Source organism: Cnephaeus nilssonii, assembly GCF_951640355.1.
Source record: "Cnephaeus nilssonii genome assembly, chromosome: X".
Taxonomy (NCBI): domain Eukaryota; kingdom Metazoa; phylum Chordata; class Mammalia; order Chiroptera; family Vespertilionidae; genus Cnephaeus; species Cnephaeus nilssonii.
This window is the reverse complement of record NC_137071.1, coordinates 70,225,165-70,297,253: the sequence shown is the minus strand read 5'-3', so window position 1 is coordinate 70,297,253 and position 72,089 is coordinate 70,225,165. Positions and strand designations below refer to the sequence as shown.

At 46.5% G+C, this 72,089-nt stretch overlaps 1 protein-coding gene across 1 annotated transcript; it reads left to right on the top strand.

Annotated features, from left to right (window-relative positions):
* Positions 1-44,449: 44,449 nt before the first annotated feature.
* Positions 44,450-71,593, top strand: LOC307096383 (glycine receptor subunit alpha-4; the record flags this gene model as incomplete). Its single annotated transcript, XM_079765998.1, has 9 exons — positions 44,450-44,520; positions 48,789-48,919; positions 49,178-49,245; positions 54,383-54,606; positions 54,731-54,813; positions 56,336-56,476; positions 59,457-59,671; positions 64,702-64,851; positions 71,277-71,593. The coding sequence occupies 9 exons, from the start codon at positions 44,450-44,452 to the stop codon at positions 71,565-71,567; spliced, it is 1,374 nt and encodes a 457-aa protein (XP_079622124.1). The 3' UTR covers positions 71,568-71,593.
* Between the last annotated feature and the right edge of the window lie 496 nt (positions 71,594-72,089).

The following is a 72,089-nucleotide window of genomic DNA, read 5'->3' as shown; positions in this document are numbered from 1 at the left end:
TCCCTCAGCCCAGCCTGCACCCTCTCCAATCTGGGATCCCTCTCACAATCTGGGACTGCTGGCTCCTAACCGCTCGCCTGCCTGCCTGCCTGATTGCCCCTAACCGCTTCTGCTTGCCAGCCTGATTGCCCCCTAACCGCTCCCCTGCTGACCTGATTGATGCCTAACTGCTCCCCTGCTGGTCTGATCGCCCCCAACTGCCTTCCTCTGCTGGCCCAATGGCCCCCAACTGCCCTCTCCTGCCAGCCTGGTCACCCCCAACTTCCCTCCCCTGCTGGCCTGGTCACCCCAACTGCCCTCCCCTGCAGGCCTGGTCCCCACAACTGCCCTCCCCTGCCGGCCATCTTGTGGCAGCCTTCTTGTGACAACATGGGGGTGGCCATCTTGTGACGACAGGGGTGCAGCCATCTTGTGGTGGCCATTTTGTGATGACGTGGGGGCAGCCATCTTGTGATGACGTGAGGGCATCATGCAAGGGCGCGAGAGCCACCTAGGCTTTTATTAGTATAGATGCTCCTGCCTGTTCCTTAGAAAACAGACTAAACTGACATCAATAGCAATTGGATGCGGGTGAAGTGGATAACACATTCCCAAAGGGCAGACAAACTCCAGCCTTGAAAGAGCATGGCTGTCCAAGGGATAGTTTATGATTCTCATCTTGCGTTGGCTGTTGGTGTAGGATGGAGAAAGGAAAATAGTAAACACAGCTCATAGTTATTGAGTGCTTAGTGTATGTTCGGCACTGATCTAATTTATAGATAATAATGTATTGACTTCATAACATACCCCTATAAGGAAGATATTCTTATTATTCTCATTTTAAAGGCAAGACCATTGAGGCACAGAAAAGTTACACAGCAAGTAAGATACAAACCAAGGTTTGAACCTAGACAGTCTTCCTCCAAATGCCATGCTCCTAACCACTATGCACACAGTCTGGGTAGTGTGCCCATGTGTAGATGAGCCCCCTCCCCTGCCCTCTACCTTCTGATTTAGCCCTCTCTACTCAGGACCTACTTCCCTATGCCTGGGGCCTTCATCTACTTCAGAGAAAATTCTAGTGTTTTGCCATAGTAAGGCCCTGGGCCAGGGTGGCCTTAGGGTACAGAGCAGGGAGCCCTTTCTAGGAGTCCTAGGAGCACCAGGAAAGGAAAGGGTGGAATGTAGCTAAATCAGATGTATGGAGGAGGTGGCAGCTATTACTATAACTAGAAGATGGGAGAGAATCACCTCCCCTCCTCAATACAACTGCTCCCTCAGTGCCTCCCCACACACAGAGAAATGCACAAACACACTCACACACTTCTCTGCTCAATCATTCCAGCAGTAGGGCAGAGCAGGGCTGCTAGAGAAGAGATTGCTTGTTAGTGAGGGAGGTTGGCAACTTGCCCTCCAACTCCACTTTTGAAAGAGGCCAGAGTACTGGGGGCTACCTGCTGAGCTCTTGGGGCTCACTGAGCACCCCTAGCAAGGGCAGATGCTGAGAAGACACTGTCTGCTCTGCAGGACTGGCTTATTCAAGACTCTGTGAACAAAGCTTTATGGCTAGCCTCCTGAACTCCCAATCAAATCCTAAGGTTTCATTTTAGAACCTTCCTAAGGCAGACTCAACGGAGATATCCAGAGGCAGCTTCATTTCTTTTTTTTTAAATATATATTTTATTGATTTTTTTTTTACAGAGAAGAAGGCAGAGGGATAGAGAGTTAGAAACATCGATGAGTGAAGAAACATCTATCAGCTGCCTCCTGCACACTCCCCACTGGGGATGTGCCCGCAACCAAAGTACATGCCCTTGACTGGAATCGAACCTGGGACCCTTGAGTCCGCAGGTCGACGCTCTATCCACTGAGCCAAACCCGTCAGGGCTTCATTTCCTTTTGACTCTACTTACCCTGCAGGACCCCATCCATCTTCTCAACCATGTGGCTACCTGAAGAGAGCCCTCAGGCTCTGTCAATTCCCTAAGCTTTGACACCTCTGCATAAAAGTATAGTCCTGGTGATTGACCCCTTAGTTCCCCAAGAATAAACTTGCTTGCTAAACACCAAGCAAAGCCTTCTCACAGTGCTTCTCTCCCAGTGGCTCACCATCCCGTCCTTAGAACCTGTCCACTTCACATCATCATACATCTCTGCAGTTGCCACCTACTCTTCCCCTTCTTTTACAGGCACATGATCTCACATGTACTTACATGACTCAGTTTACTCATCTGTAAAATGAAGCTGATACTGCCCTGTGTATATCCTATGTTTTGAGAATCTGATGAGATAAAGTTCTGAATGCTCTTGTAGTGTACACAAAATGCTGCATGTGCCAGAAGACACATATTTCTCACCCACCAGCCTGATTGCTCCCCTCCTAGTATCCAGGAAAGTATTTTGTGTATAATAATACTCAATTAAATGATGCTTCATAATTCAATATATGAGTGGGAGCATAGCATTTTAAGACTGCAAATGACAGTCAAATCTCTGTTACTGTGAGCTTCGAGCTTCTTCACAGCTTAAGCCTGGGACCAGGACCTTCTTGTATCCCCAATAGCAGAATCAAGAAAAGCCAGTGTCATTCTTCAGAGAGGTCCAGTGTGAGTAGAGCTGTGCTAGGCTATAAGGAGATTGAGTCGAGGCACAGTCTTTCTTCCCATTAATGACAAGGAGGTGGGGCAGAGAGGGTGATACCTGGGACCAATACTGTGGTGGTATATGGTGAAAGGGGGACAGTGAGAGGCATGGAGACTGGGTTCCATCTCTGTATTAATTCTAAACCATTTCAGACCCAGTCAGTGTGAGCACATTGAAGGAAAAGGATTGAGTAGGACTATTTCACTCTAATAGCAAGCAGGTGGCCAAAGACTTGAGAGAGGGGAAATGATCACAGACCCCTAGACCTGGATGGGACATTCAAGGGCACCTCCTTTGTTCTACAGTTAAAGTCCAGAAACCTGGAGTAATTTAACCAAGATCATAAAAGCAGAAAAGGTCACAACCATTATTGGAACCCAAGCAGCCTGACTCACAGTCCAGTGTTCATTCTATTCTCTATCCTCCCACCATGGGGGAAATGGTTCTTTATTCTTTCATATCCCAAAAGCCATTTGATCTTCATGGCAATCCCAGGAGTTGGGCAGGACAAGGACTGTTATTTCCATTTGTACCAGAGGAAACTGAGGCACAGAGAGGTTTTTGCTTTAATAGCCACATATATTGGTGGCACAGCCAGGAGCATAACCTAGTGCTTCTGACAAGGCAAGTGAGTGGTTAAGGGCACCACATCTGGAGTCAGACAAACATGGTTTTGACTCTCAGCTTCACAGGTTACTGTCCATGAGACCATAGAGGGGTTATCTATCTTCTTTGGGCTTCAGTTTTCTTAACTATAAACTGGGAAATGGCAATAGTACTGACCTCAAAGGCCCATAGTAAGTATTGCATAACTCTTAGTAAATCTTCCTTTTTCTCTGAACCCTCCCCACAACCTCAGAGCCTCTCTCTTTAGAAACAGTCCAGTGGAAGGTGGAGGGAGGGGAAGATGGTAACAAAAGCTGAGAAAATGAGGTTTGGAACACATGACCATCAGTGTTCCCCTATCACCTGGCCCCAGCTTCTCCTCCCTCCCTCATCCCCCAAGGACAGTGCACAAAAGAGTTTTCAAAGCTGACTGGAACTCCCCATGCCATTTGTGTTCCTGGGCAGGCAGCCTGCAAAATCTTTAAATGCAGTTAAAAAAAAACCTAATAAATCAGCAAATCCCAATTGCCTGACCTTGGAAGCAAAGAGACAGACAGAGAGACAACAGATGTAGAGGGAGGAGCCAGGAGGACCAAGAGCCCCACAGCTTGGGGGTGGGGGAGGTAGTGGAGCTGAAGATAGAATGAAGGCAAGGCAATAAGTATGCATAAATACAAATGCTCACCTCGTGCCTGAGTCCCTTTTCCCCCAGACAGACAGCCAAGCAGCTTTGTGGCTTGGTAGGACTAGACCTGCATATCCCTTAGCACCACAAAAACCAAGGTCAATGTCAAGTCCTGAAACTGTCCCAGTGAGAATCCCATCAAACAGGAGCTTGGTTTAGAAGAGGAGAGTAAATAATACACAATTGCTCTTTCCAGAAGCCCTTCCCCCTTATGCATGTCTACTTGTCTGTTCCTTTCCCTTCTATACCATTCACCTGGTTCTTAGAACACTGGCCTGATTCTGTCTTGTGACCTCTATGAGGGAATGTCATCCCTCAACTACAAAATAGGTCAGAGCCAGACTGAGACTTCAGGCGTTCCTCTCTGGCTGCCTTCATTGTCATGACTCAAGTCTCACAGATTGCTCTTCCTTAACCATGCCCTTGAGAGCAAGGCTTTTCCCATTCCTTCTCACTTCTCTTCTTTGGCAGCAGATCCATGAAGGTTATTATCTCCAGAATTGGCCCTGTTCAGGCTGAGCCAGACTACAGGGCTAAACTGATTAGCCTTCAGCAAAAATCAAGACAGAGGCAAGTAAAAAGCAGGCTTTCTGAGCACCTCCCTGCTAGGGAGCCTTCAGCTCAGTGTGTGAGCTGTCTAATCAACAGTGTCACTGCCTTGGGGTTCATTCTCTGTGTCCCTATAGAGGGAGAACAGTTTCCTTAAACCAGCTGTCAGGTGTCTTGGTCCTTGGGTTCCTGAGCTATGGAGCCCATTTCTCAGAGCAGCCAGGCAGGAGTAGTGTTGGCTCATTCAGGAGAAGAGGTAAAGCTTCTCCACAGCCTTGGGCAGACAAGGAAGCTAGTTTCATTGGATCTAGGACTGCCAAGCTGGCAACTCTACTGATTGGGGTCCTTGGGTCAAATTTTCAGTACAAAGATGTGGGACTGGGGACATGAGGAGCAAAGGAAGCTCACATTCCAATGAGATGCATTAAGGATGTCGAGGCCTCTTGCATGTCTCTAACCATGTGTCCCCATTTCACTTGTGGTGTTTTCCAGCAGAGACACATCCTCCAGGTGGGCTGATTGGCATCCATGGACACATCCAAATGCTTATGCTTTTGGCTTCTGGGCTTTTTGTCCTCCCACTGCTTCCCTCTCAAAGAAGAAAAAATATGAAACAGGACAAAGGAAATTCACATTTGTTGAGTAAGGATGGGTTGCCAGGAACTGTCTTGGGCACTACCTTCTCCCATTTTTTTTTTTTTTGAGGAGGAGGGTGGGGAAATTGTGGCTCAGATACAAAGAAAGGCATTGATTGGAATTCTGTTAGAGTTACACTATCATTCATTTATGCATTACTCACTTTCTTTTATTTCTATTTTGCATTCATCTTATTTTTTTTGCTTTCCCTCTTTAATGCAGTTCCCAATCCCATCTCCTTTCCTGGTGGATACCCACTCTTGTGTGATTAATTTACATAAATGATGTTATTCTGTACATCTTTTTCTGCAGCATCACAATTATAGAGAGCTAATTATGTTAATGTCTATGGATCTAGTGTGTTCACTTTGACTACTGCATAGTATTCCATGATTTGCATAATTTTCATTTTATTCATTCCCCTGTTGATAGACATTTATTTTTTTTAATCCTCACCTGAGGATATTTTTCCATTGATTTTTTTAGAGAGAATGGAAGAAAGACGGAAAGAGAGAGAGAAACATTGATGTGTGAGAAACACTTTGATTCGTTGCCTACTGCACGAGCCCCCACCAGGGCCCAGGCCCGAGAGGAGTCTGCAACCGAGATATGTGCCTTTGACCGGAATTGAACCTAGGACCCTTTGGTCCACAGGCCGACACTCTATCCACTGAGCCAAACCAGCTAGGGCTGTTGATAGACATTTAGATAGTTTCCAATTCCTTTCTTGTGCAATAGAGCAATGAGCATTTCCATACAAGCCACTTTGTGGACCTGTGAGAGCAGTTCTTGGAGGATATATACCCAGAAATTGAATTGTTAAATCATAGGATATGTACTAACTTAAATCTCTAAATATTTCCAAGTTCCTCTCTCCAAAATGCCTGTATCTATTTACATAATTTCTAGTGATGTGTGAGGATCCCTGTCTCCCTACATTGTTACCAACACTTGTTATTGCTCTTTTTTAATGTTTCACTAGTCTGATTGGTATAAAAGAGTATCTTCCTGCTGTTTTAATTTGCCTTTTCCTAATTATAAGGAGGTTGAACATTTCTTCAGATAATTGAGTTGCTTATTCAAATATCCCCTTCTGTAAGTTGCTTATCTGTGCATTTGCTGTTTTCTCCATCAGATTTTCAGTCTCTTTCTTGCCAAACATCTGCATATTAATCTTTTTGCTCATATACTGTACAAATATTTTCTCCAAGTCTTTTCTACCTCTCTTTTTTATTTGCCCATGGTGTCCTCTGTAAAAAATAAATTTTCACTTTTAATAGACTTCAATAAAATCTAACCACTTTTACCCTTACGGGGTATGAGTTATGCTTTTCACATCTTGAGGAAACCTTCCTACCCCTGTGCTGCAAAGATAGTCTCCTACATTTTTTACTTCGTTGTATAGTTTTGCCTTTTGTCAGTCTTTAATAGTTTGTTATGTATATGGTATGAGAAAAGCATTTAGTCATAGTTTTTCTATATAAGAGCCAATTTTCTCACTATCACTATATTATGCTTGTTTTACATCACATGGACCTTTCTTGTGATCCTCAGTTCTTGAGCAGTAACTCAAGATCTATTTTCTGCCCTAGCTGGTTTGGTTCAGTGGATAGAGTGTCAGCCTGTGGACTGAAGGGTCCCAGGTTTGATTCCGATCAAGAGCACAACTTGGGTTGTGGGCTTGATCCCCAGTAGGGGGCGTGCAGGAGGCAGCCAACAATAATTCCCTCTCATCGTTGATGTTTCTATCTCTCTCTCCCTTCCTATCTGAAATCAATAAAAGTATATTTGTTAAAAAAATCTATTTACCAAGCTCCTATTGTGATCCAAAGCCCTGAAGAAGGAGTCTAGTGGAGTTTGTGACATAGAACCTGCCTTCAGGAAACATGCCATCTAGCTGGGAAAATAAAACATGGATACAAGGACTTGAGAGTATACACAAAGCATCACCTAAGTGAGGATAAATAAAGACCTTGGAAGATGAGAATTTTGAAGTGTTAAAAAGGGAGCAGGGTCTCTATTCCCAGGTTAGAATGAACAAAAAGATTTGACAAGGGGTACAGGGCCACCATTTGATACCTTCACTCTGAGATGTTCATCCAATCAAACTAGCTTTATGCCATTTCCACAGAATGAAAGAGGAGATAGGAGCCACCGAAACATCATCATTTGCCATGATCTGGCCTTGCCGGTACACTCAGGGTTTTCTTCCCATGCACTTCTCCCTTCCTATGGCTTCTCAGCCCCAGGGTGCCAATTAAAAAAGAAGCAAGGTCATTTTTGACAGGAGCCCAAGCACCCAGTCCACAAAATCTCCCTGAATCAGCTGTCTCCCTTTTCAGAGCAATGGATTTAATTGAAGGGAACTATTTATAAAATAATAATAATAACATAATACCCTTACTGCCCTCCTAGAACCCACATTTTCTCCACAAATATGCTCTACCTTGGTCACCAGTGAGAAGAGAGGCAGCTGATGGAGGGAGATTTGTGGAGTGGGTGCCCGGACTCCAGTCAAAAAGGACCTTGGGCCCAGCTGGCGTGGCTCAGTGATTGTCAACCTATGAACCAGGGAGTCAGGGTTCAATTCCTGGTCAGGGCACATTCCCGAGTTGCAGGGTCAATTCCTAGTCTGGGGTGTGCAGAAGGCAGCAGATCAATGATTCTCTCTCATCATTGATGTTTCTATCTCTCTCTCCCTCTTCCTTCCTCTCTGAAATCAATAAAATTTTTAAAGGACCTTGGCCTGTGGGAGACACAGGACAAGAGTTCCCTGACTGCCAGAAAGGAAAAACTATGGAGGCTTCAGAGAGCTTCAGTGAACCCTCCTCTACCATCAGTTCCCCTCTGCCTCAAGATGCTGTGTCACACCACAAAGGTGTAATAGCTTATGTACCAAACTTGACCCTCCCTGGAGTCTGCATTGCAAAGTACATGCCAATTATCCTCAGCAGGACAGTCTGTATTTAGTATATCCCACATCAGGAACTGATTTTGCTCCTAGTAATCACCTTCTGCTTAAGTAGTGAGAGACTATGGAGAGGTGGGTGGGAAGGGAACAGAGAGGAAGCTGGATAAAGGAAGAAAAGCAAACAAAACTCATCAAAACAAACAAACAAAACTCAAGCTGTCCGCTCCTTAATCCTCTCAGGACCTACTCCTCGCCATGGCAACCAGTAAGCCTCCAGGCTTCCTCAGTCCTCAATCCAGTTGTTAGTGAAGAGTGAAGGTTGGCTGCTTTGCTGAGATGATTTCAATACTGGGCAAATTAACTGGTCCTAGGGAGATGTAGATGTTGAAGGAGGGGGAAGTGTCAGAGAGGAAAGGGAAAGCTGAGGTGAGAAATGGCAGGTCACCATCAGGCAGCATCTCTCAGAAACTCTCTTGGGAAAGTGGGGAGGATGTCCAATGCCAACTTGCATTAACTCTCAAAGGTCCTAGTGAAGGCAAGCCCTCCCACTCTCTTCCCTATTCCCCTCAGGCAAACCTCTGCAGTCCTTCAAGGTGTAGGGGAACTAGTTAGTTCTTTGCAGCCCAAAGTGATATGCTCTTTCTTTGGCCACAGGCAGAAAGAAGAGACAAAGTAAAAGTCAGTAGGATATCCATGTTCACCTCACCCTGGAAGCAGCTGGTCATTGGTGAGAGTGCAACTCTCTGAAGAAACAGAAGTCATGCTCCTCAGGAAAGGTTCCTCTGACCTCCAACTCTGCCTTGCCAGGCCTCCCAAAGGCACCATTGCCACAGCCCTCATTTCCTTCAGTCTATCTAGTAAAGGGCACTGATCCCCATACATGGACAGCCAACTTGCAAGGTAGGCATTCCTTCAAGTCATATGAAAGGCTCTATAACTCCCACTGGTAACTTCTTTGGCCACTATCTTACTTAAGAAACTGAGGTTGGAGCTGGATATGGGCCTGGAACAAATTCACTGACCCACATAATGAGCTGGACCTTGACTCAGAAATCACACCCAAGGCTGATCCCCAGGCAGCTCACACTGGCTCTGCACCACAATGGTGTGGATTAATTCTTAGGCCCTTTCCTAATGCATGCTTTAACAAGAAAACAGGAGGCAGCACACTGGGGAGAAAGGTCTCAGGGGAGACTTTTGGGAGTTTTGCTCATGTACATGGCTAGTAAAGGGTTACTTGCTCAATTTGTTCTTAGTGAGTTTGGTTTCCCCTATTGAAAAAGTAACTAGATACTCCTTCCTCCTTAAAAACATTACCTCCTGTCCTCTGTATGTTCCCCTTTGCCTGATACCATCTGCACACCCTTCTCATTCCTTTAGTGAGCAACTGAGTCCCAGCGTCTGGAAAAAGAATAATCTCCCCTTCAGCCTCAACTTCTAAGACCTTAATAACTTAGAGTTGTTGATTTCTGAGCCAAGATGGAGTCTTGCCTTCACTCATCACTCAACATTTATTGAAAGTTAGTAGACTAAAGTCCATGATGGCAGGTGCATGGGAATGACACAACTTCCCATTAAAAGCCCTGGGTGAGAGCGACCTACCCAGTCCCAGCACCCACAGCTAGCCAGAGAGAAAGCCAAGGGGAGAAAGAGATATAGCGGGAGGGGTGGGTAGTCTCCCTGAAGGGCCTATGGGAGGGAATTCCTGAGAGCCAGGTGGCAGGAGAGTGACGGAGCATGTGGAGGCTCTTCACTGCAGGGTGACCACAGTGCTGGTCAGCTGTGTCAACCTGCTCAAAAGCTTTGGACAGACAAAAAAGGCCTGATCCTACCATGCAAAACCATTTAGCCCGACAAAGCCTCACTTTCCTCCTCTGTAAACTAGGGGCAGCAGCAGTGCCCACCTCAAAGGCTTGCTGCAAACACTTGTACAGCAGTCAGCATGCAACCTCAGGAAACACTCCATAAACGCTAGCTATTTGCATCTCATCACAGATGCTCATTCTGCAGAGTTTGAGCTGTTGAACAGTGTAACCTTTCACGTCTATCATTGGTCCCAGTGTTCAAGTCCTTGCAACCTGGCTTTTCATTCCAGAGGAAGCATGACATTCTGAGGATGAGAAGATGTGGTTTGCAGGCTGCCTGAGACAGCCCTTTTGAATACATGCAGATAAATGCACGTCATGTGTGATTCCATGCAAATGCCCTCTTCATTTTCAAGCGCCCTTGGGAACACTGCCATAGAGACCAATGTTCCCTGGCTCCTGAGGCTACCTGCCCATAATTCTGCATACAGCAGAGTAAGGACTGTGGGGGAGAAAAAATAATTTTTCTCTATTCTTCTAAGTTCTTGGCTGAGTTCCCCCATAGTAAAAGACAAATTAACAGGAGAAAAGCAAACAAAAGTTTCATAACATGTGTTATCTCCTGTATACTGGGAAAAGACCCAGAAAAACTGAGTAACTACCCCAAATTACCCAAGCCACCACCTTAAATATCATCTCCAGTTAGAGACAAAAGAAGATGCTGGCAGCGGAGGGGGGCGGGGGGGGGCGCAAATTAAGGAAGGTTACCAGGCAAAGCACCTTGAACAGGGGTAAGGCTGTTATGCAGATTTAAGTCCCTGCCTTCTCCATTGATAAGTTTCTAGAGATTTAGTCAATCTCCTCTTCCTGGTATGGAGGGAGACTCCCTTACAAATGGAGACATCCTTTATTAATATAAAGGTCTCTAACAAAAGGGTAACCTACTCAGTTTTCAGAGTTTATCCTATGTCTACTGTTTGTTTTTTTTAAATAATCAGTCTAAAATAATCCTTATGCTTATGAGGCATATTTTGGGTGGCAAATTCTGCTCCCTTTCTAAGCCCACCCGTGAGCCAGAAACAGGGCCAGGGCAAGAGGGCAGCAAGTCCCAGGGCCGCCCCACCCACAACCTCCAAGTGTCCAGCCAACAAGCAGGAAATGTAGCACATCCACTGGTCTCTTACCACAGACCTGGCTGCCTTGGCTTCTCTGCTGGCTTTACATGGGAACCTGTGAAAAGGGGGCCCTGGTGTGTCACCTTTCAAGGCCACTGATGGTGTTGCAAGCAACCTTGCCAACAGAGCAACAAGGACTGGCCCCATGGAGGATTGCCACTCTGTAATGTCATCCAATCTGGGGCTGCCACCAGTGGGCTTCCCCATCCATTTTGTTATTTATTCATCCATCATGAATTCCAAAATATTTAGCTGCCACTTATCCTGTGCCTGGCCATGCACTAGGTGCTGTAGGGTGCTCAGCAAAGAGAAAAACAGGCAAGGGCTTTGACCTCAGCAGCTTACAGTCTAGTGGGGGAGGCAGGCGAGTGGCATTTGTGAAGAATCACACACATGAATGTGAGATCCCAAATTGTACTAAACAGAAGCAAATAAAAAGCAAGATGGTGTGAACCCCTCTACTAGTAAGATCAAGTAAGAGGCCAGGAAAGAACTCTGAGATGTTTAGGTCTGACCCTGAGGAAGAGAAGGCACCAGCCAGGCAAAGAGTGCAGAGCGGTGGGTGCAGGAGGTAGAGGTGTGACCCCCACCCTGAGGCCAAAGTATTTCCAAGCCCTTTTTCCTTGGCAGAGTCAGGTTCTCTGTGCTCTGAATGACTGTTGGCTTTTACTTGTCAAATAAACTTTCTGACTGCTGCCTCCCAGGTTTTCCATGTCCAGCCCTCAGGCTGCATACATCAGAGTTGGCCAGAAAGCTAGATAAAATGTAGATGCCTGGGCCACACTGTTCCCTGGTGACTTGGATTAAGCAGGTTTGTGTAGGACCCAAGAATTGGCATTTTAACAAGATCCCCAAATGGTTCTGATGTTACTGGAACTTGAAGAACCTCTTTATATTCTCTAGCACGAGGAAGATGTTTTGGTGGCAAAAACCAAGCTATGAAATTATGGCCCATGATCCTGGGTTAAATAGTGGCTCTCTCTCTCAAGAGCCTTCTTGGCCCCTGAATACAATATTTTAATGTCAGGCTCTAAAGAGTGTGGGCTCCTCTCATCTTGAACTTTCTGAGTAGGTGTTGTTTTTTTCTTAGGGTTACCAACCATCCTGTTTGTCTGGGATTCTGTTCATTGTATAATTGAATGTTCCATGTCCCAGGAAAGCCCTCAGGAGAATTAGTCACCTTAGTTTCTTAAAGTGCCCACCTAGATTCACCCTGAAAAGGGAGGAGTCACTAACAGATCCCCTGGCATCCAAATCCCTCTGGCTAAAGTGCTTCCTACCAGCTAAACTTGCCTTCTCCTCTATCTGGAAAGAGCTGCACAAAGTGCTTCTCCCTCCAGCAACCCAGCATGCACCCTCTCTCCATTTTCTTTCATATCAAAAAGGAGCCCTGACAATCAGCCAGCAGGTTCTGCAGCATAACCAAAATGCTCGACAAGGAAACACCAAAGCTTCACCAAGGAATAAGCCCTGGATTTAGAAACCAGAGCAGAAAAAAACTATCAGCTGTCAGATTCACAGAGTAATGGGGAAAATGACATATAGCATCACCATGGCAACCAGCGTCGAAGGCCACCAGCACCTGCTCCTTTTTCCATAAGATTTCCCCAAACAGGGATATTTCTTACTTCCTTGATTTTCTTTTCAATAAAGATGTTGATTTTATTTCCCCTCATTTGTGCTTAATGTTCCAGTAGCAATTTAGCTTCTCCTCAGCTCTCCAACCCCTCCCTGTCTCTCCCAAACCTTTTCTTCCCATGTCTCCCCATCCTTTCCCTCCCTGCTGTCTATCTCCTGTTTATTCTGTCTGTCCCCTAAATTTTCTGCTCCCCACCCCAGAGCAATATTTTAACCATCTCCCTTCTCCCAGAGCTAAACCCTCATCCAAGATGTTTCATCAGCTGCAGTTTTATCAGTCTAGTAAGCATTGGTCTTTGCTCTGAGTGAGCTCTATGTGGTATTCTCTCCAAAGCCCACATCCTCCATTCTGGTATCCCCAGCTGGGGGACACACTGCAGTAAAACCACTTTTGGCCACAGAGCAGATGAAAGAAAAGAAGGTGCTCCAGAGTTAAGAATAATGAGAGTTTGTCAAGTACTGACTATGTACCTGGCCCTACATTAAAACTTTGTGTCTGTTATCCCATTTAATCTTCATAACCACCCTGATGGCACACGTATTATTTATTATCTCACTAAACAGAGGAAACAGAAGCTTAGACTGATTAAGTTACTTATAAAATGTCACACAGCTAATAAGTGGTAGAGCAAGGATTTAAACCCAGGTAGTCTAGCGCCAAAGCCTTCCCCTTCCACACTACTTTCAGAAGAGGTTTGAAAAGGAAGATCTTGTCTTAACTCACTGAATGGGAACAGGGTCCAGGCAAGTCTTTTAATCAGCATTATTTGGAGGGGGTCTGGTCAATAAAAAGGTCTTGGAAACCAAGATGGCGGCATAGGTAAACGCTGGTACTCGCTGCCTCCCACAACAGCATCAAAATTACAATTAAAATACAGAACAATCATCATCCAGAACCACTTGAAATCTGGCTGAGTAGAAGACCTACAACTAGAGAAGTAAAGAAGAAAGCACATTGAGGCTGGTAGGAGGGGCAGAGGCACAGAATGGGCTGAACTGACACCCATGTGTGCCACATTTTTTATCAGGAGGGATAGCTCAGCTGAAGAAGCTCCCCGTGAGGAGAAATGGGTCCCAGGTCCACACGAGACCCCCAGCCCAGGGTTCCAGAACTGGGAAGAGAAGCCTCTGTAACTTCAAGCTGCAAAAACCAGTGGGGGTTGTGACTGAGTGACACAGAGGCTGCTGGAGACCCAGGTGTTCCTCTTAAAGGGCCAGTGCATGAACTTACTCGGACTCAATCCATCTGAACTCCAGCACCAAGCGCTTTTGGAGGACCCAGGGACATACTGGGAGGAAGTGGATTGTCTGGCATTGGGACAGGAACTCAGGGGCAGCTTTTCCCAGATGGGGGTGCTTGCAGGGGTCATTGTTCCTGTGAAGGGACCTCCCCCATCACAGGGCTGACTAGCAGCCATATCTGAGTCTCTATCAGCCCGGCTCACACTGTTCCCTCCACCATGGTGATTCCCTGAGACCCCCACCCCATCCAATTTACAGCTCCACCCAAACTGTTTGCAGCATCTTTTCCATATGAATGGCCTGTCCTAGCTCAGGCTTCAGATTTTGCTAAAATCTTTCAAATAAGCAGCAGCTGGCATCAGTACACCCCAAACCTATCAATAAAATGCCCAAGATCTGGTACTAGCTCCAGCTGCCTTGCTTCACAGCTGGGCCTCGTCTGGTCACTTCTAAGCCCAATACAAATAGTAGCCATCTGTGGCCTCTCTATAGCTCCTGCCAGGTGGCCCCAGGCAGTGGTTGACTTTGCAGTTCCCAAGAAGCCCCAGAACCAGTGCACTCAGTGGACAGCTTTAGACCATACCAGATTACAACTATACATATCCATAAGCAACACACTCAAGGGGCAGATTCAGTAAGCACCAAAGCCCCACTGAAGCAAGTCCTGCTCCATAAGGTTGTCTCCTACACAGCAGCTCTTCCACTGTAGTCGCAGCTGGTCCTCACAGCCAATTGGCCTGGAGGTCAATTCCTTCAAGTTATGCCAACAGCAATCAAGGCTCAACTATAATAAGAGAGTGCAGACAGCCCACACAGGGAAGCACCTAGAATGTCCAGCTCAGGTCACTGGGAAGGCTGAGTCACTGGGCCCTACAGGATAACTACTACACTCTACCAATTCCACAGACAGAGCAGCTCTACCTAATATATAAAAAAAACACAGGGTAAAAATGGAACTCCCATTTGACCCAGTAATCCCACTCCTAGGACTATATCCCAAGAAAACAGAAACACCAATCAGAAAGGATATATGCACCCTATGTTCATAGCAGCACAATTTACAATAGCTAAGATTTGGAAACAGCCTAAGTGCCCATCAGCAGATGAGTGGATTAAAAAATTGTGGTACATCTACACAATGGAATACTATGCCGCTATAAAAAAGAAGGAACTTTTAACATTTGCAACAACATGGAGGGAACTGGAGAACATTATGTTAAGTGAAATAAGCCAGTCGGAGAAAGATAAATATCACATGATCTCACTCATATGTGGGATATAATGATCAACATAGTTTGATGAAGAAGAATAGATTGATTTAGAGACAAATGGTAGGGGACGGGGGTTAGAGAGCAACCAAAGGACTTGTATGCATGCATATTAGCATAACCAATGGACACAGACACTGGGGCGGTGGGGGCTTGCCTGGGGTGGGAATGGCTGGATGGGGGGTCAATTGGGGAAAAAGAAGACATATGTAAAACTTTAGACAATAAAAAAACTTAAAGAAACACACACACACACACACAGGGAAGCGTGAGACAAAGAAACATGTCACAAATAAAAGAAATGGAAGCAAGCAAACTACTAGATACAGAGTTCAAAATCATGGTTATAAGGTTACTCAAGGATCTTAATGAGAGCTTCAAGGGACTCAATGAGAGCTTCAAGGGACTTAGTGAGACTTGCAAGGATCTTAGTGAGAATGTCAAAGACATGAAAGGGGACCAGTCAGAAATAAAGAATAATTTACAGAGATTCAACAGTTAAGTAGAGGATTCTGAGAATCAAATCAATGATTTAGAATATGAGGAAGCAAAAAACACCCAATCAGAAAAACAAAAAGATAAATGAATCCAAAAATATGAAGATAATGTAAGGAGCCTCTGGGACAACTTCAAACATATCAACATTCACATTATATGGGTACCAGAAGAAGAGAGAGAGCAAGATATTGAAAACCTATTTGAAGAAATAATGACAGAAAATTTCCCCCACCTGGTGAAAGAAATAGACTTACAAGTCCAGGAAGCGCAGAATCCCAAAGAGGAACCCAAAGAGGCCCACACCAAGACACATCATAATTAAAATGCCAAGGGCAAAAGACAAAGAGAGAATCTTAAAAGCAGCAAGAGAAAAGCTGTTAGTTACCTACAAGGGATCTCCCATAAGACTGTCAGCTGGTTTCTCAACAGAAATTTTGCAGTCCAGAAGGGAGTGGCAAGAAATATTGAAAGTGATGAATATCAAGGACCTACAACCAAGATTACTCTACCCAGCAAATCTGTTATTTAGAATTGTGACAGGACTGACTGGCAGACCCTGAGCAATGGATGAATGGATCACTCTGACACATATTTCTGTGAAAGAAAGGGCTAAGGGACTGCTTGGCTACAGGGACCAAACACCCCCCTTCACATGCCTCCTTAGGCTTTTATTGTAACAATAGCTTGAACTAAAATTAACTATTAGATACTATCAATATGGTAAGCATCCTTGAGAAAACATATGCGTCCTTTAATCAAGGACATTTTGAAGTCTAAACATAAAGATTCCAGCAAAACACCCAGGGGCTCAGACTTGTTTGGAAAAGTCAAGGCAGGGTCTGCCTTCTTCGGCAAGGTCCCCCTGGAGGCCCCCGACTTTTTGAAGATTCCTCCTTACAGACTTTCCAACCAAGTCCCGTGCTTCCCCACAGAATTGTAGGTCAGATAAAGAGCTTCACAGAGAAAAAAAAAGCTAAAGGAGTTCATCACCACCAAACCAGTATTATATGAAACTAGAGGCCCAGTGCACGAAATTCGTACACGGAGGGGGGTTGTCCCTCAGCCCAGCCTATACCCTCTCCAATATGGGACCCCCTCAAGGGATGTCCGACTAACCGTTTAGGCCCGATCCCACCGGGCAGTCAGACATCCCTCTCACAATCCAGGACTGCTGGCTCCCAACTGCTTGCCTGCCTGCCTTCCTTATTGCCCCTAACCGTTTCTGCCTGCCAGCCTGATCACCCCCTAACCACTCTGCTGCCATCCTGTTTGCCCCCAACATCCCTCCTCTGCCGGCCTGGTCACCTCTAACTGCCCTCTCCTGCTGGCCATCTTGTGGTGGCCATCTTGTGTCCACATGGGGGCAGGATCTTTGACCACATGGGAGCAGCTATATTGTGTGTTGCAGTGATGATTAATCTGCATATTACTCTTTTATTAGATAGGATAGAGGCCTGGTACAGGGGTGGGGGCCAGCTGGTTTGCCCTGAAGGGTGTCCCTGATCAGGGTGGGGGTTCCCTTGGGGTGTGGGGCGGCCTGAGCGAGGGGCCTGTGGTGGTTTTCAGGCCGGCCACGCACCCTGGCAACCCAAGTGGAGGCCCTGGTATCTGGAATTTATTTTCCTTCTACAATTGAAACTTTGTAGCCTGGAGTGGAGCCAAGCCTGGGGCTCCCTCAAGGGGCCGGCAGCCATTTCTGTTGGGGTTATAATTGAAACTTTGTTGCCGTAAGCGGGTGGGCCCGGCCAGGGTGTGCTGAAAGCTTTGTTTCCCCTGTTGCCGGCGGCAACCCTGGCCTGCTCTCTCAAGCTCCATTCTGCTGCCATTTGTTTGAATTTGTTTACCTTCTATAATTGAAACTTTGTAGCTTGAGTGGAGGCTTAGGCCTGGCAAGGGCAGGTGGAAAGCTTGGCTTCCTCGGTTACCTAGGAAACCTTGCTCTCTGTGGCTGTAGCCATCTTGGTTTGGGTTAATTTGCATGCTCGCTCTGATTGGATGGTGGGCATGGCTTGTGGGTGTTGCTTGTGCATGTGTCGGAGGTATGGTCAATTTGCATATTTGTCTATTATTAGGTAGGATGTTGAAGGGTATTCGAAGAAGAAAGAGGAGGAGGAAGAGGAGGAGGAGGAGGAGGAGGAGGAAGAGGAGAAGGAAATAAATACATATCTATTAACAATTGAATCTAAAAATCGAAATAAATGAACAAGAACTCTAATGAACAAAATAAACTGGTGAATAAAATAGAATGAGAGGCATGGAAACATGGAAAAGACTGATGAATCTCAGAGGGAAGGGGGGAGAGGTGGTGGGAAGAGATTAACCAAAGATCTTATATGCATATATGCATTACCTATGGACATAGACAATAGGGTAGTGAAGGCATGGGGTGGGGTAGGGCTGAAATCTCGTGGAGGGAGGCAATGGGGGGGAGGGGAGATATCTGTAATACATTCAACAGTAAAGATTTAGCCCAGCTGACATTGCTCAGTGGTTGAGCGTTCACTTATGAACCAGGAGGTCATGGTTCATATCCCAGTCAGAGCACATGCCCAGGTTGCAGGCTCGAGCCCCAGTACAGGAGGCAGCCAATCAATGATTCTCTCTCATCATTGATTTTTCTATCTCTCTCTCCCTCTCCCTTCCTCTCTGAAATCAAGAAAAATATTTTTTTAAACACAATATTTTAAAAATTAAAAAATAATAATAATAAGGCATTGGATAACACACAGTCATTCTGCCTGGGTCCTAGAGTAGAAAGAGGAGCACAGGAGTTGAGGAGCCCTCACTGTGAGCTTCTTCTCTCTTAAGATTCTCCATTCCTGATTCACGCATTCTTTCAACACATTTAGCAAATATATCCCATGAGCAAGGCCCCACTCAGCCTATCCACAGGGTTCAGTGTTGTTGTGGAAAGACTGTTGGATGCTGGTAACCTTGCTTATGAGGCCTGGCTCTCCACTTGCCATCTCTGAGCTGATGGAAACCATGACTCTAGAAGAATCTAACATGGTGCCTGACACAGACAGTCAACTTTGTAGAGGCAGAATTACTTCTATGTGGGGAAGTTCTGCCTGAAACAAAGGGGGATGGTGCCAATTCTCCAAGAGACCAGATAAGTGTATGGGTGCTGGACCCTCTACCAACTTTCTTAGGAGTGGGGACTCTCAAAACAAGAGAACCCAAGGCTCCCGTGGCATGTACCTATTTGCCTCCTGGAGAACACAGCTTCCTCTTCCAGATTGCTTACTTCTTATGGTCAAAGGAAACCTAGCCCTCTGTAGAATACAGCATTTGGTTCTGACACCAATCTTCTATGCTAATAAGGTCTCTGGGTAAAGAAAGACACTGCAGAGGCAATATTATTTTTTTAGCATTACCATTTTTATAATGGGATGATGAGTGCCCAGGGTTGCAAAGGAAGTTGGCACCACAGAACAGGGATTACAGAAATGGGTTGTGTAAGGAGAGGGAGGTGCCAAGAAATTCTAAGGAAATCCATTCATTTCTTTTCCCATGTCTTGCTCTCTCTCAGCTATTATCTTCATTTCTCATTTCTCTTCTCTGTTTCTTTGTTTTTGTTCTTTTTGTTTTTTAGGAGAATGAGTTACTGAGCAAACAGTGGAGGAAGCAGCTAGCATGTGCATAATTTAGCTGACTTGTGGCTTAATATAAAGGGACTCCCTTGGCCCTGCTGCTGAACTTTTATTGCCTGGACCTGTGCTCTGCCAGGAAGAGCTCCTGGCTACCAGGTGCAGGGTGGAGTGTAGATGTGCACATGATGCCTGGTGGAAGGGGGCCTATGAGAAATGTCACAGAACCCAAAGCAGATAATAATGGGGATAGCAGAGGACCAGTTTGGACTTTTAGTGAAGGCAGCACTGTGATGGGGAGCAGCTGACTGGGGAGCAAATTGTCTGAGATCTACTCCAACCTCTGTACCAAACAGCTGAATCACCTTCACCCTGTCATTTCACCCTTTTAATCCTTTATTGGCTTTCAAAAGGAGGTGAGTGGGTTTTATCTGTAAAATAAAACATATTTATTTTACAGATAAATATGTAAAATAAATTTCATAGTCATTTCTAGTGTTCTATGACTTGGTAGTTGTGCATGAAATTTTGAGGGGGGTTCTAGCCCTTCTTCATTTGTTCCATTAAAGTCTCTCCTATTGGATGTTCATCTTTCCCCCATTCTTTACCAAGTCAATATATTTCAGGCACCAAATGGAAGCCACAAGGCCTTTCTAAGCTACCTATGAGGGCAGTCAAAGCTGCTGCTATCTCTGCTCATGGTAAGCTGGGCCAACCATCTGCATGGACACTAGAGGAAACTTGAGAATCAACAGCATTTTTCTCCTACTCAACTTAGGTACAGAGCAGGGTTGAAAGGGGTTGGTTATGGTACAGGAAGCAGTGGAGCAGAGCAGAGAAGAATCATACCCTTCAAATAAAATCTATTTCATCTATAATTTATCTGGTGGTTGGAAGGATTCTCTCACTATGATGGAGACAAGTTCACCACTAACCACAGCAAAGTTTGATTTGGAAAGAAGTTTTGAATGTGGACTGACTATTCACCAATCCTTAATGTTTGTTCTCACTTGGCTAGAGCAGCCAGTTGGGGGATAGGCCTGCCTGGCTTTGTCTCCTGTCTTCATGGCCAACTTGTTTGGCATTTGGGGAAAAGGCTTATTCCATGACCAAGTTCTGTGAAATACAGACTGGAGAATGTGTGATTTCTTCCTACAAAGTCTCCAAAGTGGCCTTTGATTCCTAGGAAAATAGGACACTTGTCCTTTCTCCACTCTCCACTCACCTTCTGAGACCAAGGGGAGCTACATGGTAGAATCAAGTCCCATGATGAATCAATCATTCTATAATTCTTATTGCCCCATTCTTCAAATGAAGAGACCTACCCTGATCCTCACTAGACATCAGTAGACTTCAGTTCATCTTGGGAAGATGACACTCTGAATGTGCAGGAGAGAAGAAATTTGAGGTGCAGAGCAGTAGCGAGGCCAGAATCTGAATATGGAATTGGATATGAGACAGACATCTAAACATTTCCTAGACACTAACTATGTAAAGAAGCTTAGTGTCATCTCTGCTTCAGTCTCTCTTATTGGTTGGCTTGATTTTCACCAACTTGTAAACAGGTGGGATGAGAGTGGAGGTACAGGATGTAAGGTAGAAAAGACAGAGATGAACAGTGTTGTGGTGCTTCATTTTCCCATCTGAAAAATGGATCTAGGAAGGACCAAAAATAATAGATCAGGTTGAAACTAGGAGTTAAAACAAAAACAGTGAAATGTGTCTAATAATTATGAATCCCACCAACTTGGGACAAAAAAACTTCTTTTACTCTGACAGTTGGAAGCAGTTGAATGCCAGAAACTTCTCTTCCACAGTAACAAGAACTCCTTCCCCGTCTCACGGGGACAAGAGAATCCTCTCATAGTAAGAGGAAAAGGAGGCTCCTTTGGTATCATTAGTCTATGATAGATTCAGTTCTACCGCAGTATTCAATAGATGCAACTAACATGAGCTAAGACTCCCCAGGCACTGGCCTTTTTAGCATTGATTAACAGCTTTTCCATGATTTGATCTGTCTGAGACATATCTCTTTAGTTTAGTTTTCTCTGGGAATCTTTTGACTGCTGCTAGTTGCTACTTGACCTTGAATGGAATCTCAACAAACTTTTTGCCAGAATCTGAGCCATCAGAAAAGATCCACTTCAAATGCTATAGCAGCTCAGGATGAGCTGAGCTCCCCTGCCCATGCTTACAGTTTCCTCCTGGGTGCTTCTCTGAGATGTAAAATGTTCTTTCTTAGTCAGTGAACTATCTAAATGGTCCTCTTCTCCTCCATTGTACCATTTCATAGATCTGGTTCTATGCATGGAAAATAATTTGGTCTCCCAAATACTTTTGCTGAAGATGATGCAACTGAACAGACTTCCCTGGCTCTGTGTCCCTGCTTGCCTGAAAACATCAAGACCTCAGCATCCTATTTGTCTCTCCTGAAACTGGTTTGTAATTGAGGTTGGTTATACTGGGTTTGCAGTTGTGAAACAGAACCTGCCTTTGACTCAGCATTGGGAAGTGAGGGGATTACAGAACATGTGGGATGTAATGCATGGTAAATATGTTACCAGGAAACCCCCTGGTTGGGCTCGGGCTGCCTATTGCTGTGTCCAATAATAAAGGCAGGGTTGAATCATATAAGGTGTTTATTGAGAAGGCCAGCCAACCAAGAAGACAGGGCGCTTACATTCAAATCCTGTCTCACAGCAAGGTTCAGGGGACAGGATTACAAAGGGGAAGGGGCTAAGGTGAGGCTGGGAATGGAATGCAGCTACATGCAGTCTTGGTGGTCCACAGACATCAGCTATTGTCTTTAGTCAGCAGGCGATGAGATGATGTTGATGAGATGATGTTTTGACTCCTGGTGGGTTGGTCTGACCATGCTTATCAGTTATACTTGCTAGATTCACAGCTCAGTCACTTCCTCAATCGCTTCCACAGGCCTTGAAAAGGAAACTTAAATTTAATCCCCTGTTCACATATGAGAAACTTAACCCCCTATTCACATAAGTATACCAGGTATGTGTTCTAAGATTTAAAATAATATGACTATTTTTTCAGATTAATTCAGGCTCTCTATCTATCAAGTTATTAGCCCCCCTATCAGAAAGGCAATGTGAAGGTTACAGAAATAAACTGACAATGAATGGGCAGGAAAGAGAATTCAGAGTTCTCAAAGTAACACTCTCTTGGTGTTGAAATATGATGTGCAGGAGTGGAGGCAACAAAAGCTGGTATGAGTGGTCTGCTAAGGTTTGGAGTAGCCTGTTGCCTGATTAGCATCTCTTGTGACTCTTTGGGAGCACCTGTCATTGATTAGAATCTATCGCTTTGGGCCAAATACAGCATAACTTTCACAAAATGAATTAACCCACTCTGTGCAAAGAGAAGTGATTCAATTTGGCACCTTACCTAGAGATTCCAATTTTGCTATGCAAGTGACTGTGGCTAAAATGGCTTCATTAGTCCAGTATATGTAGAAGCCACAGCCACAAATCAAAGAACAAGATCTACCTGGACTCAGGATGAAAAGGACTACTCATCACATCCCAACTTCATCACACAGCATAGTCACACTCTTGGATAATAATTACTGGCAGCAGGGGCATCATCTTTAGATCATCAGAAAGAACTCTGTGTTTGTGGGTTTGTCTGCATACACACATATGAGTATACTCAGATGGTGAACACTACAAAATTGCAATATTAAACTAGTACATGTAATGTTAAACTTCTAATTTGTGCCATATAAAATGTGCTGATTTAACTATAACTATATGATTGCTATCATTAATGTAAATTCAGCTTTCTGTGTAATTATATGTAGTCACCAACTAAACTTTTCCCTATTTCAGTGTCTAATGTCCTATTGCAGCAGACATTGAATTTATTCATAGCAAAACCAAAAAAAGAAATACAGAAGAGAAGAAGGAAGATAGAGAGGAAAGAAGGGAGAGGGAGAGGGGGGAGAGAGAGAGAATCTTAAATAACTGGAGATCACTTAGAGAAGCACCATAGCAAGAGGGCTAAGAGTGCCATTAATCTCCCTAACTCTCCTAGTGAGAAAGGTGCTTATTAGCAGTCACAAACATGTATGCAACACCAGAGATACCCATGGGACTTGACCATGTGTATTAAGTTTGGGATTGGATTATTGGAGGATAAGCTTCTTGGAAGGGTATCTAGCAGGTGATGACCTCTGTATTGTGACTAGCAAACAGGTTCTGGGATGAACGGAAATGAAATTCATTCCTGCCTGCTGTAAAGTAGTCTTTTTTATAAGCCATGTAATAAATGCCTAACTTAAATGCTGTAAGAGGTACTGAGACCCTGCAGCACTGCTGATGACCCATGCAGAACCTTCTTTGGGAAGTTATTACAGTTGATCCTTGAACAACATAGTTTGAACTCTGCAGTTCCACTTGTACATGAATTTTTTCAATAAATATGTACAGTACTATAAATGTATTTTATTTTCCTTATTATTTTCTTAATAATATTTAATTCCTCTAGCTTACTTTATTGTAAGAATATAGTATACAGCATATATACTGGTAGTATACAAAATATGTGTTAAGCTACTCTTCATATTATCAGTAAGGTTTCCAGTCAACAGTAGGCTCTTAGCAGTTAAGTTTTTAGGGTGTCAAAAATTATATGCCAATTACAACTAGTAAAATTGAAGCAGTAATAAAAAATGCTCTGGACAAACAAAAGTTCTGGACCAGATGGCTTCACAAGTGAATTTTGCTAAACATTCAAAGAAAAACTAACACCTATCCTTCTCAAATTATTCCCAAAATTTCAAGAAGAAGGAAAACTCCCAAGCTTCATTTTACGAGGTCAGCATTATTCTAATTCCAAAACCAGATAAAAACACGACAAAGAAAGAAAATTATAGGCCAATATCCCTGATGAACATAGATGCTAAAATCTCCAACAAAGGCCTGGGCAGGGAGGCAGGGGGGCAGGGGGGCAGGGTGGAGGGGATCAACTGGGGGGAAATGGGACATCTGTAATACTTTCAACAATAAAGATAAATTTTTAAAAAAATTTAAAAAGACACTTATGAATTGCCAGAACTATATCATCCAAGATCATGTCAGGCCTAGGCCTATATGATTTTTTAAATTTATAATTAAAAAATATATATGTTAGCAAACTGAATACAACAATACATTTAAAAGATTATATACCATGATAAAGTAGGATTTATTCTGGGGATGCAAGGTTAGTACAATATCTGAAATCAATAAGTTTGATACACCATATAAACAAAATAAAGAATAAGAACCACATGATCATATCAGTAGATGCAAAAAATATATTTCATAAAATCCAGCACCCATTTATGGTAAAAAATTTTAGCAAAGTGGGAATAGAGGAAGCATACCTCAACATGATGAAGGCCATATATGACAAACCCCCAGCCAACATCATATTCAATGAGCAAAAACTAAAACCATTTCCCCTAAAAACAGGAATAAGACAGGGATATCTGCTTCCACCACTCTTATTCAATACTAGAGGTCCGGTGCATGAATTCGTGCACAGGTGGGGTCCCTCAGCATGGCCTGTGGGGAATGGGCTGAAACTGGTAGTCCAACACCGCCTGCCGCTCCCACTCATCCCGGCCCCACTGCACCTGCCACGGGCTCTCGCCCAGTCAGTCCTGATCGAGAGGCTTGCACTGCTGTAGCTGCGCTCGCCAACTGTGAGCTGTGTGTCTGGCACCTGTTCCGAAGGGGGTGGGGGGCCCCAGGATGCAATTGGCCTTCTGGGTGAGTGGTGGGATGCCCTTGCCAGCCCGGGATCTGGATCCATCCTGTTGACGTTCACGCCGGTTGTTGGGAGCCACCTGGCAGCTGCTTTTATATCATTTCTTCCTTGCGGAGCGTCTAGGGGGGGAAGTGGCTGCTGTGCTGTCGGGATCGTGCCAACATTGGCCAGTCCATTGGTGCCTGGCCTGTTCTCTGGAGATTGGACCTGCAGGACTACTGAGGGAGTGAGTGGCTGCCGCCGGGTGGGTGGGCTGCCGGGATGGGTGAGTCAGCTGAGCGGCACTCCTGCTGTGGGAGCACACTGACCACCAGGGGGCAGCTCCTGCATTGAGTGTCTGCCCCCTGGTGGTCAGTGTGCATCATAGCAACTGGTCGACCAGTTGTTCAGTCATTCGGTCACTTAGGCTTTTATATATATAGACTAGAGGCCTGGTGCACAAAATTCGTGCACAGGAGGGGGGTGTCCCTCAGCCCAGCCTGCACCCTCTCTAATACAGGACCCCTCGGGGGATGTCCAACTACTGGTTTAGTCCCAATCCCACAGTGATTGGGCCTAAACTGGCAGTCAAACATCCCTCTCACAATCCAGGACCGCTGGCTCCTAACTGCTTGCCTGCCTGCTGGCCTGATCCCCCTAACTGCTCTCCCCTGCCAGCCTGATAACTCCTAAGTGCCTCTGCCTTGGCCCCACCACCATGGGTTTGTCCAGAAGGACGTCTGGTCTAATTAGCATATTTCCCTTTTATTAGTATAGATAGAGGCCTGGTGCACGGGTGGGAGCCAGCTGGTCTGCCCTGAAGGTGGTCCCAGATCAGGGTGGGGGTCCCCTTGGGGGACAGGACCAGCCTGGGTGAGGGTCCTGGAGAAGTTTGCAGGCTGGCCACACCCCCATCGGGGTGGGAGTCCCCGCTGGGGGGTGTGGCCGGCCTGAGTGAGGGGCTGAGGGCCATTTGGGGGCAGTTTGCAGGCCACCTAAGCCCCCAGCTTTGTCCGGAAGGACGTCAGGAAGGTCTCCAGAAGGTCTCCCAATCTAATTAGCATATTACTCTTTTATTAGTATAGATAGTATTGGAAATCCTAGCCAAAGCAATCAGACAAGAAGAAGAAATAAAAGGTACCCAAATTGCAAAGGAAGAAATAAAACTGTAATTATTTGCAGATGACATGAGGCTATATATAGAGAAACTTAAAGATTCCAACAAAAAACTGCTAGAACTGACCAATGAATTCAGTAAAGTAGCAGTATAGAAAATAAACATACAGAAATCAGTTGCATTTATATACACCAATAATGAATATCAGAAAGGGAAACTAAGAAAGCCATCCCATTCACAATTGCTTTTAAAATACCTAGGAATAAATTTAACCAAGAATGTAAAAGACTTGTACTAGGAAAATTATAAGACACTGAAGAAAGAAATTGAAGAAGACACATATAAGTGGAAGCATATACCATGTTCATGGATTGGAAGAATTACTGTATTTTCTGGCGTATAAGATGACTGGGCGTATAAGATGACCCCCAACTTTTCCAGTTAAAATATAGAGTTTGGGATATACTCGCCATATAAGACTACCCCTCTTCCAACGCACACCAAATAAAAATTAAAAAACATCAGATTTTATTTCAATATGGTAATTTTAATTCAAATGCTTATGACATGCAGGTACTTAGCAGGAAAACTGTCACTTACAAACATAAGACTGTTTGTCATCAAACATGTAAACATAAAATAGTGCAAGTGGATTAAACTTTTCCTAATTCACTCTAAAGCTGAAAGGAAGGATAAGACAATAAACCCATGGGAGCTGCCATGCTGTTTGTTTTCTAAGCTGTCAACCAAACTGGAACTGATGATGATAGGAGGAAGATAACAAACAATAGAGAGAGAGCAAGTGCCGGGCAAGTCCTTGGCGAGTTGGCAATGCCCATCATAACCGCAAGCTACGGTATTTTTATAGGTTTTGCTGGCGTGATAGTTTCCCTTTAAAAGCCTTCAAAATCCTCCTGTTCATCATCTTATATCATAAGTACTACATCAATGACATCTTGTGATACATCTGTAAGGCAGTCATCGTATGGATCGAATTCCGTATCAGATGGTGTGGTCTCAGCTTCGGCTTCCTCTTCATCTTGCCACAAGTAGTCGTCCTCCATACCATCTAATGAATTTGATATGCCACACTTCTTGAAAGACTTGATTACTGTTTCTGCATCAATATCCTTCCAGGCTTTTATGACAAACTTGCACAAAACATCCAACTGTGGAGCACGCATGTTTCCTCCTTTTGTGAATGACTTTTCGCCGCTAACCATCCATTCATTCCACTGTTCTCGAATGCGATCTTTAAATGGCTTGTTTAGCACACATCCAGTGGCTGTGCCAACGATGTCAATCCTGCAGGAATAACTGCCGCATCTGTGTTTAGTTTTGCAAGCCTTTGCTTGGTGCTGGGAGTTAAATGAGCCCTGAACATATCCCACACCAGTAGACTACGTTTTTGAATAAGTCCACCTGGTCGCCTGCTCCATACATTATCAAGCCATAGCTTTACCCCTTCTTCATCCATCCAGCCTTTTTCATTCACATGTACAAAACAACCAACAGGGAACTTGAGTTTTGGCATTGTTTGTTTTTTTTTTTAAATAATCATTGGTCTCCGTTTGGCGCCATCAGCTGTGCATCCTAGTACCACTGTAAAACTGGACTTCTCATGTCCTGTTGTTTTAATTAAAATTGTTTTTTCACCTTTTTGATGGACAGTTTTATTTCCAACCATATCAAAATTCATTGGAGTTTCATCCATATTTCCAATACTACTTAACGCATAGCCATGTTTAGTGTGCTGTTGTATTACATATCAATGAAAACTATTTACTTTGCTATCAAGATCTGTAGGTAATTTTGGGGCAATTTTCGTCTTTTGCCTCAGTACCAGATTTTGCCTTCCCATGAATCTAGTACACCAGGATACAGTGGCCTTACATCTGTTGCTGTGATCTGGGTTAGATTTGGCCCACTGAGTGCAAACAAACGTACGGTAATAGGATACAAGGGCGGGCCAGACGGGTGAAAGAGGCGTGTTTTTCTGGGCACAGCACCGCTCTATCTCTTTTTTCCATACCCCGGGCATCCCGGACACCTGCAGCTTGCTCCGCCCTTCACTTACACCTTCCCGGTGAGGTGCCCCCTCACCTTGTCATCGGGACCGCGTTAAGTCACTTCTTTCCACGAATCCTGGTGAATGGATTTTCTTCTACCATACTTGTACAGCGCCGCCTTTGCTGCTTTCATATGGTCGCCGCATACGGTGTGTGTGTGGGGGGGGGGGGCTCAAAAACGGCCGCGGCCGCCGCCGTATGCAGCGAGCACCCGGCCACACTCCATTCATTTCAATGAAGCCGGACAGAGACCGTATGCGGCACAAAAAGGAGCCGACCAGAGACACTTGCGGTCTCCGTCCGGCTCCATTGAAATGAATGGAGTGCGGCTGGCGACCGCAGATTCTCCAGTCTGGCTCGGAAGTTTCAGCACCAACCCTATAAGATGACACCCGACTTTTGAGAAGATTTTCCTGGGTTAAAAAGTCGTCTTATACGTCGGAAAATATGGTAATATTATTAAAATGTCTATACTACCCAAAGCAACCTACAGATTTGATGCAATTCCTATCAAGATATCAATGAAGCCTGGCTGGCGTGACTCAGAGTGGTTGAGTGTCGACCTATGAACTGGGCCGTCACAGTTTGATTCCCGGTTGGGGAATATGCCCAGGTTGCAGGCTTGATCACCAGTATGGGGTGTGCAGGAGGCAGCTGATCAATGATTCTCTCTCATCATTGATGTTTCTATCTCTTCCTCTCCCTTCCTCTCTAAAATCAATAAAAAACATATATTTTAAAAAGATACCAATGTCATATTTCATAGAACTAGAACAAATATTCCAAAAATTTGTATGGAACCACAAAAGACCCTGAATAGCCACAGCAATCTTGAGAAAGAAGAACAAAGTTGGAGGAATCATGCTACCTGATATCAAACTATACTACAAGGCCATAGTAATCAAAACAGCCTGGTACTGGCACAAGAACAGGCAGATAGATCAATGGAACAGAATAGAGACTCCAGAAACTGACCCACACCATTATGGTCAATTAATATTTGACAAAGGAGACAAAAACATACAATGGAGTAGAGACAGTCTCTTCAACAAATGGTGTTGGGAAAACTGGACAGACATATGTAAAAAGATTAAACTAGACCACCAACTTATAGCATACACAAGAAGAAGCTCAAAATGGATAAAAGACTTAAATGTAAGCTATGAAACTACAAAAAATCCTAGAAGAAAACATATGCAGTAAAATCTCAGACATCTCACGTAGAAGAATTTTTGGCAATATATCTCATAGGACAAGAACAACAACAAAATCAATGGAAAAATATCCTCAAGTGAGGATTAAAAAAAAAAACAGACATATAGATCAATGGAACAGAATAGGGAGCCCAGAAATAAACCCACCCCTTTATAGTCAAATAATATTTGACAAAGGAGGGTAAAGACAGTCTCTTCAAAAAATGGTGTTGGGAAAATTGGACAGATATATGCAAAAAAATTAAATTAGGAAACCTTCTTATACCATACACAAGAATAAACTCAAAATGGATTAAAGACTTAAATTTGAAACTATAAAAATCCTAGAAAAAATAGGCAGTAAAATATCAAACATTTCTCATAGCAATATTATTTTTCTGACATATCACCTCAGGCAAGGGAATAAAAGAAAAATAAACAAATGGGACTACTTCAAATTAAAAAGTTTTAGCAGAGCAAAAGAAAACATCAACAAAATGACAAGACAACCCACTGAATGGGAGAACATATTGGCCAATGATGCATCTGATAAGGAGTTAATATCCAAAATTTATAAAGAACTTATAGAGAGAAACCAAGATGGCGGCATAAGGTAAACACCTGTACGTGCTGCCTCTCACAACCACACCAAAACTACAACTAAAAAACAAAACGACTATCACCCAGAACCATGGGAAAGCTGGCTGAGTAGAAGTTCTACAACTAGAAGGAAAGAAAAAAGCTCATTGAGACTGTGTAGGAGGTGCAGAGCCCCAGAAAAGCAGAGGTATGGAGGCGCGCAAATTGGGCTGGCCACTGGGTACGCTGTGTTGTGTTTTTTTTTCAATCAGGAAGGAGATACAAGCTCCCGACTGCTCTGAACTCCAGTTTCTGGTGAGACTCTGGGGACCCAGACTCCTACGGGGAGAAACTGGACTGTCTGACATCGAGTTGGAAAGTGAGGGTGGCTTTCTCGCAGAGGTGCGCGCAGGGATCGTTTACTGCGCTGGGGCACAGGACATGGAAACATGGAGAAGCGGAAACGCGGAGACGCAGAGACGCTGGCTGGCAGCCATTGCTAGTTGTCACGCCCTAGTGATTCCCTGACACCCCGCCCCACCCAATTTACAAACCCACCTGAGCTGTGCGCAGCGGCTTTTGCATATGTATGGCCTGCCCTTTTGCAGCTTAACCTAAAAAACTGCATCTGGGTCAGACAGCTCCAAAACTTTCAAACCCCAAACAAAGAGGATAAATCTGCAGATCTCGCTGTAGTTCCTTCTAGGTGGCCTCAGACAGTAGCTGACCTGCACCCCATTGGAGATCCAGGAACCAGTGTACCTAGTGGTCAGTGTGAGACGGCACCAGATTTCAACTCCTCACATCCATAATTGACAGACTCAAGAAGCAGACTCAGTGAGCACCAAAGCCCCACTGAAGCAAGTCCTGCCCCATAAGGGTGTCTCCAGCACAGCAATTCTTCCATTATAGACACAGCTGATCCTCACAGCCAATTGGCCTGGAGGTCAATTCCTCACAGTGTACCAACAGCAATCAAGGCTTATCTACAACAAGACTGTGCACACAGCCCACAAAGGGGTGCACCAAGAGTGTCCACCTCAGGTGATTGGGGAGGCTGAGCCACTGGGCCCTATAGGTCACCTACCACACAAAGCCACTCCATCAACACAGGGAAGCAGCCAAAATTCGAAGACAAAGAAACATGTCACAAATGAAAGAAATGGAGGAAAGCAAACTACTGGATATAGAGTTCAAAACCACAGTTATAAGGTTACTCAAGAATCTTCTAGAAACCAGTGAGAAACTTAGTGAGACCTCCAAGGAAGTTAGTGAGACCTTCAAGGATCTTAATGAAAATGCCAAAAAAAAAAAAAAAAAAAGGAAAAGGACTAGTCAGAAATTAAGCATACACTGTCTAAAATAAAGAATAATATACAGAAATCCAACAGTAGACTAGAGGACCCCAAGAATCAAACCAAAGATCTGAAATATGAAGAAGCAAAAAACACCCAACCCGAAAAACAAAAAGAAAAAAAAATCCAAAAATATGAAGATAGTGTAAGGAGCCTCTGGGACAACTTCAAGCGTACCAACATCCGAACTATGGGGGTGCCAGAAGAAGAGAGAGAGCAAGATACTGAAAACCTATTTGAAGAAATAATGACAGAAAACTTTCCCTACCTGGTGAAAGAAATAGACTTACAAGTCCAGGAAGCGCAGAGAACCCCAAACAATAGGAATCCAAAGAGGGCCACACCAAGACACATCATAATTAAAATGCCAAGGGCAAAAGACAAAGAGAGAATCTTGAAAACAGCAAGAGAAAACAGTTAGTTACCTACAAGGGAGTACCCATACGACTGTCAGCTGATTTCTCAACAGAAACTATATAAGCCAGAAGGGAGTGACAAGAAATATTCAAAGTGATGAACAGCAAGAACCTACAACCAAGATTACTCTACCCAGCAAAGCTATCATTTAGAATTGAAGGTCAGATAAAGAGCTTCACAGACAAGAAAAAGCTAAAGGAGTTCATCACCACCAAACCAGGATTATATGAAATGCTGAAGAGTATCTTTAAGAAGAAGAAAAAGGTAAAGATAAAAATTATGAACAACAAAGTGACATCAAATACATATCTATCAACAAATGAATCTAAAAATCAAGTCAATAAAAAATCTGATGAACAGAATAAACTGGTGAATATAATAGAATCAGGGGCATAGAAAGGGAGTGGACTGATAATTCTCAGGGGGAAGGGGGCATGAGGGGTGCAGGAAGAGATTGGACAAAAATCTTACACCTATGGATGAGGACGGTGGTGGGGGGTAAGGGTTTGGGGTCGGGGGGAATCAGGTGGAGAGGAGCTATGGTGGGGAGAGGAACATCTGTAATAATCTGAACAATAAAGATTTATTTTTAAAAAAAGAACTTATAAAGCTCAACACCAAAAATCCAAATAATCTTATTAAATAAATGAGCAAAGGACCTAAATAATCACTTCTCTAAAGAGGATGTACAAATGGCCAATAGTCATATGAATAGATGCTCTATGTCACTGATCTTCAGAGATGCAAATTAAAACCACAATGAGATATCACCTCACACCTGTCAGAATGGCTATCATCAATAAATCAACAAACAAGTGCTGATGAGGATGTAGAGAAAATGCAACCCTCATGCACTTGTTGGTGGGAATGCAGGTAGGTGCAGCCACTGTGGAAACCATTATGGAGTTACCTCAAAAAATTAAAAAAATGGAACTGCCTTATGACCCAGGAATTCCGCTTCTGGAAATATATCTGAAGAAACCTGAAACACTAATTTGAAAGAATATGTGCACCCTTATGTTCATTGCAGCATTATTTATAATAACCAAGATTTGGAAGCAGCCCAAGTGTCCATGATTAGTGGGTAAACAAAACTGTGGTATATTTAAACAATGGAATTCTACTCAGCTGTACAAAAGAAGGAAATCTTACCCTTTTCGTCAGCATGAGTAGACATGGAGAACATTATGCTAAGTGAAATAAGCCAGTCAGAGAAAGACAAATACCATATGATTTCACTTATATGTGGAATCTAATGAACAAAATAAACTAACAAAATAGAAACAGACTCATAGAGAACAGACTGATAGCTGTCAGAGGGGAGTGTTTGTTGCGGGGCTGGGTGATAAAGGTGAAGAGATTAAGAAAAAAACTCATAAGCACAGATAGCAATATGGTGATTACCAGAGGGAAAGGGGAGTGAGTCAGGGAAGGCAGAAGAGGGCATAGGGGGGATAAATGGTGATGGAAGGAGACTTGAATTGGGTTGGTAAACACACAATACAATATACAGATTATGTATTATAGAATTGTACACTTGAAACCTATATAGTTTTATTAACCAATGTCACCCCAATAAATTCAATAAAAGGTAAAAAATTAATTAAGAACTCTAAATACATACATATTCTTCAGCTCAGTCATTCTGACATCCCAGAGTAACTCCTGAGTTATCTGAGTTGAAGAGAACATGGGCTAGTTCATCTTCCAAGACTGATATGAAGTACACATGGGGAGTATGCTGCTTCATTTTAATGTGGAGTCTTCCTATATATCCTTTCTCCCAGAGTTTATTAAAATAACATTTTTTCTCATTTTGCTCCTATGTTCTATTTTCTTGTTTTCCTGATTTTTCCTGTATTCTAAACATTGGCATTTTCTTCTATTGATTATCTATCCTACAAACAGGTTATCTTTTGAACACAATTTCGATTGCTCAGGTTGTCTAGCATGCAGAGGCGGTTTGGTTCAGGGAACGTTTTCTAGAGCTGACTTTAGCACTTCTTTACCTCTTCTCATTCTCATAGTTACATTCAGTCCTTCACAGTGACATTTATATGATTTCTCAGGCACCTTTTTGCCTGATTTGATTTAATGGGTTTGAACTTAAGGAAAAAAATACTTTATGTGTCTATATCATGATTATTCCATTACTAGAGGCCCGGTGCACAAAATTCGTGTGGGGTGGGTGTGTCCCTCAGCCCAGCCTGCACCTTCTCCAATCTGGGACCCCTTGAGGGATGTCTGACTGCCCGTTTAGGCCTGATCCCACTGGGCCTAAACGGGCAGTCGGACATCCCTCTCACAATCCAGGACTGCTGGCTCCCAACTGCTCCCCTGCCTGCCTTCCTGATTGCCCCTAACCGCTTCTGCCTGCCAGCCTGATCACCTCCTAACCACTCCCCTGCCAGCCTGATTGATGCCTAACTGCTCACCTGCTAGCCTGTTTGCCCCTAACTGGCCCCCTGCAGGCCTGGTCACCCCTAACTGTCCTCCCCTACAGGCCTGGGTCCCCCCCAACTCCCCTTCCCTGCAGGCCCGGTCGCCCCCAACTTCCCTCCTCTGCTGGCCTAGTCACCCCTAACTGCCCTCCCCTGCAGGCTTGATCGCCCCCAACTGCCCTCCTTTGCAGGCCTGGTCCCTCCCAACTGCCCTCCCCTGCTGGCCATCTTGTGGCGTCCATCTTGTGTCCACATGGGGGCAGCCATCTTGTGTGTTGGAGTGACAGTCAATTTGCATATTATTCTTTTATAAGATAGGATAGAGGCCTGGTGCACAGGTGGGGGGCAGCTGGTTTGCCCTGAAGGGTGTCCCGGATCAGGGTGGGGTTCCCTTGGGGTGTGGAGAGGCCTGGGAGAGGGGCCTGTGGTGGTTTGCAGGCTGGTCACGCCCCCCAGCAACCCAAGTGGAGGCCCTGGTATCTGGGATTTATTTATCTTCTATAATTGAAACTTTGTAGCCTTAGCAGAGCCAAGCCTCCTGCTTGCTCCATGGCCACAGCCATTTTTGTTGAGATTTATTTATCTTCTATAATTGAAACTTTGTAGCCTTAAGCGGAGGCCAAGGCAGACCAGGGCTGTGGAAACTTGGCTTCCTCCATTGCTGGGTGCAACTCAAGCCTCCTGCTCTCTCCAGCTCCATGGCTGCCGCCATTTTGTTGGGATTTATTTATCTTCTATAATTAAAACTTTGTAGCCTTAAGCAGAGGCCAAGGCAGGCCAGGGCAAGCGGAAAGCTTGGCTTCCTCCATTGCCGGGGAAACCCAAGCCTCCTGCTCTCTCTGTGGCTGCAGCCATCTTGGTTGGGTTAATTTGCATACCCACTCCTGATTGGCTGGTGGACGTGGCTTGTGGGTGTAGTGGAGGTATGGTCAATTTGCATATTACTCTGTTTTTAACACTTTTTCTTTTTTTTAATATAGTTTATTGATTTTTTTACAGAGAGGAAGAGAGAGGGATAGAGAGTTAGAAGCATCGATGATAGAGAAACATCGATCAGCTGCCTCTTGCACAACCCCTACTGGGGATGTGCCCGCAACCAAAGTACATGCCCTTGACTGGAATTGAACCTGGGACCTTTCAGTCCGCAGGCTGATGCTCTATCCACTGAGCCAAACCAGTTTCGGCCTGCATTTTACTCTTTTATTAGATAGGATATTGGGGGAATAGAAATGATAATGGGAATAGAAATGATAACATCTATTGACTGTCCACTTTATTTTAGCAATTCCAAACGCATTATATATTTGTTCTCCATTATAGCCCTTCAGATAATGAAAAGAATAGATCAGAAACTTAAAAACTTTCCCCAAGTTGTCCAGTTAGTAAGAAGCTAAACAAGATGAGTCCAGGTCTGTCTGGCTCCCAGAATGCCAGAATTTTAAATTAATCCAATGTATAACATCATACCACAATTTAAATGACATACTAGCTTTACCCAGTCACCCAGTCACAGTATCTTACAGGATGTCAGGAAGGAAGCATGATAGTTATTGTGGGAACAGAGTCAATCCAAACACCAAATCTATAGTCATATATTTATAAACTCAGATATAATATCTGTATCAACCTAAAGTTTATGTATTTTCATTTTTAAGGGATAATTTTTATTGTTAGCTAAACAAATATACAAGTATTTATATATTTTAGGATGATTATAAATAATTTTTAAAATTATATGTCAGATTTTTACTCCACTGGGAGGTTGGTACCCTCCCCCCATGTTGTTTAAGGGTCAACTGTACATTACTACCCCACTAGAGTGTAAGCTACATGAAGGTATGAACTTTATCTGCTTTGTTCACTATTGTATCTCCAGCACCCAGAACTTATTTCATATGATTTTCAACTCAATAAATATTTGTTGAGTGCATCCATTAATTACTGGAAAGCAACCCATTCCACACAGTAAATGTTTATTCATCTTTCCAAGTTCTGTCACTTTTATGTTATGTAAAGACTTCATGCCTCTACGTAGCATAAACAATCACAATCACCAGATGAGTGAAATATGATATTCATGAGCATGATCACAAGCAAAAACCAATTTACATTTGAGGAGAGGCGTGATATGGTCCTATCATCTCCAAAAAACAATGTTTCAGAGTTACGAGAGACAAGAGACAAGGAGAGTCAAAGCAAACTGTGGAAACCTTAATGAAACTTCTACATATCTAGTGAATTAATTACTCTCAAGTGGCTTATGGGATAAATGATTCTGAGGATCCAGCAGGGGAGAAATGGTACATACATGGGTACTAGTCAATACACCTTCCCTGGCTGGAGCCCCACTTCTCTCTTGTGCCCTGACACTAAACAGACAGCCTAGCACAGAGGTCTCAGGACCTGTGCTCACTGGTACTATCCTGGTGGTGATACCTGGTTTGTCTTTGAGAACTGGAAGGAGTTCAATTAACCTCTCCACAGGCTCCCCCCTCTCTAAGTTTAGATTGCCCCAGGCTTTATCTGCAAAACCCAACTGAAATATTCCATAAAAAGAAAGAAGGCTAATCTTTAAAACATCAGATTTAATTGCTGGAGGCAAATTCCAGCAGGTCATAATTATGCAAGAAGTTCATCAGAAGGCTGATGGACCTTGGGCCTTCAGCAGGGCTGATAATCTGCATATTATTACCTGCTGCTGAACAGCTGTAGGCATTTCCCCTAACCTGATTATCTTGTCCTGTTTACCAAACCTTACCTTTGATATGTATATCTGCTTTTCTAAAAGGCCAATGTGTTTTCCAGCAAATAAAAAGCTGTGGGTCCGGAGATTCGGGCGAGCTTAGTCACTAGAGCTAAGTTTCCATCTGGCTCCCCCAAATGCCTTCCAAATTTATATTTCTTGTCTAGTCTCTATTCATTTATGTGCAGCCCTTTTCCAGATTCCTGAACCCTAGCTGCGGAAAGAACTGCAGCATTTAATCAAACTAATCACTCTCCAAAAAATCTTAGGAGAGCACTGAACATGTCTAACTCATCTGCCATTTTGTTTTTTCTTCCTCCAGCTGAGTCAAGGACTATGAAACTCCCACTGTCACTACTACCAACACACAATAAGTATGTCTCCTTGAGTCTGAAGGGCAAAAGGACTTCCTGCCTCAGCCAGCAGTATTCACTCAGCACCATGGGTTGAGCCCTCACATTCGAGTAAACTGTCACAAATGTGGAGGTTGAAAATGACCCTGAAAAGAAAAATACACACAGCAAAAAGATGCACCGTTGCTCCTTGGAGATCCTACTGAAACTCCTGGGTCCTCCTCCCTCAGCAGATTTTTAAAAAGTCATCTGCTTTATCTTTAATACACACACACACACACACACACACACACACACACACCCTCTTAACCAAACACTTCTGAAAAGTAGCTAATGCTCTGGGAATTTCCTCAAATTGAGGACACAATCTGCCTCTTTGAGGTACCCCTCAGACCACCTCCTACTTCAATAGTGGTATAGACAATATGGAGGAATTCAGGAAGGTATGCCAAATGATTCTTCTCCAACTTTGCCTCCAAAATTAAGCCCTAGAAGTCACTGAATAATACCCATCCCAATATAGACATACTGCTGTTCAGACTGAGGTTTCAGGAAGCCTGCTTGTCAGGAAAGCACAATTGCCATTTGCCTTACATAGGGCTGAAATATGACAGACTCCTAAAATGAAACATTTATGAAAATATGTTTAATCCATTTTTAGCAGCTCGATAGTTTTTTTCATTATGAAATAGTATCTTTCATACTGAAAAAAAAAATCTTTGCTTATTATAGCTTCTACACAATCTCAGCATCACAATACAGCCAGCCTTTGGACCAATGTGGCAGCCAATTGCAAAACAGGAAAGGGGTGCAATACATTTTGGAACATAGAGATTCATATACACCATAGTTTGATAATAAAATGATAAATAAATAAAAAGTCTCAACTGGTGTTGCTCAGTGGTTGAGTGTTGACCCATGAACCAAAAAGTCACCTGGTCAGGGCACATGCCCGGGTTTTGGGCTCAATCCTCAGTGGGGGTGGGAGGGTGCAGGAGGCAGCCAATCAATGATTCTCTGTCATCATTGATGTTTTTATTTCTCCTTCTCCCTTTCTCTCTCTGAAGTCAATAAAAACATATTTAAAAAAAAAAAGACAAAAGGGTAGTCCGGGTGAGGCCATGCACCCCTGGGTCCGGGTGAAGCTGAATCCTGGGTCTGGGCGAGGCCGTGTGTCCCTGGATCCGGGTGAGGCTGGGTCCCGGGTCCGGGTGAGGCCGTGGGCCCCTGGATCCAGGTAAGGCCACGCGACCCTGGGTCTGGGAGAGGCCACGCGCCCCTGGGTCCGGGTGAGGCCACGCGCCCCTGGGTCCAGGGGAAGCTAGATCCCGGGTCCGGGTGAGGCCGTGTGCCCCTGGATCCGGGTGAGGCTGGGTCCTGGGCCCGGGTGAGGCCACGCGCCCCTGGGTCCGGGTAAGGCCACGCGCCCCTAGGTCCAGGTGAAGCTGGATCCCGGGTCTGGGTGAGGCCGTATGCCCCTGGATCCGGGTGAGGCTGGGTCCCGGGTCCGGGTGAGGCCGCATACACCTAGGTCCGGGTGAGGCCATGCGCCCCTGGGTCTGGGAGAGGCCACGCGACCCTGGGTCCGGGTGAGGCCACGCGCCCCTGGGTCCGGGTGAAGCTAGATCCCGGGTCCAGGTGAGGCCATGTGCCCCTGGATCCGGGTGAGGCCACGCGCCCCTGGTTCTGGGAGAGGCCACGCGCCCCTGGGTACAGGTGAGGCCACGCGCCCCTGGATCCGGGTGAGGCCATGCGCCCCTGGGTCCGGGTGAAGCTGGATCCCGGGTCCAGGTGAGGCCATGTGCCCCTGGATCCGGGTGAGGCTGGGTCCCAGGCCCGGGTGAGGCCACGCGCCCCTGGGTCTGGGTGAGGCCGTGTGCCCCTGGATCCGGGTGAGGCTGGGTCCCGGGTCCGGGTGAAACCGCGCGCACCTGGGTCCAGGTGAGGCCACGCACCCCCTGGGTCCGGGTGAGGCCACGTGCCCCTGGGTCCGGATGAAGCCGTGCCCCTGGGTCCGGCCGAGACCCAACCAGAGGGAATCGAACCTGCATTACCACCATTTGTCCACCATCCAGAGCTGAGGGGTCAGTGCCGACATGTACACATAAGGAACTGGTGGACATTGATATTGGGTCTCAAAAGAACTGTTGGTCCAGAAAGAAACTCACTACAGACTGATTCATTTGCCTGTCAGCATAACTATTATTGCTCATCTCACATTCAGTTCATATAAGTATATCTCTAGTGACACATGATCTCGCTCATCTAGGGGAAATGATGAACAACATAGACTGATGAAAAAGAACAGAACCAGAAACAAGGAGGCATCAATCGGACTATCGGGCCTCAGAGGGAGGATAGGGGAGGGTGGGGGGAGGGGGGAGAGATCAACCAAAGGACTTGTGTGCATGCATATGAGCCTAACCAATGGTTAAGTTCAACAGGGGGTTGGGGCATCCGTGGGGAGGGGTGTGGGATGGGAATGGGGGGATGAGGTCAAATATGTGACACCTTAATCAATAAAGAAATTTAAAAAATAAATAAATAAATAAATAAATAAATAAATAAATAAATAAATAAAAAGACAAAAGGGTATGAGGAAAGGCTGAACACAACTTTGTACTTTTCCCAGACCAGAATGCTGAGGTCATCTTGAGAGAGTATGGTTTCCTGTTGGTACAGGGAACTCTTGAATGGGCATCTTCCCTGATGCTTGTCAACTCCTAGGAGTAGTCTACCCAGTTCTTTGCCTCTTTTTTCTCCCTTCTTCCCTCAAGTGTCTTCGTCCAGCATCCTAGGAAAGCTGTATCCCTTCTTCATGACAGACAGACATTTGGTCATTGCTATAGTCTCTCATAAAAAAGGGATCTTTCCTTCCAGCAAGCTGACCATGCTCTGCTTTCAGCACTCAGGGATCCCACGGGCACACAGGAGGTGACACCAAGACAATGGCCCTGCCTTCCATTAGCCAAGAATTCCAGATGATTGAATGTGATGCCATAGGCCTAAGGGACAATGGAAGGAAAACTGCTTCCTCCTTTCTCCTTATTACTATTACTCCATGTTGGACCTCTCTCTGCACATCAAACTTCTCATTTTTGTTTGACAGAGAAAGATACAGAGGCACTGTGCTTGAGGAAGTGTCTCTGGGTGCCCAGGATGCATATTTTAACAAATGTTCACTAATTGCCAATAATGTGCCATGCTCTGACCTGAGCCCTGGGGATTTGGTGGATAATTCATCTCTGCCCTTAGGGAGTTCAGGTTATAGCCTTGTGGTATAGTGAGGAAAAAGTGTATAAGTAAGCTGGCAACTATAATGGAGTGTGAGGGATGTTGGGAAGGGAGAAGGCAAGGATCCTGTGGGAACACCTTGGAAGGTCTCCTAACCCAGACCTGGGGAGGAGGGGGAGTTCAAGAAGTTCTCCCAGAGAAAGTGACAGCAAAACTTAGTCTAGACGAATGAATAAGAGTGGAGGAAAGAGTACTTTGGTAGAGGGGAACAACATGTGAAAGTACCTAGAAGCTGAAAAGACAGACAAGTCTAGATACATCAGTGGACAAGCAGAGTGGCAAAATCATGCAGCTCCTTGAACTTTAGCCCTAGAACAACAGGGAACAGTTGAGGCAGCAGAAGGGGCATGATTAGCTTTGTTGGAGGGAGGGAGTTAAACAGAGAAGACAAGTGCCTCCCAACACCTACCACCACCACCACCTGCCCTTAGCTCCCTAGCCTGGAGCCCTGCCCTGGGAGGTTCTGTAAGGCTTGGTTCTTACCTTTGGAGAGAGGATTATTATGATAACAGAAAGCAAGGAGGGAGGAAGAGCAGGCAAAAAGGCTGCTAAAAATGTTTATAGGAAAATTAATACTGTACTTGGTATTTATTGGCCACATAAGCACTATTTGAGGTTTATAATCCTCCCAGTACCAACTCCAAAAGCCCAACTTCCCCATCAACATTTCCGTGTGTATTATTTAAAATTGTCCTCTTTCCCTTTAATTTGTGGTTTTAAAATTCCTTCTCTTTAATAATTACACAGCCACAAGTCCCACCCATTATTGTCTTGTCATCATTAACCCTTCTAAGTGCCCAATGGGTCCGTAGAAGAGCTTAGAATTCCCACAAATCCTTCTCTGGTGAGACTGGAGGCTGCATTAGCTCTGTGATTGACCCCTGTAAAGTGGCACCAACCTTCCCCCCCACCCACCACCACCTACAGCACACACTCAGGACTCAGCAGAACAGGTATATGAGTTTCTAGTAAAGAAGAAATCAAAACTCTTGGCTTTTCACTGCTATAATTTAGGAGGAGAATTGTGAGAGAATGGAGATGACAGGGAGATTGAGAGAGAAATAGGGGTGGAAAGAATGTGAGAGCAAAAGAAGAGGGGCAGGCAGACACAAGTGAGACAGAAAAGAAACAGGGAGGGAAATGGAGATGGAGAAAGGATAGATGAAGGAAAGCTCAGAGAGAGAGGAATGAAGAGAATGGAGGGGAAAAAAGAGAGAGAAGGCAAGGTACTTGGATAAGTGCCAGAGCAGTTTAGATTATGCATGAGGGAATTTTGGGAAGGATCAAGCAGAGGGCATGGAGCTGTTAAACCACCTGGATGTTTATAAGCAAACTAGAAGCCCGGTGCACGAAATTCGTGCACGGCGGGGAGTTGTCCCTCAGCCCAGCCTGTACCCTCTCCAATCTGGGACTCCTGGAGGGATGTCCGACTGCCCGTTTAGGCCCGATCCTGGTGGGATCGGGCCTAAACGGGCAGTCGGACATCCCTCTCACAATCCAGGACAGCTGGCTCCCAACTGCTTGCCTGCCTGCTTTCCTGATTGCCCATAACCGCTTCTGCCTGCCAGCCTGATCACCCCCTAACCACTCCGCTGCCAGCCTGGTTGCTGCTTAACTGCTCCCCTGCCAGTCTGTTTGCCCCCAACTTCCCTCCTCTGCCAGCCTGGTCACCCCTAACTGCCCTCTCCTGCAGGGTTGATCACCTCCAACTGCCCTCCCTTGCAAGCCTGGTCCCTCTCAACTGCCCTCCCTTGCAGGCCTGGTCCCTCACAACTGCCCTCCCTTGCAGGCCGGGTGCCTCCCAACTGCCCTCTCCTGCTGGCCATCTTGCGGTGGCCATCTTGTGTCCACATGGGGGCAGGATCTTTGACCACATGGGGGCAGCTATATTGTGTGTTACAGTGATGATCAATCTGTATAATACTCTTTTATTAGATAGGATAGAGGCCTGGTGCATGGGTGGGGGCCAGCTGGTTTGCCCTGAAGGGTGTCCCTGATCAGGGTTTCCCTTGGGGCATGGGGTGGCCTGAGCGAGGGGCCTGTGGTGGTTTGCAGGCCGGCCACACCCCCTGGCAACCCAAGCGGAGGCCCTGGTATCTGGAATTTATTTTCCTTCTACAATTGAAACTTTGTAGCCTGGAGCGGAGCCAAGCCTGCTGCTCCCTCCGGGGTGGCAGCCATTTCTGTGGCAGTTAATTCACCTTCTACAATTGAAACTTTGTAGCCTTAAGCGGGTGAGCCCGGCCAGGGTGTTCGGAAAGCTTTGCTTCCCCTGTTGCCAGCGGCAACCCTGGCTTGCTCTCTCAAGCTCCATTCTGCCGCCATTTGTTTGAATTTGTTTACCTTCTATAATTGAAACTTTGTAGCTTGAGTGGAGGCTTAGGCCTGCAACGGCTATGGAAAGCTTGGCTTGCAGATCAATCAAAGGACTTGTATGCATGCATATAAGCATAACCAATGGATGCAAAACTCTGGGGGGTGGGGGCATATATGGGAGTGGGGTGTGGGGAGGGCAATGGTAAGATATGTACACATATAATACCTTAATAAAAAAATTGGGAAAAAAAAAAAAAAAAGAAAGCTTGGCTTGCTCTGTTACCTGGGAAACCTTGCTCTCTGTGGCTGTAGCCATCTTGGTTGGGGTTAATTTGCATACTCACCCTGATTGGCTGGTGGGTGTGGCTTGGCCGGTGGGCATGGCTTATGTAGCAGAGTGATGGTTAATTTGCATGTTACCATTTTATTAGAGAGGATAGGGAGAGGCGAGGGTGGGGAAGGTCCACCCTCCCTGTCTTTCTCCTCTGTCCAGGGCTGCCAACTGCTAGGTCATTGCTCTTGACCTCTTGACTCCTCTAAAGCTTACAAAGCCTGCTGTGTGTCAGTCCTGCCCTGGCCCTGCCAGGGACACCTATCTATCCCTTCCCACAGTGGAGCCGGGTTAAAGAAAGGGTGTCAAGGAAATGAGGATTCTGAGAACTTCAGAGGGCCCACCAAGCTTGCCAGAGATGACCCGAGGGATGAAAGCAGGAAAAGGATGTGCATCTGCAAGAATGAAGGACATGAGGCAACCAGACAGACAAATGGATAGACTGACAAGCAAGCAGACCAAATTTGTGAAGGACTCCAAAGTTCTGTATCCTCCATCCCTTGTGCCTCCACCCAGGGGATTGAGGAAAAGCCACCCCTGCCTCCTCCTATCCTCTCAGACATGAAGCTGTCAGCTTGAGAATACCCAGTGGCTCCTCCACCTAAACCCTCTCAGATCTTTTCCTCCTTTATAAAAATCATTAAGACTGTACAGTATGGGCCCCAGCATAGCTCCAGGGTAAAAGGGAAGCTGCTGGGGAGCGGAAAGCAGGGCAGCCTGCATACACTTCTCCAGTTGGAGAGTTAGAAGCTGGACAGAACCCCTCGGGCCCTCTCCAAGCGGCATCGTAGCCCCAGCCCCTCCCTAGCACACTGATGAGCTCCAAAATCTACTCCAACTGCCAGCGACTGTATCTTTAAATTTCTGCTTTCAGAGGGTGCATCTGGGGAAAGGTGGGAGGAAGGGAAACATCTTTCTCCCAGTTTCCCTCCTCTCTCCCTTCCAAGACTCTCCAGGGTTTGGAGACTGGAGAAAATCTCTCCCAGCTCCTGCCACCAGCTGCCCTCACGGAGTCCAGGCTCTAGGCGAGCCAGAGAAGGAACTGGTAGGGTTATCTATGTCAAGATCATTTCTAGGGAAAGTGTTCTGGCCCCTGACTGGTAACAGCAGGGCAGAGGAAAGGAGAGCAGAGGAGAGAGACCCTGCAGGCTCCTTGTGAGCTGACCAAGTTGGAGGAAAGCTCTGTACTTTCGGCAGTCCCCTCAGGATATCCCCTCTCACCTTGGCAACCAGGCTGAGAAAGGGTTCTCCAGGGTCCCTGCAGAATGACAACTCGAGTTCCTGCAACCCTCTCCTTCTTTTTCCTCTGGACCCTGCCAGGGCAGGTCCTCCTCAGGTGAGCTGAGTGGGGGTAAGAAGAAGGTGCATGCAAACTCTGGCCGGGGGCAGCAGGGGCATTTGTCACAGTTTTTTCTAAGTTTGCAAAAACCCCACATTCTGGAGGGCTCCAGGGGAGGACACACATTCCCCCAATCAGGACCCAGGAGCCTTTCATGAAGTGGGTAAAGGCTCTGGAGCTGATAAGAAGGTTTCTGCATGGGTGGGAGTTTTCTGGGCCTAGGGAGGGGCTAGGTAGCTAAGCCGCAGAACAGAGGCCATCTGTCCTGTCATCCAATCCTATCCCCCTACACTGCTCAGATCCCTAAAAATGACACCAACATCTGCTAGCTGCCCACCCAAGAGACTTTGAGTAGCAGGGGTTTGCCCCAAACAACATCGGAATGAATCTAGGCTGACCATACCTTGGCTTTCTGCAGTCACCCTGCCTGTGTGCACATGGCTGCTCACTGTCCCTGGGTGGGCACTAAGTGTAAGTCATTCCCTGGCTTGGGAGCAAGACATGTTATAGGTTCCCTACAAATGTCCCCCAACTCATTTACACTTCTCATTCGACCAGGAGACAGTCTAGGTGAACAGGATGTGCTTAGGAAGAAAGATGGTTGTGGCTTGGGCTGAACTGGCCATAAGAACGGTACCTCCCAAAGTGGAGGCGGGGTGAGGGCCACTGCAGTACTATCTTCCTCCTCTTAATTCAAGAAACACACCAGGACTGCTTACCTCTGAGGAGCCTCCTGCCTTACTGCTTGCAGACATGTTGGCTGGCTAGAAGACAGGGATGAAATATGGGGGGGGGGGGGGTAAATTTCTTAAGAGTGAAAAACAGCCCAACGTGGAATGGCAACTAAGTTGGAGTTGATAGGAGGATGAGGCAGAAGTGGGCACCCATCTGGGCCTTGCTGGACCTTCTGGAGGGGAGGGGAGGCTACCTCAAGGCCCAAGCTTCAGTGGCAGCATTCCTGCTTGAGTAATTGAAGCAAGGCAGGCCCTTAGGAAGTCTTGAGTCCAACTCCTTTATTGTACACATGGAAACTAAGGCTTAGAGAGGGGATATGACCTGTCCAAGGTCACTCAGATACCCAGGAGCAGATCGGAGTTCTCTTCTTACCCCACTGCAGGGCCTTGCATGAGCAAGATTTTCAGCTCTGAACCTTCCCCATCTGCCATTTGGGTCTTCCCAGGAATGAAAGGGAGGAAGGAATTGCTACACACAGTGACTCTGCTCTCAGGTCCACAGACAAGGTAACCCCAGAATAAAGGGCTCAGTGATTGGAGCCCAAGACAGTGAATACCAAGGCTTGTGCCAGGGTCCTGGTGCTGGGGCTAGGAGAGGTGACCTGCGAGTGGGGCTGAGGAGGGTGGCAAGGGTCTGGCTGCTCCATGTGCAGGGGCCTGTAGCCTGCCAGCAGGCAGATGGCTGGTGGCCAAAGCAGCACCTAGCTTGTGTGAACAGCCTGTGGTGAAGCCATGGACTTCTGCTTACCGCTGCACCACCACCAGCGTTCTCGGATGTTCAGTCTCCTTAGGCCACCTGCTCTCGCAGCTCCTGCTTGGGGCAAAGGTGGCCTCTGTGTCAGGGTAAGGGCTTCCTTCCACTCAGGGGATTCAAGGAGGCAGGATTTTAGGTGGCCAGGGTATAGCTGCCACTGGTCTTCTCCCACTCTGGCTCATTGGCAGCCCACCCTGACCTGCTTGCATCACAGTATTGTGGTAGATGTACTTAGTTTTGAAGTCAATAGCTCTGGGTTTGAGTTTTAACTTTACCATTTACTAGCTCTCTGATTGTGAACAAGTGGCTTCACCTTGCTGGTATTCAGTTTCATCCTACCTAATAATAGACAAATATGCAAATTGACTGTACCTTCGCTAAGCCCAAGCCACGCCCACTAGCCAATCAGGACGAGTATGCAAATTACCCAACAAAGATGGCGGCTAATTTGCGTATCAAGACAGCATAGAAAGAAGCCAAGAGCTGCAGAAGGGAGCAAAGCTGCGGAGAAGCAAGCAAGCTGGGGGGGGGGGGGGAGGGGAGGAGAAGGGAGGAGCGGAGGTGGGGCCGGGGGAGAAGGGAGGAGCGGAGGCGGGGCCGGGGGAGGAGGAAGGAGAGCGGGGCGGGCTGGCGGAAAAGGGAGAAAAGCAGGGGGGCTGGCGGAGAAGGTGGGGCGGGGGACAAGGGAGGAGAGCAGGCGGGGCGGGGTAGAGTGCAGCAGGAAACCCTATTGCAGGATTTTTCCTACAACAGGAACGCTAGTTATCTATATAATGGGGATAACAATAGTACTTATTGAGAGGATTGATGTGAGAACAAAACTAGATAAGGTGAGCAAAACATTTAGTATGGTGCCTTAGCTATTTTTATTGTTGTATCCATTACTAGCGGGTGTATAGATTTACTGGGAAAGAAGAGCCCGCTGGCTCAGAGGAGACTGGGACCCAGAAGAACCACACGGTGCAGCAATGGAGAAGCTAGCTCGAGGCCTGGAGCAGTGGTGATGGCAGGAGAAGCAGGAGGCAAAGGTTCCATCCAGGAGTCCAGCCTGAGCTCAGGCCTTGAGCCCCACCCTTACCCTCAGGCTTTCCCGAGGTCCTGGTCCCTCCTCTAGCTGTTGGCTAGTAAGCAGAAAAGCTGGCATGTGGAAGAGTATTTGCTGCTCTTAGAGGGAAACTTGTCAAGGGAAAAAAGGGATGGCCTCTAGCCTAGGCCAAAGCACACTGGCTCCTTTCTCAAAATCAAGCTGTTAGAAGGAAAAGATAGTAGTTGACCCTCCTACTGGGAGGCTTTCTGATGCTCCTAGAGCCCTGCTTCCCAACCTGTTTTGTTGCCAAAGCATGTTTACCTGCCTGCAGTTGCCACAATCCTGAAATGAGTCCATCTCAAAACAGTTTCCTGTTGGAGCAAATGCCAGAAGCCAAGCCTCCCTCTCCAGAAGCTAGGTCATAGAGCAGTGATGGGCAACCTTTTGAGCTTGGTGTGTCAAACTTCGCCAAAAAACTGAGCATAACTCGGGTAGTGTGTCACTTTGAGGAAAAGACATTATTTCGCAAATGTTTCATCCTCAGGAGCAGCAAATGTTTCATCCTCGGCATGCGGCCACCTCAGCGGCCGCGTGTCATCAGAGATGGCTACGTGTGTCGGTGCTGACACGCGTGTCATAGGTTCGCCATCACTGTCATAGAGCCTGAGTGGCTCAGCATGAAGGCCAAAAAAACTGAAACCAACTCTCAGGGATTTATTATCCTTGAGCCCTTCCAATCCTTTGCTAGGTCAGGTAGGCAAAATGTTGCCATGGCCACTTTACTAGTATTTCCAGTGAGTGGTCACTCTTCTTTGAGTGCATTCAAGGCATCTTCAGAAAGAGAACGCTGGGACACAGACAACAGGTGGGGTGAGGGCATGAGTGGGGGGTTGGGGGGGAATGGGGGGATGAGGACACATATGTAATGCCTTAATCAATAAAGAAATTTTTAAAAATTAAAAAGAAAGAAATAGAACGCCGGATGAGCCTTGGGTTTGAGTCCTGATCCTGTCACTCACCAGCTGTGAGATTTGGGCAAGCCATTCATCTTTCAGTTTGTTTATTTGTTTTATATTCTACATATAAGTGAGATTATACAGTATTTGCTTTCTCTGACTTATTTCACTTAGCATAATACCCTCTAGGTCCATCCATGTTGTCTCAAATGGCAATATTTCCTTCCTTTTTATTGCTGTGTGATATTCCAGTGTATGTATCTTCTTTATCCATTCATCTATCCATGTTCACCTAGATTCCTTCCATATCTTAGCTATTACAAATAATGCTGCAATAAATATAAGGCTAAATATCTCTTTCTTCAAATGAGTGTTTGTTTTCTTTGGATGAATACCCAGAAGAGGAATTGATGGATCATATGGTAATTCCACTTTTAATTTTTTTTAGGAACCTCCATACTGTTTTCCATAGTGGCTGCACCACTTTATAGCCCCACAAGTCCCTCTTCTTTTGGAAGCCTGTTTTCTCATGTGTAAAATTGAAATAATAGTCCTTACCCCCATTACACTGAGAATGGTGAGGGTAAAAAATCTAATATATGTGAAAGCCATTTTCTAGACCTAACTGGTGAGCTGCCATGTTGGTTTATGGCTGTGGCACCCAGAGATGCATTCTGTCCCATCCTTCTGCCTGATGGGAAGATCAGCCAGAGGTAATTAGGAACTGGGAAAGAGAGGGTCTGTGGTAAAGGCAGAATACAACTGGCCTCAGACATGTTATCTCTCCTGTCCAGGGTGGCCTTGGCAAAAGAGGAAATCAAATCTGGGACCAAGGGGTCCCAGCCCATGTCGCCCTCTGATTTCCTTGACAAGCTTATGGGGCAGACATCTGGATATGATGCCAGGATTCGACCCAATTTTAAAGGTAAAAATCATTCATTCTAAAAAACCCCTCCCTCCCCTCGCCTTTTTGGGGACACACTGCCAAGATAGCTCCTATTGCCTGAATTTGGAGGTACAAGGCTAGCTCTTATAATTCAGAAGGAGCTTCTCCTCCCTGTTGCCCATGGGCACTGCCCTTTCCTAGCAGTGCTCTAGCCTTAAGCTCAGGGAGGGAGTCCGGGAACCTGTTCCCAGCCACATGGAATGCCCTGCCAATGTGACTGTGCTTTGCTACCCTTAGGCCCACCCGTGAATGTGACCTGCAACATCTTCATCAACAGTTTCGGTTCCGTCACTGAGACTACCATGGTAAGGTCTCTCTGTTCCCCACTTCCACTCTAGTGTGAATGGGTGAAGCCCTCTAGATAGCAAGCCTTTTCTCCCTCTGTTGTCCTCTTCCAGTTTCATGGTCATGGCTAAAGCCACGAGATGCATTGTGTAAAGTTGATCACTGGGAGGAATTCTTTCCCCAGTCCCTGGTTTCAGTGATAAAGGCAGATTATTCTAAGCAGCAGATGGTCCAGCTTGGGAGGTAGCTTGCTGCGGAACACAGGCTTTGGAATCAGAAAGCCTATGTTCAAATCCTGACTACCTCGAATAGCTGTGTGACCTTAGGCAGGTTACTTAAATCTCTGTCTCAGTTTCTTCATCTGTAACATGGGGGTAATTACAACACCCTCCTCACAGGGTGGGTTTGAAATTTAAATGAGGTGAAACACATAAAGCACTCAGCAGACAACTTGGTGCATAGTAAGTGCTTAATAAATGTCTTTTGAAACCAAGATGGCGGCATAGGTTAAACACCTAACCTACAGCCGGGCACAACAATATCAAAAACACAACTAAAAGTCAAAACGGACATCATCCAGAACCACAGGAAAGCTGGCTGACTGAAATGCGCACAATTAGAAGGAAAAAGAAAACTACAAGGAAAATCAGAGAAGCCGTAAAAGCTTGAGGTATGGAGACACGGGCGGAGACACGAGCCCGCGCGCGTGCGGGGAAGCCGGAGCCGGAGAGGAAGGGGCGGCTGGCCACCTGGCTGGCGTTCTCTGGCGGGAAGGAGATAAAAGCGCCAGATTGTGCTGAACCCCAGCTCCGACTGCACTGAACCCCAGTGCCCGGCGAAACCCTGGGAAGCCGGGCTCATGCTGGGGGAGTCTGGGCTGTGGGACAGAGACACAGAGGAGCTGCGCCGGAGCCGCGCACGGGAATGTGCGCAGAGGAGGGTCTGTTGCCTGTGCTGCTGGATTGCCCTAGCGGGAAGGAGACAAAAGCTCCGGACTGTGCTGAACCCCCAGTTCCAACTGCACTGAACCCCAGTTCCGGGAAAGACCCGGGGAAGCCATGCTCATACTGGGGAAAGCTGGGCTGTAAGGCAGAGATGCAGAGAGGCGGCGAAGAGCAGAGCACCAGAGGCGCACACAGGATTGTGCGCGGAGGATGGGCTGTTGACTGTGCCGCTGAGTCGCCCTGGAGGGAAGGAGACAAAAGCGCCAGACTGAGGTGAGCCCCAATTCTGACTACACGGAAACCCAGTTCCGGGAGAGAATCTGGGAATCCAGATTCATTGGGGGAGAAACTAGACTGTTTGGCAGCGCGCGAAACTCCAGGGCGCTTTTCTCTCAGAGGTGTTTGCTGGGAGTACAGAGGGACACTGAGACACAGGAACCTCATAGGGCGGGGCTGATGGGAAGCCAAGGCGGTAGGCTCCGCCCTGTAACTCCGCCCCATCCAAGCTGAACACAGAGGCTTTTACAATTTTGCAAGTCTAGTTGAATGGGGCTGTCTCCCGGCATAGACACAGCTGATCCTCACAGCCAATTGGACTGGAGGTCACATCCTCCCAGTGTACCAACAGCAATCAAGGCTTAACAACACCAAGACTTTGCACTCAGCCCACAAAGGGGGGTATCAAGAGCGACCACCTAGGGAGATTGGGGAAGCTGAGCGATAGGGAGGCAGCCAAAAGGGGAAGACACCGAAACAGGTCACGAATATAAGGGATGCTGTAATTCCTGCTGAGGGGCCACAGGCAGTAGCTGACCTACACTCCATTGGAGACCCAGAAACGAAGGCATCTAGTGGTCGGTGTGAGATGACATCAGATTTCGACCACTCCCATAAGGGACACATTCAAGAGGCAGACGCAGTGAGCGCCGAAGCCTTGCTGCACCAAGACCCGGCACATAGGCGTGTCTCCCGCACAGCAACTCTTCCTTTATAGACACAGAGGGTCCGCACGGCCAATAGGCCTGGAGGACAATTCCTCCCAGTGACACCAACAACAATCAAGACTTAACTATACAAACAAGGACCAAGATGGAGGCATAGGGCAGAAGCCTGATTGCTGCCTACCACAACGGTTTTGAGACTACAACGGGAGAGCGGAGCGGACACCATCCAGAACCACCGGAGGGCTAACTGAGCGGATGCTATACAACTAGAATAAAAGAGAGGGGTACGCGGGATGAAGCTGATGCCGGTGACCCAAAGACCACACTTTAAAAACTACGGCTCAGGCGACACAATGGCGGCCTGGAACGTGCTCGGCGCAGTTCCCCCAGCGGTCTCCGGCTGAGGGGAAGGCTTCACTCGCTGCCGAGCACGGACAGACGAGCCCCTGGGAGACATGGGGCGGGAGACTACGCGCTTGCTGACCTCCGAGTCCTTCAAGAATCTCAACGCCCCGGAAGCGGCCAGGTGCGCACGCTCGGCGACCGGCCACCGCTGCAGACCCAAGGGCCGACGCAGCCACCCCGGACCAGCCCGCCGCCGCGCACCGGGCACACCAGAGCTTTGCCGAGCCCGCCGCCCAACGAGTTCTGCGGTGGCTGCCCTGGAACTCTGAGAAAATGGCCGAAGGAATTGCTGAGAGGGAATTGACCAACAGGAATTGGGATCAAGAAGACGAAACTCCACTGGGTCCCGGATCCGGGTGAAGCCGCGTGCCCCTGGGTCCGGGTGAGGCTGGGAACTGGGTCAGGGTGAGGCTGGGCCCCGGGTCCGGGTGAGGCCACGTGCCCCTGGGTCCGGGCGAGGCCATGCGCCCCTGGATCCGGGTGAGCCTGGGTCCCGGGTCCGGGTGAGGCCGAGGGCCCCTGGATCCGGGTGAGCCTGGGCCCCTGGATCCGGGTGAGCCTGGGCCCCGGGTCCGGGTGAGGCCGCGGGCCCCTGGATCCGGGTGAGCCTGGGCCCCGGGTCCGGGTGAGGCCGCGGGCCCCTGGATCCGGGTGAGCCTGGGCCCCGGGTCCGGGTGAGGCCGCGGGCCCCTGGATCCGGGTGAGCCTGGGCCCCGGGTCCGGGTGAGGCCGCGGGCCCCTGGATCCGGGTGAGCCTGGGCCCCGGGTCCGGGTGAGGCCGCGGGCCCCTGGATCCGGGTGAGCCTGGGCCCCGGGTCCGGGTGAGGCCGCGGGCCCCTGGATCCGGGTGAGCCTGGGCCCCGGGTCCGGGTGAGGCCGCGGGCCCCTGGATCCGGGTGAGCCTGGGTCCCGGGTCCGGGTGAGCCTGGGTCCCGGGTCCGGGTGAGGCCGCGGGCCCCTGGATCCGGGTGAGCCTGGGTCCCGGGTCCGGGTGAGGCCGCGGGCCCCTGGATCCGGGTGAGCCTGGGTCCCGGGTCCGGGTGAGGCCGCGGGCCCCTGGATCCGGGTGAGCCTGGGTCCTGGGTCCGGGTGAGGCCGCGGGCCCCTGGATCCGGGTGAGCCTGGCCCCGGGTCCGGGTGAGGCCGCGGGCCCCTGGATCCGGGTGAGCCTGACCCGGGTCCGGGTGAGGCCGCGGGCCCCTGGCTCCGGGTGAGCTTGGGTCCCGGGTCCGGGTGAGCCTGGCCCCGGGTCCGGGTGAGGCCGTGGGCCCCTGGATCCGGGTGAGCCTGGCCCCGGGTCCGGGTGAGGCCGTGGGCCCCTGGATCCGGGTGAGCCTGGGTCCCGGGTCCGGGTGAGGCCGAGGGCCCCTGGATCCGGGTGAGCCTGGGCCCCGGGTCCGGGTGAGGCCGAGGGCCCCTGGATCCGGGTGAGCCTGGGCCCCTGGATCCGGGTGAGCCTGGGCCCCGGGTCCGGGTGAGGCCGCGGGCCCCTGGATCCGGGTGAGCCTGGCCCCGGGTCCGGGTGAGGCCGCGGGCCCCTGGATCCGGGTGAGCCTGGCCCCGGGTCCGGGTGAGGCCCTGGGCCCCTGGATCCGGGTGAGCCTGGGTCCCGGGTCCGGGTGAGGCCGTGGGCCCCTGGATCCGGGTGAGCCTGGGTCCCGGGTCCGGGTGAGGCCGTGGGCCCCTGGATCCGGGTGGGCCTGGGTCCCGGGTCCGGGTGAGGCCGCGGGCCCCTGGATCCGGGTGGGCCTGGGTCCCGGGTCCGGGTGAGGCCGCGGGCCCCTGGATCCGGGTGGGCCTGGCCCCGGGTCCGGGTGAGGCCGCGGGCCCCTGGATCCGGGTGGGCCTGGCCCCGGGTCCGGGTGAGGCCGCGGGCCCCTGGATCCGGGTGGGCCTGGCCCCGGGTCCGGGTGGGGCCGCGGGCCCCTGGATCCGGGTGGGCCTGGCCCCGGGTCCGGGGGGGCCGCGGGCCCCTGGATCCGTGTGAGCCTGGCCCCGGGTCCGGGGGGGGCCGCGGGCCCCTGGATCCGGGTGAGCCTGGCCCCGGGTCCGGGTGAGGCCGTGGGTCCCTGGATCCGGGTGAACCTGGCCCCGGGTCCTGGTGAGGCCGTGGGCCCCTGGATCCGGGTGAATCAGTGCCCCTGGGTCCGGCCGAGACCAAACCAGAGGGAGTCGGACCTGCATTACCACCATTTGTCCACCATCCAGAGCTGAGGGGTCAGTGCCGACATGTACTCATAGGGAACTGGTGGACATTGATATTGGGTCTCAAAAGAACTGTTGGTCCAGAAAGAAACTCACTACAGACTGATTCATTTGCCTGTCAGCATAACTATTATTGCTCGTCGCACATTCAATTCTTATAAGTACATCTCTAGTGACACATGATTTCGCTCATCTAGGGTAAATGATGAACAACATAGACTGATGAACAAGAACAGAACCAGAAACAAGGAGGCATCGATCGGACTATCGGGCCTCAGAGGGAGGATAGGGGAGGGTGGGGGGAGGGGGGAGAGATCAACCAAGGTCTTGTGTGCATGCATATGAGCCTAACCAGTGCTTAAGTTCAACAGAGGGTTGTGGCATCCAAGGGGAGGGGTGTGGGATGGGAATGGGGGGATGAGGACAAATATGTGACACCTTAATCAATAAAGAAATTAAAAAAAAATAAATAAATAAATGTCTTTTACCTTTCCATCCTTGACATATCAGCCCAAGGCAGGCTCCTTTTCCAGTGGATAATGCCCATTGCCCCTGAGATGTGATAACATTTCCATCTCATGTCCCTCCTGTCCATGTATGGCTTGCTGGGCCCCTGGAATATCACTGCCTCAGATGAGCCCATATCTGCACCTTCACAGGACTATCGGGTGAATGTCTTCTTGCGGCAGCAATGGCACGACCCACGACTGGCCTACCAAGAATATCCTGACGACTCGCTGGACCTTGACCCTTCCATGCTGGACTCTATCTGGAAACCAGACCTGTTCTTTGCCAATGAGAAAGGGGCCAACTTCCATGAGGTGACCACAGACAACAAGTTATTGCGCATCTTCAAGAATGGGAATGTGCTCTACAGCATCAGGTATTTGGGAGAGTTTGGGTCAAAAGGAAGAAGCCAGTAGAATCTGAGGGGTGGAAGGAGGGTCCCCTGTGTTGTGCTTGGTCCCAGTAAACCAATGTCACTTCTTTCTTACTGTCCCTGCCAGGCTGACCCTCATTTTGTCCTGCCCAATGGACCTCAAGAACTTCCCCATGGACATCCAGACCTGCACAATGCAGCTGGAGAGCTGTAAGTGTCCCTAGAGAGTCACAGAGTAAGGCCTGGGATCCCAGCTAGTTAACTCCATCTCATGATATTCCAGACAGGAAAAGGGCATCCCAGAGTGGGGAGGGACATCGCCAAGCACACACAATTCTTGACACAGATGAGACTAGAAGCCAGGGCTCGCTAACACCCAACCCAGTGTGTTTTTCCATTCCCCCACAATTTGCTGACCTGGCTGTTCCATGGGGCTGGGAATGGGAAGGCCCACCTTATATACAAACATCCTTATGCTTGTTATGAGGGGCCATTTAAGGGGCACTTCCTCTGCCCCAAATACGTTCCCTCTCACAGTGCCTGAAGTAATTCTACTTCAACTCCTCCTGAGTTAAGACATTCAAGATGCCTGTAAAACTGCCAGAGTTGACAGGGGTGGGGTACTCTTTGAATCTGAATACTTCATGAACACAGAGAAACTTTGTAAAGTGGTGGAAGAGGACAGTTCTAGGCTTAGGACAGTGCCCAGGGTGGCAAAGTCAGCCAAGAGCTACTCTATGGCAGAGGTTCCAGCCTGCAGGGGCTGCCCCAAGTGCAGAGAAGCTAAAGGACAAGGTTGAACCATCACCTATGTCCACTCCTTTGCCATCTCCTGGGCAAGGTGAGACTTTGAGATCAGCAGACATCCACTCAGTCCTCAGAAAACAAGGCTCGTTAAGCTGTTTCCAGCATGTAATAAGTTTGTCAGCTAGAATGTGCCGTGTGTGGTCAGCTCTTTAGAGTTCATAAACCAATTTCATGACTAGGTTCACAATACTCTCTCACAATTCTAAAAAGTAGGTAGAGCATTTTACAGAAGGGGATGTGACTTTCCTAATATGACAAGCTACTCTGGGTCAAGGCCCTACTCTGGACATTTGTGAGCCTTGGTGTTTCTGCTTCCATTTCTATCTGACATGTGTGAATATGGTCATAGATGTAGCAGGAGCCTTCACAAACTTCTAACTCTCTGTGAGCAACTTGGCATGTTCAGATGTTAGCTCTCCATTTTCCTCAGGCTAAGACTCTATGTTGTACACATTATCCCAAGCATGACTGGCAAGGTATAAACAGCTCTCTCCTCCCTGGGGTGAGGTAGCAGAAGCCTTGGCTCTAAGGCTGGCTCTGCTTGAGACATGTGGTTGGTAGACTTGCTTACTTCCCTGGGTTTGAGATATGGCAGGAAGTTTCCAGCTGGGTTCCTTGACATCTTTCCAACCTTTTGACCTGCTTTCTAGGTCTGCCAGAATAATTTCTCTTTGGGCCTTTCTAATGCCTGAGAACTAGGTAGGAAAGAAGCTGGAAATCTTTCTAATTTGCCCACTTAGGATGGGCCTATGAGACAATTGACCAAGTAGCCCCTTCAGAAAGGTTTCCCTTCCCAAGATGAGCATGGAGCTCCTAAAATCCAGGCCTTACTCCTCATCTGTTCTTTCTGGCCAGCTCTAACCCTCACCCTACCCCTATCCAACACCCACAATCTGCAACCCTCTGCCATCTCTGTCACTTTCAGTTGGCTATACCATGAATGACCTCGTGTTTGAGTGGCTGGAAGATGCTCCTGCTGTCCAAGTGGCTGAGGGGCTGACTCTGCCCCAGTTTATCTTGCGAGATGAAAAGGATCTAGGCTATTGTACCAAACACTACAACACAGGTAAACACCCAGGATCTTCACTGGCTCTGAGTCACAGGAGGGCCTCCAGATGGGAGGGAAGGGGGCAAGGCAGCCAACTTCTATGGAAGGTTCAGTCTATGTCAGATATAGTGTTAAATGCTTTAGATTCCTCATTTCATTATGGTAGGGGTTATCGGCCCCATTTTTCTGAAAGGGCAAACTGAGGTTCTAATAAGAAGTTAAATCAATTGTTCAAATCACACAGCTAGTAAATGGCTGATTTAGAATTCAAATTCAGATTGATCTAATTCCAAAGCCCATATTCTTGTCCCTGTCACATGTTACAGAGCAAATGGGCCTGTGCCACTGAATGGAAGTGTTCCACCTGTCTTGGGGTCAACTTCATGGGGAAGGGGGTGAAGATACATCTGGAAGTAGTCAATGACTGGGCTGAACCAGGAGGGAATAGGCCTCGGGGCACTTGCCAGCTTCTTGTCCACACCTTCTACTACTGCCAACGCTGCTGAACTCTCTTGGACTGGCTTGTCTACCCAGGTGTGAAATATGGGCTAGGGCAGTGGTCGGCAAACTCATGAGTCAACAGAGCCAAATATCAACAGTACCACGATTGAAATTTCTTTTGAGAGCCAAATTTTTTAAACTTGAACTTCTTCTAACGCCACTTCTTCAAAATAGACTCGCCCAGGCCATGGTATGTTGTAGAAGAGCCACACTCAAGGGGCCAAAAAGCCGCATGTGGCTCACGAGCCGCAGTTTGCCGACCACTGGGCTAGGGAGTAGAGAGGAGCTGCCAGAGCATCTGCCCCTGCTGCTTCCTCAATTCCCTTGGCAATTTGGCTGCTAAGACTTATGACCCTGAGATAGAGATCACAGGGTGAAGAGGAGAGATCCTAGGTACCTCCTATGGTGTGCCACCCTACGAATATGTGAGTTTCTGTATGGGGAGTGAAGAGAGGAATGGGCCTTTGAACTTTTTTAAATGCTGGTGGGAGTGGAATTTGGTATAACCTTTATTGAGGGGTGAAACCTGGCAATTTGTATGTAGTCCCCTGGAAAGCCTATTCAAATGTTGATTCCTGGGCTCTACCCCTCAGAGATTCTGGTCTGCATTTGAACAAACCATCCTGAGCATTTTGATGCAGGTGGTCCAGGGGGCATGTTTTGAGAAACTTGAATCTAGAAGCTAAAAATGTTTTCCTCCCTGATGATCCAAGAATCCCCATTCCTTGGAATTTATTATAAGGAAATATTTTAAAATATCATATTGACTTTAGATCCCAAGAAGGCTCCTGGGTCACTGTTTATACTAGCAGAAACATGGAATTGTTGTAAATATCCACCAATAGGACAGAGGTTAAGTAAATTACATAGTGCCTCTGCTTGGTGGGGTATTACCCAAATGTTTAACAGGATGCTTGCAAGTTGCTTATATCAACAGGGGAAAGTACAAGTGGAAAAGGCTTAGATTCAAAGTTGTATACACAGAATAATATATTGTGGTAAAAGAAACAAATCAAAAGCACGTGGCTTAAAATTCTGGAAGGAAATAGCACAAAATGTTTTTAAAGTAGTGTGATGTACTATATTTAGATAAGAGCAAGAACTTTGGAGTCAGAGCAGAGCTTGAGTTCTGGCTCCACCATTTACCAGTGGGTACCCTTAAGAAGCATAACTTGATCTCTTCAAGCCTCAGTATTTCTATCTGTAAAATGGAAAATAATATTTTCCTGCCCTAAAGAGTTCCTATGGGATTTAAATGAGACAAACTTAATAAAATCAGAGTACTTAGTAGGGGCTTGTCAGCTTGTGAGTATTATTATTCCTTCTCTACTTCTCACTTTTTTTCTGTACTAAACAAGTGTGAATTTTGTCATTACAAACAAAACTGCTATAACCAAAAAAAATATATATATATATATGGATACTTAGCAAAGGTATGTCATGGCAAGAAGCCCAGAGTGAGGTGAGGTGGGGTGGACCAGGGGAGCAGTAGATCACAGCATCACACAGCATTTCAAAGCCATAACCAATCACTCATGAAATCACCAGCCTTGAGGAATCAGTCAGGCCTGATAACAGCAAGCCTAAGCCAGAATAAAATAACAGTATACACATCCTCTGCTTTTTGCTTTGGTTATTCTGAACCTCTGCCTCTAAGAGAAGCTCTGAGCTAGTGTTTTCTTAGCCTCAGCGTGTGGGAAGCAGCGCAAAGTAAAGATGGCTGGCAGAGGAGGCAAAGCATTGATACATGTGCCTGGAGCCAATGCACTTTTGTTGGTGGACTAGAATGCTGCTGCCTGATGCTCTATAGGAACCAACCCGCTGCATGCTGTCCACAGCTGGTCTCTCTTGGACATTGTTTCCAGATGTTTGCTATTCAGCTGCTCTCACTTGCTTAAGACATAGACAGTGTTTATTTCAGTGAATCATTGTTGTTAGAGAGTTTCTAGTGTACCAGCAAGCCCAAGCAAGGCTGCTGAGATTTGAGTGGAGTCTAAGCTCATTGCTTTCTTAATAATGATGGTAGTACCAGCTACCTATGTGCTCAACACCGAAAATACATTATCTCATTTAATTCCCACAATAGCCCAGTGATGAAGTTGATATTATTATCACTCTGTTTTACAAGCAAGGAAACTGAAACTCAAAAAGGTTAGGTGTTTTCCCTGAGGTCACATAACTAGTAAATGGAAGATTCAGAATTCAAGTCTAGCTCTGGAGCCCTTCTGCTCTTAATCCTCTTGTAGTGATATCATGTGGAAGGCCTTCTGCTGGAAACGAAAATGCTGGGAGCAGGAGGTCAAGTCCTTGATGGCTGCTCTGAGAGCTTCCTCAAAACACATTTGGCACTCCCTGGGACCATTTTGAAGACTCATTTATTGGTCCAGCTGAGGAACCCAGAGGCTAGTCCTTGGAGATAAGACTGCCCTAGTCCTGCCTCTCAGGCTCAGCTGCAGGCTGGACACCGGGGCCTCATACCTCACCTCTTTCCTTGCAGGGAAATTCACCTGCATAGAGGTAAAGTTTCACCTGGAACGGCAGATGGGCTACTATCTGATTCAGATGTACATCCCCAGCCTACTCATCGTCATCCTGTCCTGGGTTTCCTTCTGGATCAACATGGATGCTGCACCTGCCCGTGTGGGCCTAGGCATCACCACCGTGCTCACCATGACCACTCAGAGCTCTGGCTCCCGAGCCTCTTTGCCAAAGGTGAAGAGACATGCAATAGAACGTGCTTGCCATAGAGCTCCCTGTTTCCCATTCATCTCAAACCCCACCTGCTCATTATTTTCCTTGGATTTAAGGTAGAGAAGAGCCATTGAGCAAGAGCAAGTGGCTGCATTCTCTTCCCCCATAACATACGGCTAACAGTGTGGAAGCTGGGGTCATGGATGCTGTCTGGCTAGGGAACAGGTAGAGACAGTGCCTGATTTACTTTGACTTTCACCAGGAAATACTACCATGTCTAAGATGAAAAGACCCTTAGCAAGTAGAAAGTTTCCCTCCCCCATGGTACAGATGAGGATAATACAGCCTATACAGAATGACCTTCTCAAGGTCATGGCCCACAAGAAACAAAGAAATATAAGCATTTTAAACCAACAGTTGTCTCTTACTGTGTCAGAAATCAGATACTATTACAAAGAGCTCTAGAGACAATGTCTGTTCTTTTGGGGTGAGAAAAAGTTGAGGTAGCAAATAGTGATTAAAGTCAGTGGACTCTGCTCATCTGGGGCCTGGTGATGTTTTGATTATGCTAAAAGATTTGTGCTGATGGGACTGGGCTAAGTTCTCCCTGCCTTGTGTCTTCATGTATGGAATTTAGAGGTCACCTCAAAGTCCTATGGTCAGCAAGTCTCTGAAAAAAAAAAAACAGGGAGAAAGCCCATCCATTCTATAAATATTTATTGAGCATATACTATGTACCAGACACTGTACTAGGCCACAGAGAAATCATGGGAAGCAAAAACAACAGAGTTCCTTGTGGATTTTACAATGAACATATTCCCTCTTGTTCTGATTTGATGGGAACCAGGACCTGTGATCTCTCATCTCCTAGTGCTCATTCCTAAGAAGTTTACTGAGGACTTAAACAGGGGGTAATCTGGACATCCCTAGTAAATTTACCAATTTGCTAAATGAGAGTGAGTAGTGGTTAAGAGAGATTAGAGTCAGGCATATTTAGGCTTAAGTCCCAGCCTTATCATTTACTAATGGTGACCTTAGGAAAATTTCTAAACCTTTCAATCTCCTCTCCTGTAATGTGGGAATAAGAATATTACCTCTTCCAAAAACAAGGGTGAAAAAAGAATATTACTTCTTCTAGAGGATTATTACAAAAAAATAAGTAAGACAATGTATTAACACAGAAAAGTGTTTGGCAAATAGTAACCACTCAATAAATGCTAGCTATTATTGTAATTATTAGGCGTCAGGGTAGAAATAACTGAGTGGTAGACCTAGAGCTAAAGCAGCTGGTGATGATCCCAATTATTTTTAAGATACCAGGAAATCTTTGAGGTGGTCCAACACCTTTAGGGATAATTGGTGACAAAGTTCAGATTAGTATCGAGTGTCCCAGGGGAAATTGTCAGAGATCTTTTCCTATGATTATGTTTTCTAAATGGTCAGGGGTATTAAGGAGGGGCTATTATGGCCGTTTTGTGCTAATGGCCTTGCATGAAGACCAGAGGCAGAAAAGTAGTTCAGACCTAAGAACTCTGTCCTAGTTTACTGCCACTGCCACGCAAAGAGATTCTACTCTAACTCATTCTGTCTTGCCCTCTCAGTAGGTTTTGATGACCTTTTTGTTGACCTATTATCCAGTAAGCAAAATATGAAGGCATGTATGTACCCCAAACAAAATAGTTTCACTGACCAGCCCCCACAGAACAAGGGATTGAGTAAATCAGGGAGCTTCTGCTCATTCTTGAGTGTATGCAACATTAAATTTGGTGGAAGCCCCAAAGAAAGAGGTGGGGCCAGGTCAGGGGCTTCTGAAAACCATACCAATCCCACCCCAGTACAACGCTAGTGTGGAGGATGAGAGAAGCAGAGGCTCACATTGTGAAGGAACTCAGCTGGGATAGTCATTCCTCATGTCCCCAGGAAACCACTTCTTCATTGTCATGTGGGGGTCCCAAAGGCATTGATCTCTGTCTCCTTGCCATTCTTGATATATACAATGCCAGGTGGCTCAGTGTAGAATGGAAAGGCTAAATGGAATATTCTACCAGGGACTGAAAGATTAGACCTAAAGCCACAGCAGTTGGAGAAGTGACCCAATTCTCTCGAGATCCTGCAATCTAAATGGCCCATAGTTCTTGGGGTAGGTAGTAGTGAGGAGGGCAAAAACAGGAAACAGAAGCCAGTACAGAAAAATACATTGCTAAACCATCCACTCATCCATCCATCCATCCATCCATTCTTTCAAAAAATATTTACTATGTGCCAGGCACTCAGCTAGGCTCTGGGATTGAACAGTGGATATGATAGAAATAGTCCCTGCCATCCAAAAGTTCAGTCTAGTGAAGGAATGGCCAGTTGTATTTGATGGATGCTAAGAAATTATAAGTAACCTAGGCACATAGAGCAGAGGCAACCAATCCAGACTGGAATGTTTAGGAAAGGCTTCCCAAAGGATGTGGTATCTGAAGTGAATAGTAAAGTAAAAGTTATTGAGGTAAGAGAGACAGGAAGATACTGTCTCCTGGGGAAACTACTGAAATAGTTCACCATGGCAGGATCATAGATTGCAAGGGGTAAGATGGAACTGAAGAAGTAGGCAGAGGTAACTAAGATGTTACACTATGGGAAGTATAGACTGTATTGTAAGGGTACTGAAGAGCTAATGAATGGTTGGTAGCAGGGGAGTGATATAATCACATTTACATTTTGAAAACAAAACTCTAGCTACTGTTTTGGGAACAGATTGGAGATGGCAAGCATAGATGCAGGGAGACCATTTAGGAAATTGTTGCAGTCCTTCAGATGAGCTAGGATAGTGAGTGGATGGATTCCAGAGATATTTAAGATATACTACTGACAAACTCATCCTTAACAAGACTCTTCCTGCTGCTTCAAGTGTCCTTTCCTTTTGATGATCCAACGCCCTTTACAGACCTAGCTTATCATTACCTCATTGTTAATCTTTGCAGCAGTTACTAGACATCCCTGGGAGCACAGTGGGACTTGGAGATAGAGAATTAAAGAGGATGCCCTCTTAGTAGTAGGTGGCAAAATGGAAATAAAAGAATGCTTAATCAGGGTTGCCTAGCAACCCACCACTATCACCCACCTCAGTGGAATGCCCCTAAAAGAGGTAGAGCAGGGTTTCTCAACCTTAGCACCCTTGCCATTTTCGGCGAGATAATTCCTTGGTGTGTGTGTGTGTGTGTGAAGGGGATGCGGGGTAGAGACCTGTGCATTGTATGATGTTTAGGAGTGTCCCTGGCCTCTACCCACTAGATGCTAGTAGCCACCACCAACCCCAAAATTGTACAACCAAAACTGTTTCCAAATATTGCCAAATGCCCAAGTTAAGAACCACGAAGATGGAAGGTTTATCCAGTGAGACCTATTCCTTACCTGGAGTCTGCAGTACCTTCACTGTCCAACATAGCAGAAGCTGGTGAAAGAAGTGGTCTGTCATCAATTCTGTTCTTGCTAGGGACCCCTCTAGGCTGAGCTCAGCTGCTCAAAACTATGTAGGGAGTCAATCTAGTCGAGGAGGTAAACCTTTACAAGTCTGACTTCATAAACTCGAGTTCTGAACCTTTTCTTGGTCCCACTCAGCCACAACTCTATTCCAGAAGTGAGTATTCAATATTCACAAGGGAAACAAGAGAGAAAAGTACTTAAGGGTTTCCAAGACAGGTAGTGAGAGAACAGCACTAAGGACTAGATAGCGCTCTCTTAGGATCCCTTCCCTGTTCTGCTCTCCCGTGTGGGATATGAGGCCCCAACTTGCCACTGAGCTCAAGTCCTTAGCAGGGGACTCTCACAAAGAGCTGGAGGAAAAACCACAGGGTCAAGGGAAGAACAGGGGTGGAGGAGGAAAAGGGAGGAACTCCTGATATGATATTGAGACTTCGGCCTAGGTAAATGGCAGTGCCACCGAATCAAAAGCTCAGAACCCCTAACCCCAAGATTATGCCTTCTCACTGGGTGATCTTGGCTAAGACTTTTTCTCTTAGGCCTCAAGTGTCCTCACATGTCTCTTAGGGGAATAACCAACCCTGACCAATTACCACCATGGCTGTGAGAACTCTAGAACATAAAAGGGGGGGGGGAGAAAAGAGCCAACAAATGCAACACTCATGTTAGTTGCTACTTATTGAAAGAAAAGACTCAGAAGATGCCTTTGTCAGTGTGTTTAGTGGTTAGAGCATCAGCCTACACAACAAAAGGTCACAGGTTCGATTCCCAGTCAAGGCACATACCTAGGTTATAGATTTGATCCAAAGCCCCAGTCAGGGTGCATACAGGAGGCAACCAATCTATGTGTCTCTCTCACATTGATGTTTCTTTCTCTCTCTCCCTCTCTCTCTTCCCTTCCTCCCTTCCACTCTCTCTAAAAATCAATGGGAAAAAATATCCTTGGGTAAGGTTTAACAACAACAACAACAACAAAGAATCAGAAGAAGATAAGAATAAAAAAAAATCAGCCCTGGCTGGTTTGGCTCAGTGGATAGAGCATCAGCCTGCAGACTGAAGGTCCCAGGTTCGATTCCGGTCAAGGGCACATGCCTGGGTTGTGGGCTTGATCCCCATTGGGGGACGTGCAGGAGGCAGCCAATCAATGATTCTCTCTCATCATCGATGTTTCTATCTCTCTCCCTCTCCCTTCCTCTCTGAAATCAATAAAGATACATTTTTAAAAAAAAGAATAATCAGAATCAGAAGTAGAAGTACAAAAAGGAAGGAAGGAAGGAAGGAAGGAAGGAAGGAAGGAAGGAAGGAAGGAAGGAAGGAAGGAAGGAAGGAAGGAAGGGAGGGAGGTAGGTAGGTTTAGGAAGGAAAGTAGATGGAAGTGGAGGTTGGACAGTGTAGAGAGGTGAAGGATAATCTGACATAGGACTTCAGACAATGGGACATATGGTAGAAAGCTTCTTTAAAAAACAGAAGAAAGTCAAGATAAAACTGAAGAACACCAGGTAGTTGATATGGGCTGGCAACCCACTGGATAGGCCATGGAAGAACTCTAGAAAGGTTGACTGCTCTGTTGATGGATGTTACAGGTGTCCTATGTGAAGGCAATCGACATCTGGATGGCTGTGTGCCTGCTCTTTGTGTTCGCTGCCCTGCTGGAGTACGCTGCTGTGAATTTTGTCTCCTGTCAGCATAAAGAATTTATAAGACTTCGAAGAAGGCAGAGGCGCCAGCACATGGTGTGTATAATTAGGGAGGGGCCAACTTTCTCCCCAGGACTCCTTTCTTCCTACCACTCTTCCCACAAACTAGACCAAACCTAGGGCTGCAAGGACTAGACAGGCAATCAGAAACCCTGGATTCTAGTCCCCAGGTGGTCACAGATAAATTAAGTACTTTAACCCCTTTGATTCCATTTCCTTATCTGTCCATTGGAACACTAATGTCTATAGGGCAATCTACTAGAGTGATTAAGAGCATGGGCACAGAGCTGGGCACATAAACACTGAAAAAAATGTTAGCCAGTATTAGAACCTTATCAGGTTAATCCATATGAGATTGTTTTGAGAATTAGTAATGGTTGCTCTTGGCTCTCCTTCCACCCAAGAGAAAGGTACTCCAGGTTGTCATATACTGATTAAGAATTCAATAGCTCTAGCCGGTTTGGCTCAGTGGATAGAGCGTTGGCCCATGGACTGAAGGGTCCTGGGTTCAATTCTGGTCAAGGGCACATACCTCGGTTGCAGGCTTGATCCCCGGCCTGGTCAGTTGTACCATGTGGGAGGCAACCAATTGATGTGTCTCTCTCACATCAATGTTTTTCTCTTTCTGTCTTTCCCCCTTCTCCATCCCCTCCACTCTCTTTAAAAATCAATGGAAGCCCTAGCTGGTTTGGCTCAGTGGATAGAGCGTCAGCCTGCAGACTGAAGGGTCCCGGGTTCGGTTCTGGTCAGGGACATGTGCCGGGGTTGCGGGCTCAATCCCCAATAGGGGGCATGCAAGAGGCAGCCGATTGGTGATTCTCTCTCATCATTGATGTTTCTGTCTCTCTCTACCTCTCCCTTCCTCTCTGAAATCAATAATAAAATAAATAAAATAAAATAAAATAAAATAAAATAAAATGGAAAATTATCTTCGGGTGAGGATTAACAAACAAAACAAAAGAATTCAAGAGTCCAGCCTTGGTGCCTTTTAGGAGAGGATTTTAAAAGGGCCCTTATAGCTATGCTGGAATTGAGAAGCCATCACTTGCCTCTTCTAGCTGTTGGATTTCTTTGCCTTGAACTTCATTGGATGCATCAGAGTTGTTGGAAATGAATTGTTCTCTCTTACTCTTGTTTGCTAACCCCATATCTTCTACAATAGAGTGATCACCTGGGGAAATTGAGTAAGGATCTTGTCGTCATGACAATGGAGGCAGTTTACCCCCCAATGCCTAGACAATAGGTATTAGGTACATTGTCATGGCAACAGAGATGCCTGAGCCACTCTCACAGAAACAAGTGTCAATGTATGAGCAAAGCTGAAAGCTTTGCTGATCTACATACTGGTCGCTTAATCATCACACACAGAGTTCCTGTCTGTCTAAAGCTCTGACTCATTGCTTTCTGCCTAGTATGGGGGCTCAAAAGCCAGAGGGGCAAGCACATATCTCTGGGGAGGAGGAAGAGGGAAGGGAGGAGAAAAATGATGTTCTGAGCCCCCTGTTGGAGACACTCTAGCACTAAAGCTCCTCTCCTCTTAACACCCCACCTCCCACTTCAGCTGCTCCTGAGGTACCCCTACCATATGTCATGATGAAGGCAGGGCTCCTGTCTCATCTATCAGATTTTAGGAATTTATCAATTCTTGCCCTGCTTTAATCCTTTAGTTGGGCCCTGGGAATTTTGCCCTCTAGTGGAATGATTCATAACTGCATCTCCTTGAGTAAGACCCATTCTTCAAGAGACCTATAAGCCCTTCCTATCCCATGCTGAAGGATAGAAAAATATACAGACTTGGCATAAGGGCAAGAGGATGCACTATTTTCTAATATAACTGCCCCTACCCCCTCTTTAGCTAAGTCAAACCTTCCTGCAGCTACCAAAATCCTATTGTTATAGGAATTTTTATCTTGATGCCTTCTCAATGCCTACCTTGGAAAAGAAGAGTAGGCTTCCAAACAGTTCCAGATTCCTTTTGCCAGCTAAATTGCCTGTGTGGGTGTCCCAGCAACAGAAGACTGCTGCAGTTAGTGTAGAGCTACTGGTTGACACTAGCCCCACCACCTTCCCTTCACCTCTCCCTCCCCGAACTGCCCACAGCCTATCCCCTCCTGGTTGTATATAGGTGGATCCTGATCTCATAATGGAGTCTGTCATAACCAGTGCTCAATTATGAGTTACAACAGTAGCTTGGGCCCTACTTAGGCTCATGGATCCTTCCTGAAAGTTGGCTGGGCTTACTATTAATGTAAATAAAACTTGAAAATCCAAACCATTAGTCCTTGGCCCACTTTGAGTTTCCTAAAGCCACTGCTATCCCAGAGGAATGGTAGCAGGGATCCTGGAAGTCACTGAGCTGGCTGAAAAAATTGATGCAGAGTTGATCCAGTTTTAGAACCTCTCTCTGGGCCCTGCTGGAGAAGCAGCAGTCTTTAGTCTGAGAGAAGCCCTTTTAAGGGAAGGGAGATAATCCACATGCTTTTCAGGGAACCCATAGCCAATCGAGTTTTAGGTGTGTTCTAGGAGCCAGCCAGCTGTTCACCCGACTCCAGGCTTAATATTGTTCTTTTCTAATCTCTCCTCAACCACCAAACTCGACTGCATGATGGTCTTCTTCCATGTCACTGTCTAAAGTAGGTTACCCTTTTCCCATACATTTCTGATTTGTCTTCCCAGCTAGTCTAAGTGTCACAGGGAAGGGTCTGTCTCTCTTGATTTTATAACCTCACTGAGGCCTAGCACCAGGCTCTGGACACAGTACCATTTAACCCAGTTCACCAACCTTTGTAGGCTGACTGGTGAGGGCTATTTTTCAAGCTGGAGAGAGAGGAAGCCTTGCTATTATCAATAGGATACCTTGAGAAATTGAAGAAATTTCAAAATATTGCCAAGTCCTCTCAGGGGCTTGGCCCCACAATGCTGCTTGCCTCTGTCCCTTCCCCAGCACCCTCCTCCATTCTCCAATCTCTTCTCTTCACTTCAATACCTATCATTCAATACCTATCACTCTTTCCCATCTCCACACCTCACCTCCCACACTGTGCATTCCCTTACCAGGTTGGTTTTGGAATATCTTCCCTCTCTAGTTCCCCAGCCCTCCTCCCCTATATATAGCTACAACAAAAAAATGTTCTATTTCAATAACTGTGGAAGCAATAATGTGGTGTTTAAGTCTCTATTATCCCTCCCAACACACACACACACACACACACCCCTCAGAAATGGGCCTAAATAGATAATACCCAAATACAGGACCCCCACCCTTGGATTTCAGGTCACTTATCTTTGCTCCCCCAACTACAAATGGTGTAATACATTTTTAAAATTTTCTTAAAGCCAAGAACCACTTACTCTATATTAGCCACATTTTTTCTCCTGTGTAAAATAGCATTTTTCAGCCTTGGAAATATTTCCCTTTAAATTTACTGTGATTGGAGAAAAGGGGGAAATAATGAGATCTATAAAAACAGAAACAGCCATTGGATTCAATTCTCTTGCAGAGCTTTTTGCAAATAAATATAGTTCATGCTTGTATCTTCTTGCTGGGGGGCTGAGGGGATCAAGATGAGCAGTGAGGAATGGGGGATCTGAGGGACCTGAACTGGAAAGCAAAATAGAAAATCCTTTTATTTATCCCCTTATTTTTCAATTATTTGGGGGTTATTTTGTTTACCTCTGGTTCTTCATTTCTAAAATGGGTCCAGCACAACCTCTCATGTAGGAATAATGTGGAAATGAATTTGAGAATACAGGTTAGGTGAGCCAGGGACTTTGGTGACTGAGGTTACATAAATAACTGAGCAGAGAGCTAAGGTTGCCCCACTGCAACTCAGGGCCAAAGCAAAAACCACAGTTGTGAATTGTCTCTGGCCTACTACTCACACAACTATCTCCACAAAACCTGGCAAAATCAATGATTGGGTAGCAAAGCTCTCTTGTGGGGAAACTTAAGAGAGATTCTTCCCTATGCCAAAGGTGCTACACTTTCTAGAGGCTGAGAGCATGAGGACATTGTGCAGAGGTGGGGCAAGGAGTAATTTTTTTTTTTCTGGCAAGGACTTTGTAACTGAGTAAGATCTGGCACCATGTGAAAAAATCCATTCCCTGTCCTATATTCTGAAGCATGTGGCTCATCAGATCATTCATTTATTCAACTGCTATCCACTGGATGCCTACTAGATGCCAGATACTGTGCTAGGCATGGGGGACACAGCAGCGAACAGGACTACTGCTTTTTCCCAAGTTGGTACCATGAGCCTATAGGAAGCAGGAAAAGACATGGGATCTGTTGTCGAATCTCTGCTTTGAGCTTGCCTTTCCCTGATGCCTGATGATAGGCTAGGCCAGTGGTCGGCAAACTGCGGCTCACGAGCCACATGTGGCTCTTTGGCCCCTTGAGTGTGGCTCTTCCACAAAATACCACGGCCTGGGAGAGTCTATTTTGAAGAAGTGGCATTAGAAGAAGTTTAACTTTGAAAAATTTGGCTCTCAAAAGAAATTTCAATCGTGGTACTGTTGATATTTGGCTCTGTTGACTAATGAGTTTGCCGACCACTGGGCTAGGCCTTCTAGTGATATAATAATTAAGGGTCACTGGGACCCAACAGACAAACATCTCATCTATGAAGCCACTTTACAATATGTTATCACAACTTCAGATGTCCCATTATAAGAACCCTATGATGTCCTTCTAATTGCATAGCATGTGTAAAAATCTACTTTATTCATTTTATGTATATCTATGTCACATCCATTCAACAAGCATATTTCTTATTCTGTTTTAGCACTGAAAGTCCCCAGTCTCAGGAAGCCTTCAGTCCTGGGCAAACCAAGAAAGTAGTTGGCATCATTCCACAAGAGGGCATTTCACTTCAGGTGTTTTCTTAGCTGAAGCTTTTACTCTTGTAAACATCAATACTCTTAAAAATTATAACCATCTTTGAGTGAAGTATTTCTAGGTTCTGGTATATATTTACTTGTCTTCTGTCTAATTTCCAAGCTGTGAACTATCATTTCGGATGGTAGTGTGTCCTTTAGAAGTAGACAAAATTAGGCGTGTTTGAGTTGTATATAAACAAAGAGTAAATAGGATCTGAGTGGGGGGGCCTGAAAGGCTCTTATATGAGTAAAGCTCTATTGATCATGCAGGGGCTTTGTCTCTCTCTCTCTCTCTCTCTCTCTCTCTCTCTCTCTCTCTCTCTCTCTCTCTCTCCCCCCTTCCCTCTCACCCTCCCTCCCTCCTCTATCTCTCCCATTCTCTATCTCTCTTTTTCTCTCTAGCTCTACTTCTAACTCTATATTTCTGTCCTTACTTCCTGGTTCTCAGCTGTGTGATAGCTATGCAAAGTTGTCAGCTGAAGATTAGATAAATGAACTTTGCATAGTCTGCTACATTACTTAGTGCTCATATAAAATTTACTTCCTCAGTGTTAATGTGTTCGTCATAATGCATGTAGCATAGATGAAAGGAATGTGTACTGGATAAGAAATGTTACCCTAGATGTACTGACCCCTATGTCGAAATCAGCTGATTTGCAGAGAAACACATATATCTGCAATAGAGTAATCAGCTTTACCCTCATTTGGATAACTCACTAGGTTATTTAAAATTTTTGGAATTTTCATCTTTGAGTGGAGATAAACAATTTTTAAAAGATACCATGTAGCCCTAACCGGTTTGGCTCAGTGGATAGAGCGTCGGCCTGCGGACTCAAGGGTCCCAGGTTCGATTCCGGTCAAGGGCATGTACCTTGGTTGCGGGCACATCCCCAGTAGGGGGTGTGCAGGAGGCAGCTGATTGATATTTCTCTCTCTCCCTCTCCCTTCCTATCTGTAAAAAATCAATAAAATATATATATTTTTAAAAGATACCATGTAAATGGAGAATTAATTTTGTAGCTCTTGAAAATCATTGAATTCAAGTTCAGCAAGTCTAAAAATCTCAACTGTGCTTTCTAAAGATTTCATTTTTTTTGTTTATTCTGTTTATTATCAGTCAGAGATAACATTGAAATGTTCCTCCCACAGTGGGTTGGTACTTCACCAGCTTTTAGATGGCTCTAAATGATGTTATCCATTTTAAAAAAGCAGCTTGGGGCTTATCTGCAAATGGAAATGAAATCGTAACATACCATATGACACTTAGCATATATGTATCTCATGAGTAGTTTTGTGGCCATTAAAAAAAAAGCATGCAAAAGGCCTGTGGATGGGAAATGCTAATTATTTGAGCCTGTGGTAGGAGGAGGGGCAGATGGCACAGTAAAGACCAGGCTCTGGGTGGGAGGTGGCAGAGCAAAGAGTGGTGCAGATTAAGATGATAAATGTCGGGATCTAGTAGCAGTGGTCTAGACACCTTGTCTGCATAGCCTCACCTGTGAGATATTTGTATGGACGGCTCTCTATCCTTCTGCCTTAGAGCTGTGTCCTCACATTCTGCCTTTTCTTCCATGTAATTCTAGGAGGAAGATATCATCCGAGAAAATCGCTTCTATTTCCATGGCTATGGCCTGGGCCACTTCCTGCAGGCAAGGGATGGAGGTCCGATGGAAAGTTCTAGCATTTATAGCCCCCAGCCTCCAGCCCCTCTTCTAAGGGAGAGAGAAACCATGCGGAAACTCTACGTGGACCGAGCCAAGAGGATTGACACCATCTCTCGGGCTGTCTTCCCTTTCACTTTCCTCATCTTCAACATCTTCTACTGGGTTGTCTATAAAGTGCTATGGTCAGAAGATATCCACCAGGCACTGTGAATAGGATCAGGACTAGAGAGTCTAACTGCTGGCCTCCTTCTTCCTCGTGGATGGACTTTCCCCGTTAGATTCCACCAGGAGGTTAAACAGTTTCTTCATGATCTGCCACTCAGAACTTCATTGGCCAATCCCAAAACTATGTGGGTCTATACTATATAATGCCGACGGTGGCTGCACAAGATGGTTTGTCTACTCTAATCCAGATTTTCTCCATGCTATCCTGTTTCTCATGAAAGTAAATCTTGGACATACTCTGGGATGACCTTCCCTTGCTGAAGCCTCTCTGTTTTCCATTTCTCTAGCGGAGACTATTCAGACCACTGCTACTAGATCCCGACATTTATCATCTTAATCTGCACCACTCTTTGCTCTGCCACCTCCCACCCAGAGCCTGGCCTTTACTGTGCCCTCTGCCCCTCCTCCTACCACAGGCTCAAAGAATTAGCATTTCCCATCCTCAGGTGCTGCCCTGTGTGACCCAGTCAGGTTTTCTTGAGGGTGGAAGGAAGGCAAGGTGATAGG